This window comes from the organism of the source record quoted next, unplaced genomic scaffold (assembly GCF_019419815.1).
Source record: "Pyrus x bretschneideri cultivar Hongxiangsu unplaced genomic scaffold, Pyrus_bretschneideri_v1 Contig17, whole genome shotgun sequence".
Lineage (NCBI taxonomy): Eukaryota > Viridiplantae > Streptophyta > Magnoliopsida > Rosales > Rosaceae > Pyrus > Pyrus x bretschneideri.
The window spans coordinates 2,292-74,380 of record NW_025999468.1 but is presented as its reverse complement, the minus strand read 5'-3'; the positions used below and the strand labels follow the sequence as shown (position 1 = coordinate 74,380).

At 38.2% G+C, this 72,089-nt stretch overlaps 4 protein-coding genes and 1 pseudogene across 4 annotated transcripts; all 5 read right to left on the bottom strand.

Annotated features, from left to right (window-relative positions):
• The window catches only part of LOC125476061, an 18,905-nt pseudogene extending 16,649 nt beyond the window's left edge, over positions 1 to 2,256 (bottom strand).
• A 32,327-nt stretch (positions 2,257 to 34,583) lies between these two features.
• Positions 34,584 to 35,120, bottom strand: LOC125476060. Its single transcript, XM_048581792.1, has one exon. The coding sequence runs from the start codon at positions 35,118 to 35,120 to the stop codon at positions 34,584 to 34,586; it is 537 nt and encodes a 178-aa protein (XP_048437749.1).
• Positions 35,121 to 40,408: 5,288 nt separating this feature from the next.
• Positions 40,409 to 43,907, bottom strand: LOC125475900 (selenoprotein K-like). Its single transcript, XM_048581267.1, has 4 exons — positions 43,752 to 43,907; positions 41,067 to 41,170; positions 40,809 to 40,953; positions 40,409 to 40,703 (listed from the first exon to the last, which is right to left on the bottom strand). Exons 1-4 carry the CDS (start codon positions 43,768 to 43,770, stop codon positions 40,669 to 40,671), a joined length of 303 nt encoding a protein of 100 aa, XP_048437224.1. The 5' UTR covers positions 43,771 to 43,907; the 3' UTR covers positions 40,409 to 40,668.
• Positions 43,908 to 47,811: 3,904 nt separating this feature from the next.
• Positions 47,812 to 49,424, bottom strand: LOC103936485. Its single transcript, XM_048581266.1, has 4 exons — positions 49,295 to 49,424; positions 48,756 to 48,925; positions 48,466 to 48,608; positions 47,812 to 48,268 (listed from the first exon to the last, which is right to left on the bottom strand). The coding sequence occupies exons 2-4, from the start codon at positions 48,812 to 48,814 to the stop codon at positions 48,114 to 48,116; spliced, it is 357 nt and encodes a 118-aa protein (XP_048437223.1). The 5' UTR covers positions 48,815 to 48,925; positions 49,295 to 49,424; the 3' UTR covers positions 47,812 to 48,113.
• A 342-nt stretch (positions 49,425 to 49,766) lies between these two features.
• On the bottom strand, positions 49,767 to 53,635 carry LOC103936484 (G-type lectin S-receptor-like serine/threonine-protein kinase At5g35370). The gene is made up of 2 exons (XM_009346321.3): positions 53,497 to 53,635; positions 49,767 to 52,752 (listed from the first exon to the last, which is right to left on the bottom strand). Exon 2 carries the CDS (start codon positions 52,532 to 52,534, stop codon positions 49,946 to 49,948), a length of 2,589 nt encoding a protein of 862 aa, XP_009344596.2. The 5' UTR covers positions 52,535 to 52,752; positions 53,497 to 53,635; the 3' UTR covers positions 49,767 to 49,945.
• Between the last annotated feature and the right edge of the window lie 18,454 nt (positions 53,636 to 72,089).

The window sequence follows — 72,089 nt, the reverse complement described above, 5'->3', positions numbered from 1 at the left end:
TGGCAGGGGGAAGAAGGGAATTGGGGGAGACAAAAACAGAAGGTGGGCCCCTTGGGCACATTTCACAAATATCTTGTCCAAACCCAAGTAAAAGTACCAAAAAGCCCCTCCGTTTCTTAAATTCCGGGACGGGTTGTTAGAGTAACACTAATCAGTTTCTTACTAAGTTTGACTAATTGTTTTGTAAAATGGGAATAAGTGGAAAATAACAGTAATTAAGTAACACGAATCTACCCCTACAATTTGGTTCTGCTGTTGTTTGGCGACATAACACGTAGTACTATGCAGTAATGTTGATGACAAGTGGGTTTAACAAATACATTACCTAAGTAGATTGTTTGCACAAGTATGCATCATCATTTATAGAATGTTGGGAAACATAACACATAAAAATCTCAAGCAGGATGAAATTTCTTTGGTAAATATTTAATCAGAGAGAGATGTGCAAGCTAGAAATGTATACCTCCATCTGATCACCAATGTGGATAACAAGGGCATTAGGGATGTACGTAACATCCTACCAATCCCCATCTCTGCATGCTTGGAGGCCTTGAACATCGTTGGGAACAAGAATGGTGAGTGCTGACATGTCAGTGTGAGCCACCACCCCAAGAGCAAGGTCAGGGCGGGGACATGGTGGGTGATAATTAATTTTCAGAAGGTAAACCAAGTCATCCCCACCAGCAGCCTTCTTTAACTCGTGTTCTTCAAGGCGCAACCCTAAAGATAGCATCTTGAACAACTTGTCCACCACCTTGTGGAGATGATTTACATACTCCTTATTGGCCTCCCTACACCCATCAAAATTGATTAAAACAGCTATTTCTAATTCACATTAGTGCCCTTTTGTAAAACTAATCTTTTAAATTAGTCATACAAGTTATGGAGCCATATTGCTTAAATTTATGGGATAAACGTTAATTAAAGAGACTAAAATTATGATAAAATTGGTGGTATGAGAAATATATAGAATATCAAAGAGGAGTGATTGGCTGCGTACTATCATATTTTAATGGCAGTAATGTTAGAGAGGGGCCTTATTTGTGGTCCATATGACGTGAGCAATTTATGTTTTGGCTGAGTCAATTAATTATGTGATTTATAAATGCGACCATGTATAGGTATCCTAAACCCTAAATTGTAATTTATCACTCAAAATATAACATCGTTGTGTATTATATTATAATAAAATAAAAATTATAGTTAATACTTTGACGTAATAGATCATTGTAATGCTACTTAGTACTATGGTAGTGGTATTCCTCTTCATTTGTAAGTGAGAGGTCTTAGATTCAATTCTCGCTAAAAGAAAATCTGAATCACATTATTGTGGCAAACCCATTTTAAGGCTTAACCCATTTCCCTACCCTCTTAGTGTAGATGCTATCGTTTGTTAAAAAATAGATCATTGTAGCATGTCACCCTATTCTTCTTTATACTTATTCATTTAACTCATCAACTGAATGCCGTACGTTTTCTTAATAAAAATAGAAAACCTAGCATGCAATATCATTGCTTAAATTTAGGCCAGAACTGGTAGTTAATGGCAGAAGGACGCCAAACCCTATGAAACAAATGGTCCACTCACCCTTTCTTACCTTCCAATTCCTTCTGAAGCTGTGTCCCGTTACCTTCCACGGACTTGGAATCTGGAGGCTTAGCATAAACCTCTTTTTCCTCTTGTGGAAGCTCAAAAAATGTGCCTCCCCACTTCTTGCAACTTTTTTACGGCCTCATTGGGAATGTCATGGTTCACAATCTGGTACATGCCCCACTCACGGCTCGCCTCGATGATTTGGTTGAGGATCTTTTCGTCGTCCTGGATGCTAAAATCAATGGTAGGGCACTCCAAGGTTTTCCCATGAACAGTCGTGATTCCTGGTTGCCCAGTTCTCTGACCTAATGAACTCCTCCGGGATTTCGTCCTTGGATATTGAAGCAATGTCTTGCACTCTCTCAACCTGCGGATGCATTTTTGTATATATTTCGATGGATTGCCTGAACAAATTACAAATTTGAAAGCCGTTGTGTTTTTTTTTTTTTTTTTTGTGTTTTTTTTCTCAGGATCACAAAGTCATAAGCTTGCCATGAAGCACGAATTATGGCAACAAACCGTTCAAGCAGAATTTCAGAAAGGTGAGGTGTAAATGCATGATTCGGGCGGGGCGGGTGGGGGACGTGGCTCATTGCCTTTCACTAGCATAATTAGACACTACCCCCTTTCACACGGTCAAATAAAAATATAAATGATGTTATTTTTATGGGTGCTGCCTCCTTCTTTTCTTTTCTTTTCTTTTTTATTTTATTTTATTTTATTTAGGGGTCAAATATAGGTGCCCTCTCTTTAAAAGGAAAGAAAATCAAAACTATCTTAATCAACATTCCTAATATAACCTGAAACTCTAAAGTTAGATTGTGGATGCAAATTTCCTCCGGCTTCTTATTTAGAATTTAAGAGAGAAAGTGATTAGGAATTTTTTGGGAGAGAATGAATTAGCATTTTAGTGGGAGAATAAGGCTATATATAGGGGTGTGGCTGGCCCTCTTTGGAGAAATAGGGATTGGCCATTATTGGTAGAATTATGAGTTTAATTGCAAGATATTATGTGAAATAATATCTTGCAATTAACTTGGCAATCAATCCTAATTTAAGTAGGATAATTGCAGTTACCTTTTGAGTGGGGATTTGATGAGGAGTGATTAGAGGGATTTGAATAAATACCATTTTGATCACATTTGACTCTTCCTTGATTCAGTCGTTATTGTCCGTTGCATGCGCATGGGAATCCCAGAGTGCCTTGAGGGTAATTTTGTACTTTTTACCCAAAAGTCCACGTGCCACATCCGTAATTTTCTTGATTATTTTGTGCTCCACAAATGCCCCCACACCTGCTGGGCTGCTGGCAGGAAAGGGCAGTAGGTGTAAAGATTTTCCCTTGGTTTAGGAAACATAATATTGTTTCCTATTTTGATGAAGATTCACTTATTAATTGAAAATTAGATCCTTCTAGGAAAGGGAAATAAATGACTTCTAAAGTCTATTTAAGTCTACCTTAAATAGATGATCAAATCAACTTCAGAGAGCAATTTATTCTACCCTACAAGAGAGAGAAAGCTAGATGATATTTGTTCCCCCTCCCCTAGCAATCTTCTACACTTGCCCATGCAAAGGACCGTCTTTCGTTGCTTTCTTCGTCTTCATGCTGCACCAAGGTAAGAAAAATTTAATTTCCTTGTCTTCTTAATTTTTGGGAGCCTTGGGGCTAGAAATTTGGCTCAACAGGGGGTCGAGAATATGTCAAAAAAGAGTTGAGGAGCCATGGCATGGCTGTTGTTGTGGGGCTACTTATTGCGGCGGTGTCTCGATACGGGCCGACGTCTGGGTGCAGCGGCATGGGCCACGAAGGTGAGCTAGGGCTTAGCTTGGGTCAAGAACCTCTCAGCTTGGGCCAAGATTGAGAGGCACTGGGTTTTGGACCGCTGGGCTTGGGCCAATGTTGGTGAGACGAGAGATGAGAGAGAGGGAGGCAGGGGGGCACAGCCCCCCCTCCCCACGGTTTGGACTGGGCCTCGAGGCCTTTGAGCTGAGGAAAAATGGACTAAGCCATAGGGCCTGGTGTGGCTGCTGGGATCCTGCGGTCTGGGCCATAACTTGTTCTTTTATCCATGGGGCTTGATGCCCTGATTGCTTCTTTTTTTTTTTTTTTTAGCTGTCTAACGAATTTTCTTTACGTCTTTGTAGAATTTTCTCAAGCATGTCTTCTTCAAGCTACAAGGCTAATGATGGTGTACTGCCGTTGTATCATCAAGATGGGTCTTTGAGTAAGGTGGGCTACTTCAAGGATGCTCACTTCAAAACTAGCTTTGATGACTCGTTCAAAGATTTTCTTGAAGCATATAGGCATGCAATTCCATCTGGGGTGTGTGTGAAATGTGTCAAGGATGGTAACAGTTGTGAGCCATGTAGTAGGGCTCGAAGAGCCATCAAGTTTCACCCCTACTACTTCATGTTGGGATTTATTTTTCCCATACTGCGTTTCTTCCAAGAAGTGCTTTGCTCCATAAAGTGTGCCTCTGCTCAATGTTCTCCAAATGCGATCTATGTGGTGGTGGGATTCCTCAATCTAAGCCAATTCTTCGACTTGGATTTGACCATCAACGAATTTTGGTACTTCTTTAACATAGGCCACATTGAAGGAGTTAGGCAGCTGCGATCCCACCATAGGCTTTTCGATCATTTGAGCAAGGGAGATCATGACTAGGCCAAGGAGATTTTAGAGATAAGTGGAGAGTGGAAGTCTGATTCTTCCCCTTAGCAGCATGTACCGACGATTTTCATCACAGATAAGTAGACTGCTTAGTCTCTGGGCTGCTTCATACCTAGAGCAACATGCATCTTCTTCACATATTTCCTCCCCTTCTTCTCTAGATATGAAGAAGGTGCATGTTGCTCTAAGTATCCCTTTTGAGTACTATGAATGGCGTCGGCTGCTTAGTCTTCTTCACTGGGAAAAGATAGGCCACCCTTGAGAGAATAAATAATGTAGATCAAGGCTGAGGCATTGGCTCGTTCGATGTCGTGGAGCCTGCTGTGAATGATAATAGAAAGAATAGATCTTCCTCACCTCCTAAAGAAATGCCAGCTGAGAAAAATCCGAAGATTTCCTCCTCTACTCATAAGGGTCTGCTTGCTGTCGATAAGCTTGTGATTGATTTGATTTCTTCCAAGGGGAAGAAACATGGGGTTGCTAGATTTGAGCCAGTGATGCTTGCCAGCCAAAGGTGGCTAGTACGATTGCTAATAGGATTTCTCAGCACAGAGGTTCTGTCATTCCCCCAGTGCCGAAATTTATGCCAAGACGTTCGTCGGGAGCTAAGTCTAGTTCACCTTTGGAGATGTTTGCCACTATGAAGAATGATAAGGTGGACTCTACTGCTAAAGTAGTGCCAAAGCCTACTCCCCTTGCTGCTAAGACTGATTCGCCTGCTGAGAAAAATGAGACTGCTTGTGTGGGCAGTTGTGAAAAATCTACCAAGTTTGTTTCTGGGGAGGCTACTAAGATTTGTGCGCTCCTGAAACCAAATCTGGTTGTAGACATGGACACCTGTGCCAAGTTTGTCGATGGCATTAAAGGGGTTGTTTGCCCAAGTTCCTTTACGAAGCATACAATTGAATATAGAATGACTGCTTTGCTTGTTATGATGCAAAAAACAGCGATTTTGACAGTCGAATCTATGCTCCTTGACCATAGAAATACCAAGGCTGCCAAGGAGGTGACAAAGACCATGGTGGCTGAAGATTATTCTTCTGCCGAGAATATCAAAAGGTTGGAGTCTAAGCTCATCGCTTTAAAGGGGTCTAACATATCTGCCCCCACTTCTCTGCAGCTTGAGATCGCTCGCCAAGAGATCATTGACTTGAACACTAAGTTTGACGTGATCCAAGTTAAGTATGCAAGTGCAAAGAATGAGATTGGATGTTAAATACCTCATATTCAAGATCTTGAGCGTGTAGTTTCTGACATTCGTTCCGCAACTTATGCAAAGGATGAAGAGTTGATTACTGCTTATAATCAAGTGATCCACTTCAAGAAGATCGCCGATAGGCTTGAACCCCAAATGTTGGAACACTAAGGTGCACTGAAGATCAATGAAAGTCTGAAGAATGAAGTGGATAAGTTGCAGTCCATCCATGATGGTCTGCTTGAGGAGAACAAGCAACTGAAGGGTGAGAAGACGGGGCTCAAGGCTTTGTTTTTTCAAAGTTAGGCCGATTTCTATAAGCTGAGTCATGTAGATCTTCTTTTTGGTAGGCTGTCTGACTTCGAGTTTGCTGGGAAACACGTTGAGACCTTCTCTATTTCTCTAGAAAACTTGCTTGCCTTTACTTTTGAAGCTTCCATTAAAGAAGCAGTCAGAGAAGTTGGTGCCCAGGCTAGGGTAACTGGGGATGAAGCGCTGGATGATGCTGCTGCTAAGAATGTCACAGCTGCAGAAGGTATGGCGATCGAGTGGTTGTGGGATGTCCAAGCTACTGAAGAGTAGTCTTCTAGGTAGCCTTTAGGATTTTCTTTGTTTTCCTTGTTGTTTTTTTCTTTGCTTGGATTCCTTCGGCCTTTGTTATTTGTTTATCAATTTTGCTAGAAAATTTAATAAACTTGCTTCCTTCATTTTTCTTCGTCTTCGCTTCTTTTGTTTACACCCAACCTCTGACCTTTAGACTAGCGGTAGGCGTGCTGCTTTTCTATAAGCAGACAGGCCCACGTAGCCTATGAAGCCGTAGGTGTTGGTGTAGAATTTTTGCAAAGTTGTTATCCATAAGGTCGACAGCTGGACGCCTTACTTACAAAAGCAGACGAGTCTGCATGACCACTTGGCTGTTAACTTTGGCTTTCTTTAATCCTTTGAGCTGCATGGCCTGTATCACAATATACTAAAGATTTTTTGGTCGTGAAATTCGTTAACCTTTCCTATCAAAAATACGCGGTTGTATGGAATTTCGTAAGCAAAGGTCTAAGAGAATTCCTTGCTTTTTATGTAACCAATTCTATGGGTTACGTAGCAAGTAACACAACACTTTAGGACTTAGTGTAGATCTAAAGGATCATTCCGCGCTTAGTAGAGGTAAAGCTTATCAACTGCGTAGTATATCGACAATGGATTTGTATATGCACGCTAACTTGTTTAACCTTTCACAAAAAATGTGCAGTTGTATAAGTTTAGTGTGGCTTACTGCTTAAAGGGCAAGCCGTAGGCAGTCTTCTGAAAACTGTAGGCTACCTTAGTGCACTCGATAGCAGTTTACCTCTTCTGTCTTTGAGGCCCGGTTCCCCATGGATTAGGCTAAGAAACCCAAAATCCTTCAGTTAGCTAAGCCTTGGAAAAGACTGTTGTGGCTACTTCTAGGAATCCCGGCGCAAGCCATCGTGCACCTAGTTATACCAAGGTAGCCCGACTCATCCACATTTGGATATTCCGAGTGTATAGTTTATCATTCCGCATTGGAGAGAAAACCTATGTGGGTGTCGGAGAATTGGTTTACCTTCTTGCACTGAAGAGCATGGTTGGTCCCTGAGGGGGCGTATTTCCTGTGATAAGTCCCTAAGAAGGCTGTGGTCTTCTTTTGAAGTGCAGGAGTGATCAGTTGTTGTAAGCATGCAGCCGAGCTAAGTTATAAATTACTTCTGAATTCCTATTGAAAAACGAACGAAAACTTAACTGTAAGGTAAAAACTGCATAACAACTGGATAGTCCTCGCTTTGCCAGGTGGTGCCTATTGAGCTGCTTGAGTATTCGAGCTTTGATGTAGCGGGAGATCACGCATGGTACTTCCTCAGATTGTAGGCGTTCTAGTGTTTTTCTATCTCTTTGTCATTCATGGTGGTGAGGGTGTAAATACCCTTGCCGCCTACTCTACTGATCTTGTATAGACCTTCCCAGATGGGATCCATCTTTTTGGAGCATTCTCTATGGGCAATGAAGAAGGCTTTTCTTAGGACTAGATCTTCAGGCTGGAACTGCCGGATCTTGGCCCTTTTGTTGTAGTTAGAGATGAGTTGCTGCTAGTAAGCTGTAATGCGGGTGATAACTTTTTTGCATTTCTCCTCTGCCAAATCTAAGTTTGTGGCCATCTTTTTTCCGTTCTGCTCAATGCTTGGCAGCAGAGTGCTAATACTTGGAACGATGACATTGGGAGGAATGATTGCTTCTTAACCAAATGCCAAAGAGAAATGAGTCTCACCGGTCGCTTGACGTTTGGTTGTGCGATACGCACATAGACATCTGGGAAGTTCGTTTGGCCATTTTCCCTTCTTGTCGGAGAGGGATTTCTTGAGGTAATTAGTTTACCCTCTCACACTGGAGAGCAATTAGTTTATCCTTTCACACTAGAGTGCAGACCCAAATGAGTGTCAAGGGATTAGTCATTTCACACTAAAAAGTAGATTGGGTGTCGCGGAATTAGTTTAGCATCTCGCATTGGAGAGCACTTAGTTTATCCTCTCACACTGGAGAGCAGACCTAAATAGGTGTCGGGGAATTAGTTTACTTTTCACACTGGAGACCAATTAGTTTATCCTCTCGCATTAGAAAGCATACTCATATGGGTATCGAGGAATTAGGTTTATCCTCTCACACTGGAGAGCAAACCTAGATGGGTGTTGGGGAATTAGTTTACCCTCTCGCAATGAAAACCAGACCTGAATAGGTGTCTGGGAATTAGATTACCCTTTTGCCCTAGAAAGCAATTAATTTATCCTCTCGCATTGGAAAACAAACCCATATAAGTGTCGGGGGATTGGTTTACCCATTCGCATTGGAGAGCATGGAAGTCGTTGTTGTGAGTGCATCTGAGGAAAACTGGACTGTTAGACAAATGAAATAATCCTCAGTTGTGAGGTCTTGTTCGGCGATTTACTTGAGAATTCGAACTACTTGTGGAACCCGGGTAAGGGTGTAAGTGGGAAGCGCAACGATCTGCTCCCGAACTTTCTTCAAGTATTATGTCATCGTTAGATGTTTCGTCATGTGCCCTTCTAAGGCTTAGTTGGTGATTAGCTAAAAATTTGAATAGATTGCAAGCTTCTTCACTATTAAGTCTTTCATTAGCAGGGGCTACTAATAAAGTCTTGTCTTCTGCTCTGCCGTTGGATGCTTTAAAGCTTAAAGTGCCATGGGCTTGGTCAACACGATTATGAGGCACATGGCAAGATCAGTAGGGCTACGAACCTTGGTGCAAGATTGGCATGGTTAAGAGCTGTGGTGATAGATCAAGGGCTACCAGGAGTCGTAGAGTAGGTAGGCATGACTGTGAGCTCGGAGCTAGGGCCGACTTGGGCCAGGTTATGCACAGCAGGATGAATTGGACCACTAGGTCCTGGATGCTCGGTTACTGGGGATGTGCTGCTTCAGTATTGAATCATCTTAAGTGATGAGAATAAGACATGCCACTAGTTTGGGCTGATGTGTCTTTCAGGTACTCGTCTGCCCTTATTGCGTTGTTAGGTTAGGTTGCTGCGTTTGTCAGAACAAAAGTAGTCATTGTATCTGCCAATGTATGTGGGATGGTTCCATCTACTCGATCTTGTCAATGAAATGTGACTTGGTTATGTTGGTCATGTCTGGTCGAAACACCTCGTCAGTAGCTTCATTGCATTAGAAATCCAATCGTTCGGTCAAGAGCCTCTCAACTTCTTCCTGAGTTTGCCTCTGCTGGAGCAACGGAGCTTTCAGCTGCCCCCGATTGTGACCTGTTGGTCTAGGCTGCTCTTCCCTGTGCTCGACTCGTCTATGCTGCGACTGCATTGCATATGGTACATTCCTGGCAGGCGAACGGGTTACTTGCAAGTTGCCAATTGAACTTATGCCGGATTAAGTGACTACTTCTCTCTGTTTGTCATGCTGCCTACTCTGATATGGGTGGAGGATGCTCCTTGCAGACTAACCGCAAATGAACATTTTGCCTGGAAGGTTGTCCATGTTAATTATTGGAGTGTGGCCCCAACTATGAATGTCTACTCGTTCGTGGGCCTAACCGAGAGTGCACTCTCCTCTGCGCGCTAAGACGAGAGTATACGCTATCTCGGGGGCCCAGTGATAGGTGCATTTTTTTATCATATTCTCATATTAATTATCCCTAGGTTTTGTTAAGGAATTGATTATAAAAGAGTCTTATTACTTTCCTTTCCTCAATTTCAGCTACTCTGCACACTGAGAACATTTTTGGTGATAATTCGACTTTCTGGAGGAGTTTTGGTCAATTGGAGAAGGAAGCTAGGGGGTTTAAAATCATTGTATCCAAATTTCATAATTTTCCATGAAGCCAAACGTTCCAGCTTTCAAAATCAATCCCGCAAAAGTTGTTTTCCCGTTAGAATTGCGTAGCTGTGGGTGAATGATGATTTGAAGGCTTTCCCGATTTTTCCTAGTGGTGTGCGATATATGCTTGGAAAGACAAAAGATAAAGCTACATTTTTCATATTTCTAGAGAATTTTCCAGAAGAGAAATCGACCTCAAACTTGGCGTGCAAAACAAATGACGTGTTTCCTAAGCCAAGAATGATTCTTTCCTAGTTTGTGTCATTAATTGTTTAGGAGTTTGTTTTATGTAGGAGAGTTTCTCTCATACCTTTTAGGGTTTTATAGTATAAATAAGGTGCCCTAAGCTCTCTCTAGATAACCCATACCACCCGACATCATACTACCATTCACCATCTCTGCAATTTGTGAAGAAAAGCTTAGGGACGTGCTTTGCCATGGATTATGGGTTCTATCTTTCTTTTATTTTTATTTCTTTGTGTAATTAAGTTTTTTCTAAGGTTTATGATGAAGCCATGACATGAATATTTGCGGAGTACTTTGTTAATTATTTTTTGATTATATGCCATGTTATATTCTTAATCTTTGTGGGTATTTTATTCTAGATTTGGATTTCTAATGATTGATCACCTTTAGGAATTTTACATCTAGATGGTTAGATAAATCTATGAGGATGACCAATATCAAGCTAGTCGTACTTATTTAACATGATTCTTCCACACTTAATGGGTTTTTATGTGTTTAATTGTATGTCTAACCAATATGATATAACTATCATATAGAGATACAATAGTTGATGCCTGACCACATATTAATTCATACCTTAGAAAGAACAACCTTTAACATAGGCATGGTAATTGGATAGTAGTTGGCTCTAGGAAAAGTAAATAGGATTGTTATTGGTGAATTCATAACCTTAGGTTTTCTTATGTCATGTGTTTATTTTAATTAATTGTCTTTTATTTTTCTTGTTAATTTTAGTCTTAATCAATTACTCAATTATTCAACTCAATCTATCCTTTGTTTGTTTAATTAAGTTTAGGGTGATTAATCGGTTAAATTGGTGTTAAAGCAATCCATGTTGGATCGACCTCGTATTTGCATATATTACTACAATTATTTGTGTGCTTGCAAGTTTAATTTGGTTTAAATTAATCTATTATTTAGGTTAGTTTAAATATACATCAAGTTTTTGGCGCCGTTGCCGAGGATTGCCCCCTTAATCCCAATTTAGCTTGTTGATTGCGCTTTACTAAATTTTATTTTCGTTTTCTATTTTTATTTGTGTAGTGATTTTATTTTTCTTTCTTATTGTTCTGTTTTGTTTCAGAAAAAAAAATAAAAATAAGAAAATAATAGGAAAAAAATTGTCGGAAGTGTTTAGTTTTGAAATTCTTTATGTTTGTAGGACTCCTTTCTTCGTAGTTTCCTGTTAGTCATTAGGTTTACTTTCCATTCCTCTTTATTATTTTTTTTTACTGCAGTTTTTATTTTTATTTTTTATTTTTTTTATTTTTTGTTTTCTTTTTAAGTTCTTATTAGTCTTTTTACTTTTTGACTTGTTTTCCTATAGGAGGACTTCGACAACGAATTGAGTGAACTAGATGTAGATGAAGAAAAGAAAGAGTATTCAATGTTGGAAGACCATCTACAAGATCTGACTAGTCAAATCACTACCAACAAGAAGTCACTTTCTGAAGAAATTCAAATTATTGACAGAATGCTGAATTTTAAAGTGTTTGAAGAAAATCCATCTCCACCAAAAAAATTTCGAGTCTTACATCCACTGTTCTAAAAATCCCCTCCTAGGCGTTAGGCGGCTGGGCGCTAGGCGGCTGGTCACTGCCCCATTAATGTCTAGGCGTTTGAAAATTAAGAAAAGGCACCTAGACCTACTAAGGCGTCCGCCTAGACCACCTAGGCACCTGCCTAGCCTGCCAAGACTCGCCTAGGCATCCGGCTAGGTTGTAACTCACTTAGACTAAAAATAGATAACTTTCATTTTGCATTTTATTTTTTTCAATAAATTGTAAGAGACTTGTTGAATACTTAAATGAACACACATTATATGCTTGTTTCCCATGTTTTCATTATGTTCCAATAGCTCATAATATATATGTCATTCTATTTTGTAATTTATGATGAAATTATATATATTTTAAGTATAAATAGACACTTATTTAAACGAAATATAATAGATTTAATTAAATCAGCCTAGTCTGCCTAGGCGCCTGCCTAGACCCCGCCTAGCCGCTTAGGCACTCGGCCCTACCCACCACCCGACTAGTGCCTAGCGTCTTTTAGAACCTTGCTTACATCTTTGAATCCATTGATCTTAAAGTTCTAAATTCATTGATTCTACATGAATTCAAAGATCCTTTTGAAGTCCACTGCTCGAATTATGGAAAAGAGTTTGGAATTGAACCAAAATTTGAAGTTATGCATGCTCAACTCAATTCCATTCGAATGGCCAAGATATGGTGGAAGAGACAACGAAAAAAAATGAAGAAGAGAAAGAAGTCTCGAGCTTTGAAATTGAAGAAGCAAAAATATGCAGTGCCTCATTGCCTTGTATCAACACCAAATTTCAAAGCAACAAGGTGGAAGAAAGGGATAAAGAAGAAGATTCACGGAGTGGTTCCTCATTTGAATGATCCACCATCGTCCACTTAATTTCGGCATAGTCTAGCTCACGACTATAAAGAAGCGCTTCTTGGGAGGCAACCGAAGTTTTCTAAATCTTTCCTTTATTTTCGTAGTTTTCATTATGTTTTTTTTTTAGTAAGCTTTTAATTTCTTTCTTGTATTGTAGGAACATGGGTTATCCAAGATTCAAGTTTGGGTGAATTCATTATATGGCGATTCGCATCATGCTTTAGCGTTGTTCATTCATGTTCCAATGAAAAATCCAGGGAAGTTTTCAAAACCCTCTCTTTACATGTGTTATTTGTTATGTTTTTCTTTGTTTTAAACATTGAGGACAATCTTTAATTTAAGTTTTGGGGTAGGGATGGGATTTAAGTTTTATATGGTTTTCAAAAGCATTGTTCGATTATAGTGTGCTAGGAGTTGATTATGCTGAAAGTTAGTTATTTTGATTTGGTCGTTTCCATACTTTTTAGGTCTTACTTTGTGTTTTTAGTTTTTAATGTCTCATTTATTTACAATTTAATGTCATAAAAATTCATAAAAAAAAAAAGTCAAAAATTCAAAAAGATTTTCTTGTTCTTAAGTCGTTTTATTTTAGTTAGATCTTCCATAAGTTAATGATAATAATTTGCTTTCTTCTAGGTCACAAAATTATTTAAATTGGTTCTTTTTATGTGAAATTTTAATTGTTTTATATGGTTAATTAGATTCTTACATGATCATTCTTAAGCTTATTTTATACAAATAACCAATGTTAGTATGACTAGCTCTTAACTTAGAGAATTATATACGGATTTTAAGTGAAAACTTATTAACCCCTTGTGAAATTTTGAGCCTCTTGCATATTCTTTCTTGTGAGTTTAATGATTGCATTATCATTCACTAGAACTTGCTTCAATATCTCTTGAGGCGAAATGCTAAGTCATGCAACATTAGGGAGATGATTTTGGCTATGTTTGGATCGTTTGAGTCTTTCTAACAAACCTTTTATGTTATATTACCCTAGTTACCTTTTTGAAGACCAACACTTAGCCTTTTCTTTCATTACCCATATTCACTCTTTACCTATTTAACCTATCACCCAGTCGGGAGTGTACACTGCTAGAGCGCTTAGTTCGTGATTGGTCAAGGGACTGCTTGCCGAGAAGCTGCTGGAGAGGTTCGTTGTCTGCCTTTCTCTTACTTCGGGACACTTTGTCTAGGGCACGCTATATCTTGATATCCTGCAAAAGCTGACTCACCATGGTCGCCTGCCACGCGAGGGCACTAGTCAACTTTATGACTTGTCAAGACAAATGTTGTTCACCATGTGGATTGGAAGAGCTTAGACATTATGCTTCTCCTTGAGTGTGGAAGTGTAATGGACTCTAGACGCGAGATTTGAGTTGGGGTATGTCAAATCTACAAAAAAAAAGGGTGAAAATACCTCTAGTTCAATCGTTGGTCCAGAAACCTGAAGCCAGGACGGTTAGACTGGTCTTGGACATGCTTGGATCGCCAAATGGGTTATGGGAGCGGTTTGGGCCGCAAAAGTAGGTCGTGTCATTTGCAAGGCCTATGGGTGCAGTTCAACACTGAGAGCGCGTTAGATCTTGCCTGAGGGGATTGTGGCGCAGCGTGGGCCTACGCTACTAGGGCAATGGCATGGGCCAGCTCGTGAAAGGCCTAGCTCGGCTGCCTTGTTGTGTGGGCTACTTGGGCCGCTTTCTGGCTCCCTGCTCTCCATGGGTTTGTTGCCATGGAGCTGGCCCACTACTTATTGCCAAAGTGGTCCTCGTGGCTGCCATGATGGTGGTGCTCTACAGTGGCAAAGTTGCTCCTCTTGCCATCGTGTTGATCTTCGTGGATCGTCGTGGTGGGGTTACGTCTCATCCTCCATCACTTGATCCGGATCAACGTCAGAAGTTCCGTTCATTGTGGTTTCTGAATTTCCCGTCATTGTATTTTCTCTTACCTCTATTCGAAGAATTAAAAAAATTCTAGGAATAAGAAAGTACGAAAAATTTACGAATGAATGAGAAATGAGAAACTTCGAATGCAAGAGTCTTCTTCAAGCATGTGAATCAAACTCTCAAAGAAAACACCAATTTGTGGATGCAAATTTCCACCATCTTCTCCTTTGACGAAAATGCACCTACAAAATAATAACACCTAAGATTAAGGCCAAAAGCCTCACACGCCCACGATGAATAGGGGGGGTGCTTTGGTCGAAGAATTTCCGATGACAAAGTTAGAATTCTGAAAATAATGTGTTTAGGAGTTTGTGGGTAGCAAATGGTTTAGATTTTTAGTGGGATAGTAGGGTTATTTATAGAGGAGTGGTCGGCCATATATGGTGGTAATTGAAGAATAATTGCAAGATATTATGTGAAATAGTATCTTGCAATTAACATCGCAATTATTCCTGAATTAAATAGGAAGTTTTGGAAGTTACATTTTGAACAAAATCAATAAGGGATTGATGAGGAGTGATGAGAGGGATTTGAATAAATACCATATTGATCACCTTTGACTTTTCCTTATTTGAGCTGTTATTGTTCGTTGCATACACATGGGAATCCTCGTGTGCCTTGAGGGTAGTTTTGTCTTTCTTGTCCAAAAATTCACGTGTCACCTCCATAATTTTCTTGTTATTTTTGGCTCCACTCTCTTAACATAACTTCCACTTGTACAATTCCAATTCCTCTCAATTCTTATCCATTTTTCTTCATAACGTCTTTGTTGTTCCTCTTTCCTCAAAAATCTCCTTTCTATAGCTAGGTTTACATATGATAATAACGCTGCCATTTGTTTATTTCCTTCTTTTTATCATATTTATGGTTTACGTAATGGTGCATTACTCTTTTAGGTCCATGTAAAGATAGACTATATTTGTTGTCATTTTCATCTCCTAAAGGTCTTGTTGCATCATCTGTTGATTGGCATCGACGCCTTGCTCATTCGTCTGCATATGTGTTGTCTCATCTAAGTTCTAGTTTAGTTTCAAATTCTCGCGTTCACATTTTTTTTTTTAAGTTGTGCTTAGGGAAATCCACATAGCTTCCTTTTCAATTTAATAATAAATGTGCAAATGTTCCTTTTTTCATTGTTCATTTTGATGTGTGGATGTCAATATTTGATACCATTTCTAGTTATTGTTACTATGTACTTTTCATAGATGATTTCTCTAGCTATTCTCAATTTATCCAATGAAGAAGAAATCTAAAATTTTTTATTCATTTTCAAACCTTTGTGGCTGTGGTAAACTTTATTTAATGCCTCTTATTACAAAGTGATGGTGGCACCGAATATGCAAATCACTCTCTTTCTAAGTTTTATCATTTTCATGGAATTCAACATCTTTCTTGTCCACACACGCCACAACAAAATGGACTTATTAAGCATAAGCATCATCATATCACTAACATGAGTAGGACATTGCTTGTCGCGGCCCATGCTCCCTTAACATTACTGGTTAAGGTTGTGCTCATTTCTATCCACATCATCAATTTACTCCCTACCCTTACTCTGCATTAGTCCACCCCACATACACTTTTGTTTGGTTGCCCTCTTTCGGACACTCACTTACGTACCTTTGGTTGTTTATGTTTTCCTCATTTGGGCAATTATGTTAAAAATAAATTGATGCATCGGTATATTGAATGTGTTTTTATGGGTTATAGTGCTTTTCATAAAGGATACAGATGCCTAAATCCAAGCTCGAGTCGTGTATACATATCTCGCTATGTTGTGTTTCATAAGGTGAAATTCCATATGCCAAGCCCCACTCTCAGGCTTGTGAAGTCTAGTTTATTGTTTGACTTCCCTTGTCAAGTGTAGTAAATTGTACCACACATACTCTAGTTAGTTTTAGGGTTTAGTTGCTTCTCTAAGATCATGTTGTTGGAAATATTCATCTCAAGAGCTTAATTTCTCTCATCAAAGGTTTGTTCATACATATGCATTTCATGCCATTATTTCCAGTCCATTTTGTCTAGTGATTTTGTCCAATCAAAACTTCTCGCTGCTTTTACTGGAGTTGGGCACACACTTTAAGACAACCCACATAGGCTTTCTGACAGCCTTTTTCCCAAGAGTGTTTTTCAACCCTAGATCGTTTCAAATTGTGTTTGCATATGACACGTGCCTTTTCTTATCCCTTTTCATGTCTGAAACAAGCCCTTTATAAAAGCCTCATACAGGGTTTCATTTTCACTTGGCTAGGAGTTTTATATCTTTTTAAAAGGGTTGTTTTTAGCTGGGAGTTGCCTCTTGTTTTACTTGAAAACCCTAGCCACAAAATCAAATTCGTGCATTAAATACCCAGATTATTGCATACTAGGGCTGCATTTTTTTTGTGATTTTGTTCTTTGTTTTTAGGTCAACTTCTCCATTTTCAAATCTTTGAGCTGACATATTTTTGGATTTGTGTCAATTTCATCTTTCAAGAGTTTGACTGGTGAAACTGACTAGACAATTGAATCCAGATTTGCATCAACTTCATCATAACATCATTTGCATAAGTTGATTGGATTTTGATGCCACAAGGTGAAGAGCTTAAGAGGAGCTGCCACTTCATGAAGACTGAAGGAGTTCATCTTGTGCAAAGCAAGGTTGCACAAAGGTAAAGCTGCTCTGTAGATAGGGATCTAGGAATTGGGCTTATGTGATCTTTATAAGAACCTTGTTTTTCACTAGTGGATTGGACTCAGGGGAGAGTCCCCGGTTTTTTAACCCAAAGGTGGGTTTTTCCGGTCAAAAACATCCCATGCAATTTATTGCTTTTTTAGTTTACTTATCTTCGTTTTGCTTGTGATGTATGCTTATTATAATCCACAAATAGATAACTCTTTGCAACTAAGCTTGTCAGAGATAAAATGTGCACTAAACTGGATCTTAGGTAACTAGGAACTTTTTAGTAAACTGAACTTTAATTTGACTTTTTCCGCTGTGAGAAACTAACATATCTGAGCTTAGTTGTTGAGTGTTGTTGACTAGTCAGGCAAGCACATATATAGATTTTAAATTGCATTATTCCATCTAGTACCAATTATAAGGCTTCATCCTCCCGTGTTGAGCTCATCATATAATGCTGGTTACCTCAACTTCCCAGCCCACTGTCCAGCACATGGTGTATACTATGGTACTACCTACTGCCCTTTTAGCAATCAACAAGCCTGAACCACTTCATCTGCCCACTAGGCAGCAGCTAGTTCAAGACCTGTCAACTGAACATCCAATTGATACTTCAAACTTCTGGCCTCCTGCTTCACATCCATGCCCTGCCTCATCTTTTAGTGCATCACAACAGCCACTAGTCCTTATTGCTGCATCACCATTTGCCCCTGTCCCTTCCTATCCAATGGTGACCCGTTCCAAAGTTGGCACCTGCAAACCAAAATCATGGATATATGGCTCTCTAAGGTATCTTCTCTCTCACACTCAATATTTCCCTTTCTACTAACGAACTAATCTGTTTTTCTCAACCAGTTTGCAAACGCGGGATGCCATGGTAAAGGAAATAAACCACTATTAAAAAATCAAACTTGGATCCTTGTACTTCATTCTCACATTCAAAATAAGGTTTAATGCAAATGGTATATTGGATTAAACAAAATGCTAATGGAAGTATAGAGTGTTATAAAGCGCGATTAATCACGAATGGCATTCATCAGTAGCCTGGGGTCGATTATGATGAAACTTTCAGCCCTGTTGTGAAATGTGCAACAATCCAAATTGTCCTAAGGCCTTGCATTGACCAAGTACTGGCATATTTGTCAACTCAATGTTAAAAACGCATTCTTGCACGGTCATTTATAGGAAGAGGTCTAATTGTCACAGCTGCCATGTTTCATTGATCCATAACACCTTTGCCATGTATACCGTCTTGTTAAGGCACTTTATAGCCTTAAACAAACGCCAAGGGCACAGTTCCATCATTTCAATTCGTTTTTATTTCATTATGGATTCATCCAAAACTGAACGGACAACTATGTCTTCATTTTCCACCGAGGATCTTACACCATCTTGTTGCTCTTATATGTTGACGATATATTCCTCACTAGCAACCACCCCACGATCTTGCAGGAATTCATTCGTTCCTTGTGATCAGTTTTTTACTTAAAGGATTTGGGTCCATTCAGTTACTTTTGGGAATTCAAGTTTAACCTTCTTCTGCGTGTCTTTATTTTTAACACTCCACAAATGCCCTCACACCTGCTGGGCTACTCGTAGGAAAGGGCAGGAGGTGTAGGAATCCAAAGCTGCAATGAAGTTTGTGCCCTAATTTGATGTAGATTCCCTCTTTGACTTGGAATTTAAATTCTTCTAGGAAAGGGAATGCAATTGCCACAAAAACCAATTTAAGTCTGTGTCAAGTAGGGGGTTAAATAAATTTGAAGTGCAATTAAAAACCCATAAGAAAGAGGGAAAGCCAGAAGATATTTGTTCCACTTCCTCTAGCAATCTTCTTCGCTTACCCGTGTAAAGAATTGTATTTCGTTGTTTTTCTTCTTTTCCAAGGTAAAAAAAAAAATTAATTTTCTCATTCTTCTGAATTTTTTGGAGCCTTGGGGCTTGAATTTTTGGCTCGACAAGGGTCAAGGAGTAGTGAAAAGTGCCATTCGAGAGGCTATTGTGCGGCTACGGTGGCAGCTAGGCTGATGCATGGTAGAGTGATTGCCGTGTGGTAGCTTGGCTACTACGTGGTGCTGCTCAGCTAGCTAGGCCAGGTGCAGCTTGGTTGGGCCAAGGAGGTCAGCGTAAGGTTGTGTGGACTTGGGTCCTAAGCTCGGGCCTGTGCAACATTGGAGAGATGTGAGAGAGAGAAAGGGAGGTGTGAAGCGTCTACCCCCGGTTGGTTTGTGCCGTAAGGGCCTGCTAGGCTGAGAAAAAAATAGGGGAGCCAGTGCAAGCTAGGCTCCCTACTGCTGCACTGTGAGGGTTAAACAGTGGGGCCTGATGCAAAGCACTGGGTTCTGCGACCCTTTTTTCTATTTTTTTTTTTTTTAGCAGCCTTCTAATAATTTTTCCTTGCGGGGTTGTAGGATTTTCGAACATGTCTTCCTTGAGCCACAAGAATGATGAATTTCTTCAGCCATTGTATCATCAAGGCAGATCTGCAAGTAAGCTAGGCTACTTCAGGGCTGCTAATATCAAGGTAGGTTTCAATGAGCAATTCAAAGACTTCCTCAAGATGTTTAAGCACGCAATTCCGCATGGGGTTCGCATGAAGCGGGTTAAGGATGGTAGCAGTCATGAACCATGTGGCTCTAGGAAAGCTACCAAGTTTCACCTTTACTACTTCGTGTTAAGATTCACCTTTCCTATGCCTTGATTCTTCCAAGAGGTGATCTGCTCCATGAAGTGTGCTACTGTTCAGTGCTCTCTGAACGCTATTCGCATAATGGTGGGGTTCCATAACTTAAGCAAGTTCTTTGACTTTGACCTGACTGTTAACGAGTTTTGGTACTTCTTTAACATAGGCCACATCGATGGCATTGGGCAGCCAAGGACCTGTCATAGGCTCTTTGATCACTAGAACAAAAGGATCATAACTGGTCTAGAGAGACCTTAGAGATCAGCGAAGAGTGGGAATCTGATTCCTCACCTGGGTTGCACATTTTGACTGCTTTCATCGATGGTAAGTAGGTTGCTTAGTCTCTAAGCTGCTTTATGCTTTTGTTAAGCTACCTTCTGAATTGTCATCTTTTGTTTATATAGATTTGGAATTCGATTCAACTCCCTAGACTTCTCCAAACATAAAGAAGGTGAACATCACCTTGGGGATCCCTGCTGAATACCGCGAGTGGCGTTGGCTACTTAGTCTTCTTCGTAAGGAGAAAGGTAGGATACCCCCATTAGAAAAGATTAGGAGGATCAAGGGTAAGGCGTTTACTCATCTGATTACCACTATGGAGCCTGCTGCAAGTGAAGACGAGAGAAAGATATCTTCGTCGCCTACTCGAGAACCGTCGGTGGAGAAAAAGTCGAAGACTTCCTCTGCTGCTTGTGAAGGTTCATCCATTGCTAGAACGCTCGTGATTGACTTAACTTCTTTAAAGGGGAAGAAAGATGCTACTAGATATGAACCTGTGAAGCTGGCTGCCCTAAGGGTTGTTAGAACAGTTGCTGACAAGATTGCGCAACGAAGAAATTTTGTCATACCCCATGTGCCTAGTTTTATTCTAAGACAGCCTTCCATGCCCAAGTCTGATTTGATTCTGGAGGTACGTGTAGCGATGAAGAGCGATGATAGTGATTTTAATGCCAAAGCGGTTCCAAGGCCCGCTCTCTTGTTGAGAATGAAGCGTATGCCTGCATGAGCAGCCATAATCAGCCTGCTAAACTAGCCTTATGAGAGTTTTTCGAGATCCTTGCACTATTAAACCCCGATATGCTTGGGGACACAAAAGCATGCACCAAGTTTGTTAATGGCGTGAGCAAAGTTGTCGACTCCAGTTTCTTTGCAAGGTGTGAAGCTTAGTCGCAAAAGGGTTCCATGTTGCTATGATGTAGAAATCTGTGATCTTGGCATCCGAGTACACTCGTATGGAGCAGGATGACGCCACAGCTGCTAGGGAGATAAGTGCAGCCAAGGTAGCAGAAGCTTGCTCGACTGCTGACAAAATTAAAAAGTTGGAGTCTGAATTTGCCTTTTTGAAGGGATCTGATGTCTCTGCCCCCACTGCTCAATAGCTTGAGGCCGCTCGCCAATAGATCAGTGACTTAAAGACTAAGCTTGACGTGAGTCGAGGAAAGTATGGTGTTACAAAGAAAAAGATTGAAGTCCAAACGTTGTTAGTGCAGGACCTTGAGCATGCCATTTCAGAATTCCAGTCTGCCCATGATGCTAAGGATATAAAGCTGCTCACAATGCATAATGACATTGTTCAACTTAAGAAAGCCGTCAATAGACTTAAGTCTAAGGAAGTGGAGTTGTAATTAGGGTTATCGGTCAGCGAGAACATGAAGAAGGAACTAGATGAGTTGTAGAATGCTCATACGGACCTGATTAAGGAGAATAAGCAACTGAGCAGCGAGAAGTCTAGTTTTGAGGTTGTCCTTACCCAATGTCAAGTTGACTTCTACAAGTTTGGCTTTATTAATCATTTAATTGGCATGTCGTCTGAATACGCCTTCTCTGATGAGGACCTCGAGCATTTTGCTATTTCTTTCGAGGGTCTGCTTGAGTTTTCCTTCGAGAGCGCCGTTGGTGGAACAGCTGAGGATCAGGCTACCCAGGTAAGTGAGGCTGAATGTGGTGTTGCCTAGGTAGGGGCGGTAATGACAATGTTGCCCGAGATGGGGCAGCTGTAAGTGAAGCGGAAAAAGTTGATGCTGCTGGAAGCGATTTTGCTACTGAAGAAGTCCAAGCTCCTGAGGAGTAGTCATTTTAGATAGACTTTACGATTTACTTTCTTATTTTGTTTTTTCCTTTGCTTGAACTCTCTTGGGCTTTGTGTTAGTTTACCAATTTGCTAGAAATTAATAAACTGTTTGTCTTCACTTTACTTCATCCTTGTTTTTTTGCCTTGCTTTAAGCATTTGTCATAAAATGAACAATCGAGCAGGCTGCTTTGAACAAAGTAGTCAAGCCCATCTTCATTACTTTAGGTGTTTACTTCGGGTTATCGGGTGCGAATCTTCATTTGCTTGAGGCGTCTTTTGAAACTTCTAACTTGCAGGGCCGAGTGACCTCTGTAGTTGCATGTTTTGTATCGATGGTCCACTAGATCTTTAATCATAAAGACTTAGCAAAGCGCGCTGTTTTTAATAAGCAGACAAACTTGCATGACCTGTGTGACTGCTGATCTAGGCTTAGGACCTCTGCAAAGCTATTAACCAAATAGTCAGTAGCCTAGCGCCTTACTTACAGAAGCAGACGAGTCTGCATGACTGCTCAGTTGTTAACTTTGATCATCTAGGGCATTCAACTGCTGAGCTTTATCTCGCGTTATTGCCCCCTGACCATAGGTTACTTAGCTGGTCGTCATTTCTCCAATCCTTTGAGCTGCATGACCTACATCATAAATAATAAAGATTGCTGGGACACGAAATTCGCTAACCTTTCGCATCAAAAGTGCATGGTTTTATTGAATTTCGTGGGCAGTGGTTTGAAAGAAGTCTTTGCACTTTATGTAACCAATTTCGTAAGTTGCGTAGCAAGTAGCATAGCACTTTAGGAATCAACATAAACCCAAAAAGTTGTTCTGCGGTAGGCAGTGTATGTGCACGTTAACCTATTAACCTTTCACAAGATTGTGCGGTTGTATAGGTCTATGCAGTTAACTACTCGAATGATGTACCTTAGGCAATTAACTGCTCGAAGGGCGTACCGTAAGCAGTCTTTCAAAAATCGTAGGCTGCTCGTTGGGTTGGCAGCGGCTTTAGGTTCATAGGGATCTTCGAAAATCCGTAAGCCAATCATTGAGTTGGCATCGGCTTTAGGTTTCCAGGTACCTTCCAAAAATCGTAGGCTGCTAGTTGAACAGGAAACAGCTTTAAGTTCCCAAGGATCTTCCAGAGACCATAGGCTACTCATTGAATTGGCAATAGCTTTACGTTTCTAGGGATATGTAGAGATGGCTTGTTGGTCACATACAAGATGCTCAGCTCTTTACGCTAGTTAGTCACATCAAGGATTCTCAACTGCGTGCACCCCATACGTGTAGCCGGAGTTAGAATTCTGTATCCTCACAGAGATCACCTATGTATTGCACTGGGGATGCTTAGCTGCGAATGCTAGCTGGTCACATTGCGGATGTTAAAAAGGGATGTTCCTCTAATGGGTATAAGGAATATTATTCCGTAACACGAAGATCGCTAATTGGTCACATACAAAATGCTCAGACGGGGTTGCCAGCAGCTGGTCATATCAAGGATGCTCAACTGCAGTCCATCTTCATGGGTAGCCGTCCAAAGGTCGAGGTACGTAACATGCCTCCTCTATCTCTAAGGCCTGGGTCCCCGCGTATCAAGCCAAAGGCCTAAAATCTTTCAAATCTAGCTAAGCCTTGAAAAAAACCATTCTGGCTACTTCTAGGGATGTCGGCGCAGGCCACCGTGCTCTATTTACACCAGGGCAGCCTGGTGATAGGCGCATATTCATGCGACTTAATTAGCTTGTTCTCGTGCATTTATGTTGTGTTTACTTATCTATTTCAATGTTTAAGGCCACTTTTGTGTATTTTCAGATTATAAGGCCAAAGTGTGCAAGAAGATGCAAATTGGAGTCTTTTGGAGCGAAAGAGGAATGAATGAGTTGAAGACTTGAAGAAACGACGAATTCCTACGCCAACGATGAATTCTTACCAAAACGAAGAATCCTACTCAAACAAGGTTTCCTATTTTAGGAAAGTTAACCCTAAGTTTCCCGTTTTGGTAACCTTTCCTAAACTTAAACGTCCGTATTTTCTAGCCACTTTGACGGCCTTATAGGCACTTTAGGACACAAAACCAAGGCCCTAGCCCTATTTCCCTTCCTAGCCGCACCTTTATATTTATGTTTTAATTTCCTAATTTCGTAAGCCTTTGAATTTATTTTCGTTAATAAAAATAAGCTAGGAACCAAACATATTTAAAACCCTAGGTTTTACATACTTAGCCGCACCTTTCCCATTATTCCACCCTAATTTCATTCTAATCCGTAGCACCCATTCATGCCATTTTATTATTCATCCTAATAAACCAAAAAGGTTTGATTCCGTAGCCACCATCCCATATTAAAATTCCCACCTTTGCCGCAAATCCCATTTTCTTTTTTTTACTCCATTCTTTCCCATTATTAAACCCTTTTTTATATCCCACTCATTCCATATTTTTAATGAGCCACCATAACCTAATCATTCAGCCATTATCCCATTTTTCACAAACTAGCCGCAAATCCCATTTTTGGGTCCTTAAGCCGTAGCCACCATTTTTCATATTTTTTTCTTTTTCTGCCGTGAATACCATCACAGACTCTCCCATTATTCAACTTGAAGCCGTCATCCCACTTAATTTCTGACCTAGGCCGTGCATCCCATAATTCACCCTAACAGCCGCATTTTTGTTCAAAAAAACCGTGCAGCCATTCCACATATTTTCTAAAACAGCCGCAAGCCATCTCCCAGATTTTCCAACCTGCCGCAGCCTTCCTCCATTATTCCAGCCACCATACCAACCTTCCTCCATCACTCCACCACCTTGCCGCACCACCACACTTCCCTAAACCCATTCCTAAACCAGAAAATCACCCAAAAACACAATAAACCTTCTCTGCCGCAGCAAGAAGAAAGGAGGAAGAGGACTTAGACGCGCAGAAATTCAAGTGGATTCGTTGGGCGTTCTAGGTGTAATCCATCCTTTGTTCTTTATGTTTAAATTCAATTTTATTTTTCTTGTTGTGAATATGAGAGGCTAAATCCCCCTAGTTAGCTAGGGGGTGATTCGAAACCATGTTTATGCTTGCAATATGAATTGATTATATTTGGTTGGAATTTCATAAGTTGTGGATTCAATTTGTTTAACTGCTTGATCGATAACTTATTTATGTATGTTGATTGAGAGTGCACGCTTAATTTTCATGCATGAATATGACGCTAGAATATAAGTGAATTTCACCTAATAGTTATGAACTTATTTTCACAAGTAGTGGAGGTTGCTTATAAACAATCGCGTTAAATAAATTCTTGACATAAGTTTCATGCAATCATAGTAACGAATGCCTCGTCAATACTTATAGTTTTCAATGTGCTTAATGATTCTTGCTTGTATCTCTATTATGCAATTCATGTAGGGAACTTGTGGGGAATGCTTTGGGTTGTCGTATGCAATCATCCAATTCATTAAATTAAGGAAAACTTGACGGTTAATTTAAGCGGACCTAATTAACCCGGGGTGTTGAGTTTCATAATTCATCGAAAGACCAACTGAAAATCAAAGTGTATGCAAGTGTGACATGTGTGGAGAAGAACCTTCTAGCTAGCATTCATTCCATATTTCATCACATTCATATTTAAATTCTGCCTTTAAATTACAATTTGTGCATTTAATTTATTTTCGTCAAAACCACAATCCCCCTTTACCTTAGTGTCTAATTTAGTTAAAAAGTGTCTTAATTTGTGTTTATAAGTGTTTTGTATTCTTCGAGTCTTTTGATTTGTTTTAGTATTTTATTGTTTGGTTTTACATTCTTTGAGTCTAGTTTAGTGTTTTTAACGTTTGTTTTACGTTTTTGAGTCAGTTTCCAAGTGATTTAGTAATCCCTCCTAATCCCCGGTCTAGAACGATCCCTACTTGCATCTTTACTACAATTGTCACAAGAGGGTTTTAATTTGTGTGCTTACTTAGTTTGCATCAAATTTTTGGCGCCGTTGCCGGGGATTAGCAACTTTGCTAATCCCTTGGTTCTTTTATTTTCGTTTAGTTTGTTTTCGTTTTAGTTTCTAACTTAGTTTTATTTTCTTTGTTTGATGTTACTTTTGATATTTGCTTTAGTTCTTTTTCTTTGATTTTAGGTGCTTGAGAAGTAAGACATGGATGTTGCTAGCATTCAAGCTCAATTGGCAAATCTTAATTCTCAATTGTCGCAGATTGCTGAAAGGACCACATTACAAAATGTCCCTACATTTAGTACGTCTTATAGGCAAGGATACCAAGCCAATCAATATCCACAAAGCGATTGGAGGGATCATTCAAACTCTATGTGGTGGAAAGCTCAACAAGTTCAACATGAAGCATATTGGCAGCCATATGAGGAGTTCTGTTCAAGACCTATGCAGCCGCCACAACCTTATATGCAATATGCTCAATCAAACTCAGGTTCGTCAATAGATTATAATCAAATTCTTAATGAATTAAACTCTTTGGTGCAGGGTTCACAAAATCAAGCTAAGGAGACTCACCAAGAAACATATTGGCAACCATATGAGGATTCATATGCACCACCACAGCCTTCCCCTCAATCTTCACATCCAAATTCAGGTATATCAAATTATTATAAGGAAGTTATTCAACAACTGAATTCTGTGGAGCAGGGCAGGGAAGCTCAACCATTTCAACAAAACGCATTTTGGCGACCAATTGAGGATTTCTATCAAGCAAAAAAGTTGGCTGAGTGGAACAGTCAATTTAGGCAGAATGCAGAATGCATGGAACAAATTCAAGAACAAATGGTTGAAGATGAGCCCATGGATGAATTGCTACTGCTCGAAGAGGAGGAGGATGCACAAGGCACGGCAAGGGAAGAACAACCCTTGCTGCAACCTCCCAATATTCCTACACCACCCCATTCAAGTAAGGTTGTTCCAAATTTAATTATTTCTAACTTTGTTCCCCCAAATGCACCCTTCCCTGGCAGGTTCATGCAATCCATGAAAGATGAGGGGAAGAAAGACATCTTGGACACCTTTCCAACAATTCACGAGGAAAAAGTGGTTGAGGAGCATCTTGAATTCATCAAGGAGGAAATTGGAGTGGATCACACAGCCACAACCTTCAAAATGTCCAATCTAAATGAAAACATCCCTTGTGCATTTGTTGAATGTGCTGCGACTTTAGAGCCAATATTGCAGCCCATAGGTAAGCCACCAACTCAAATTCCAATTCCCATTTCAATTAATCGTGTGTTACATTCTTCATTGCAGGCACCTACTCAAATCCAATTTGGTGAAAGAGTTTACATGGATCTTAGGACAGATCTCTATTCCACTCCATACAAAGATCCAATTCTTGAATGTTTTGAGAAGCATTTCGTGGAGGATGTACTTAAGTTCTTATTGGAGCATGTAGGTAAGCCACCAACTCAAAATCCAAAGTCGTTTTTGACTAATATGTTGTTGATGTCAATAATTAGGGCACCCACTCTTGAAATTCAACCATTGCCGGAACATTTCAAGTATCATCATCCATTCAATGATCAACTCCATGCCGTGGGTTCCATTAAGGCATGATTGTGTTTGTCGTCCGGCTGGAAGACGTTAAAGCAAGCGCTTCGTGGGAGGCAACCCATGCAATCAACAAAGGAAGAACTTGGGAATCGCTCCACACTCAGATTTGCGTCCCTAAACCCTTTCCTTTGTTGCTTACTTTATGTTTTGTGTAATGTTTTTTTTTATTGTGTCTAAAACATTGAGGACAATGTTTAGTTTAAGTGTGGGGGGGTAACATTCTGTTTTGAGATATGTGTGCATGAAATTCGTAGGGTATTACCACCTAACATGTTTAAACTTGTTCTTTTCTGTTTTTAAGCGTTTTTAAGCTATTTTAGAGTGTTTTAGTGTGTGTTGACTTAAAAATCCGAAAATACCATAAAAATTTGAAAAATTGTTTTGAAAAACCCAAAAAGAGTTGTTTGTGTGTGTTTGTTTGTGTCGTAGGGTACCTTCCAACGCAATGATGAGGATTTGGTTTTTAATTGCATGATGGTTAAAGAAAGTTACAAACATGGTTGGACGTTTGATATACTCTTTGGTTTATGCTTGTTTGTAGTTATAGTTTACGAATTCACATGTAATCACAAAGGAAAAAATTAGTTTTTGTAACATGCTTGAAGGAATGAACTCAAACTAACGCTACATCCTTGTGAGACTTGAGCCTAAACGTTATTTGGAGAGTTATAATCTGTTCATCATTGTTTTCTTAAGTCGTTGCATGATCTCATTATTCTTTGCTTGGTTACTACTTAGAAGGCGTTTCATCACTTAGTTCCAAATGCTAGAACTCATGCCCATTTCATTCAAAGCATGTCATTGATTTGCATAACACGTATTCAAGATGAAGTTGTGTAGTGAATACCATAGCCAAATTGCCATATTTCCCTTTTCATTTGTTTTGTAGGATTTAACCCCGTTGAGCCTTGTGTAGCCTACTTTCTTTGTTAACCCACATTATCTTCACCTAGCCTAGATTAGGACCATCTGTACCCTTGTTCTTGAAGCATAGTAAGCATGAATGAATTCCCTTTGATTAATGTGTGCAGAAAATAAGTGTGGGGGAAAGTGTATTCATGTGAGTTTATGTGCCATAGGCACGGCTAGAAAAGAAAAAAAGAAAGAAAGAAAGAAAAAGAAAAGAAAAAAAAATGGAAAAAGAGTTGAAAATAGTTGAAAAGTATTGGTTGTTGAAGTAAGGGCCCAAAACAATGAATTAGGCCCTAAGAGTTGTTTGAATCTCCCCTATTTGTTTAAAAGTTGATTTCTGCATTCTAAGGGAATTCTAGGTCTTAATTTCATTACTTTACTTATTATTGCTTAAAGAACGTTTGTTATTCCTTACCTACCCTTGTTAGCCAAAACCACAAGCCCCGTTACAACCCTTGACTTCTATCTTGAGTGTTGTGCATTTCAATTGTGGAGTTTGAATTTGGTATGAGCATATGGTGTCACTGGTTCTCGCATCTAAGTAGTAGCATTCCATTCATGAGATCATATCCAAACACGTTTAATTACTCTAGAAATTGCTTTCTTTGTTATAACATATGTGAGTACTAGTCGTTCATGTTACATCAATCTGCTCACATATAACTAGTGTAGGGTGTGTAGTCAGAAAATCTGAGTGAAAATTGAGTGCATAAGTAGTGAGGAATTGAGGGAATTCTCTAAGGCATGTTACTACATTCAAAATGTGTTTTAATTGATTAAATGCAAACTAGTGAATGGTGACTATGATTAAGTATGTGCTCGAGGGGAAAGAAGACTAAAAGCTATGTGAGTAATGATCTTTGACATGTCATGTTTCATTGGAAATCCCTGAGGCAATCGTTGGAAGGTTTAGGTTTTGTTTTGTTTGTTTTGTTGCATTTTGTTTACTTTAGTTGTTTTGTTTTGCTCGAGGACTAGCAAAAGTTAAGTGTGGGGGAATTTGATAGGCGCATATTCATGCGACTTAATTAGCTTGTTCTCGTGCATTTATGTTGTGTTTACTTATCTATTTCAATGTTTAAGGCCACTTTTGTGTATTTTCAGATTATAAGGCCAAAGTGTGCAAGAAGATGCAAATTGGAGTCTTTTGGAGCGAAAGAGGAATGAATGAGTTGAAGACTTGAAGAAACGACGAATTCCTACGCCAACGATGAATTCTTACCAAAACGAAGAATCCTACTCAAACAAGGTTTCCTATTTTAGGAAAGTTAACCCTAAGTTTCCCGTTTTGGTAACCTTTCCTAAACTTAAACGTCTGTATTTTCTAGCCACTTTGACGGCCTTATAGGCACTTTAGGACACAAAACCAAGGCCCTAGCCCTATTTCCCTTCCTAGCCGCACCTTTATATTTATGTTTTAATTTCCTAATTTCGTAAGCCTTTGAATTTATTTTCGTTAATAAAAATAAGCTAGGAACCAAACATATTTAAAACCCTAGGTTTTACATACTTAGCCGCACCTTTCCCATTATTCCACCCTAATTTCATTCTAATCCGTAGCACCCATTCATGCCATTTTATTATTCATCCTAATAAACCAAAAAGGTTTGATTCCGTAGCCACCATCCCATATTAAAATTCCCACCTTTGCCGCAAATCCCATTTTCTTTTTTTTACTCCATTCTTTCCCATTATTAAACCCTTTTTTATATCCCACTCATTCCATATTTTTAATGAGCCACCATAACCTAATCATTCAGCCATTATCCCATTTTTCACAAACTAGCCGCAAATCCCATTTTTGGGTCCTTAAGCCGTAGCCACCATTTTTCATATTTTTTTCTTTTTCTGCCGTGAATACCATCACAGACTCTCCCATTATTCAACTTGAAGCCGTCATCCCACTTAATTTCTGACCTAGGCCGTGCATCCCATAATTCACCCTAACAGCCGCATTTTTGTTCAAAAAAACCGTGCAGCCATTCCACATATTTTCTAAAACAGCCGCAAGCCATCTCCCAGATTTTCCAACCTGCCGCAGCCTTCCTCCATTATTCCAGCCACCATACCAACCTTCCTCCATCACTCCACCACCTTGCCGCACCACCACACTTCCCTAAACCCATTCCTAAACCAGAAAATCACCCAAAAACACAATAAACCTTCTCTGCCGCAGCAAGAAGAAAGGAGGAAGAGGACTTAGACGCGCAGAAATTCAAGTGGATTCGTTGGGCGTTCTAGGTGTAATCCATCCTTTGTTCTTTATGTTTAAATTCAATTTTATTTTTCTTGTTGTGAATATGAGAGGCTAAATCCCCCTAGTTAGCTAGGGGGTGATTCGAAACCATGTTTATGCTTGCAATATGAATTGATTATATTTGGTTGGAATTTCATAAGTTGTGGATTCAATTTGTTTAACTGCTTGATCGATAACTTATTTATGTATGTTGATTGAGAGTGCACGCTTAATTTTCATGCATGAATATGACGCTAGAATATAAGTGAATTTCACCTAATAGTTATGAACTTATTTTCACAAGTAGTGGAGGTTGCTTATAAACAATCGCGTTAAATAAATTCTTGACATAAGTTTCATGCAATCATAGTAACGAATGCCTCGTCAATACTTATAGTTTTCAATGTGCTTAATGATTCTTGCTTGTATCTCTATTATGCAATTCATGTAGGGAACTTGTGGGGAATGCTTTGGGTTGTCGTATGCAATCATCCAATTCATTAAATTAAGGAAAACTTGACGGTTAATTTAAGCGGACCTAATTAACCCGGGGTGTTGAGTTTCATAATTCATCGAAAGACCAACTGAAAATCAAAGTGTATGCAAGTGTGACATGTGTGGAGAAGAACCTTCTAGCTAGCATTCATTCCATATTTCATCACATTCATATTTAAATTCTGCCTTTAAATTACAATTTGTGCATTTAATTTATTTTCGTCAAAACCACAATCCCCCTTTACCTTAGTGTCTAATTTAGTTAAAAAGTGTCTTAATTTGTGTTTATAAGTGTTTTGTATTCTTCGAGTCTTTTGATTTGTTTTAGTATTTTATTGTTTGGTTTTACATTCTTTGAGTCTAGTTTAGTGTTTTTAACGTTTGTTTTACGTTTTTGAGTCAGTTTCCAAGTGATTTAGTAATCCCTCCTAATCCCCGGTCTAGAACGATCCCTACTTGCATCTTTACTACAATTGTCACAAGAGGGTTTTAATTTGTGTGCTACTTAGTTTGCATCACCTGGTCCATCCACGTCTGGATATTCGGAGTGCGTAGTTTACCCTCTCCCAGAGGGAAAGCAAGGTTGGTCCCCGGGGGGTACAATTTCTAAATAAGTCCTTGATTGGGTGCGATCTTCAATAAGAGCAGGAATAGACAGTTGTTGCAGATTCGCGATCAAGCCAAATGATGAATAACTTCAAGAATCTTTATTGAAAAATAAGAGGAAGGATATCGAACTTAGCTGAAAGGTAGAAACTGCATAATAACTAGATAATCATCGGCTTGCAAGGTAGAGCTCATCATGCATAGTACTTCCTTGTCTTTGTCGTTCATGGTGGTGAAGGTTTAGCTACCCTTATCGCCTGCTCTGCTGACTTTGTATGGACCTTCCCATATAGGATTTATCTTTTTGGAGCATTCTCTTCGGGCAGCGATGAATGTTTTTCTTAGGACTTGATCTTTCAGCTGAAACTGTCAAATCTTTGCCTTTTTGTTGTAGCTGGAAAGGAGCTGCTGCCGGTAGGCTGTAATGCGAGTGATAACCTTCTCGCATTCCTTCTCTACCAGATCTAGATTTGTGGCCATCTCCTTTCTGTTCTACTCCAAAGTTGGCAATATGTTGTTGATGCTCAACACAATAACTTATGCAATATGCCCATAGGACACCGAGACGTTCGTTTGGCCACTTTCCCTGCTTGTCTGTGAAGGATTTCTTAAAGTAGTCCAGGATTGCCTTGTTTGATGCATCTGTCTGCCCGTTGCCTTGGGGATATCTAAGCGTAGACATATGCTGCTTGATGCCATATTTCTGGAAGAACTCGCTAAGTATTTTCCCACGAATTGCAGGCCATTGTCAATGATGATAGATTATTAGATGCCAAATTGACAGATAATGTTCTTTCATATAAAGTGCTCTATGTCTGACTGAGTAGTGGTGGTCATGGGCTCGGCTTCTACCTACTTAGTGAAGTAGTCGGTAGCCACGATCATCATGCCCCTGCCCTCAGTAGCAGGTGGCATGGGCCATACCAGGTAAATTGCCTACTGCATTAATGGTTATGGGCTTGAATGCAAGTGGAGCTCGCTGGCAGGCAATGCAGGTAAAGGCTTAAAGTGTTGGCAGCTGTCACACTTTTGAACAAATTCTTTAGCGTCTTGATGCACAGTGGGCCAGTAGTAGCCGGTGTTGAAGACCTTCTATGCTAAAGATAGGTATCCTGAGTGGTTTCCACAAACTCCTTCGTGGATCAGGCTCAAAACTTTTAAATCGTCAAGAGACGCTAAGCAGCGGAGATGTGGGCTTGAAAATGACCTTCAGATGAGAATGTCGTTCCACATATAATATCATACCGCCTTCATGTGCAGCTTCCTAGTTTTTAATCTTTCTGCAAGGAGTGTCTCATTGACTAGGTTGTCGATGATGGGATCTTGCCAGCTTGGGGTTGTATTGACTTGTAACACCTCGGCTGATGGTTCTTCATTTATACTTAGCTTTCCTAATACTCGATAGGGACGGAGCGTTTGAACTGGTAGTCCAAAGCGGAGCCTAAGGCTGCAACATGAGCGTTATCTGCCTGTGGCACCTGTGTAAGGGTGTAAGTCTAAAACGCCTCAAGCTTCATTCGTACTTTCTCAAGGTATAGTGTCATCCTTGGATGCTTTGCTGCATACTCCCTACTGGTCTAGCTAGTGATGAGCTGAGAATCAGAATGAATTGCAAGCTTCTTGACTGTCAAATGTTATGCCATTTGGAGGCTTGCCAATAAGGCCTTATACTTTGCTTCGTTGTTTGATACCTTGAAACCTAGAATGATTGCTGGCTCAAGCATCGAGCTGTCTAGGGTGACGACAACAAGCTTGCTCCATGAACCTTGTAGCTAGATGAACTGTTGACATGCAAACGCCAAAAGTCTTTATCTGCAAGGGTTAGTAGGGCCAGGGTGTGCTCGGCTGCTTCGGGGGTGCCTTTGGGCTGTGTTGTTGCGTCTTCTAGGCTAGGAGTAAACTCCGGCTTGAAGTATACCAAAGCCTGAACTTTTATCATCGTGAAGGGTCAGTAAACCAAGTTGTATTGGTCAAGTTCCAATGCCCACTTCATCACTCGTTCAGAAGCATCCGAACCATGTAGGATAGATTGTATAGAATATTGAGTCATGACGACAACCGTATGTACCTGAAAGTATGGTCTGAGCTTTCGAGCTGCAACAATTAGCACCAAAATTAGCTTTTAAATCTTTGAGTATCTTTTTTCCGCATCAATGAGAGCTTTAGAAGTGTAGAATACTGGTAGTTGGGCCCCAAGCTCTTCTTGTATGAGGGTAAAGCTTACTGCTATGTCTAAGACTGCCAAGTAAATGTATAATTCCTCGGTTGTTTCTAGCTTGGATAGTAGCAGAAATGATGTCAAATATCTCTTCAAGTCTTAAAATGCTTTCTCGTACTCGTCATCCCACTTGTCTCTTTGCACCTTCTTAATGGCCTTGAAAAAGGGCTTGTATCAATCGGTTGAGCGCGAGAGGAAATGGTTAAGTGCAGCTCGGCTCAGTCGTGAGTTGATTTTAGCTGTCTTCGTCGGATTCTCGGGATCAAGAATGATGTATTCAACATCCTCTTATGGCTTCCATCCTTTTTCTTTTCTCGGCGTGTCCTTCTGAATGCCATCATCTTAATCCGCCTGCTTGCTTGTCCTTCTTAACCTCAGTAGCTCCTACGAGGGAAAAAGATTTCTTCTTTGACTTCTTCAGCATTTGCACCGTGCATCGTCGAGATGTGGCTTGGTTAGACTTAATCTCTCCGACTCTTCCCCCTGGGATGCAGAATCGAATTTTCTGGTACTTGACGAAGGTTACAACGCCCAGTTTCACTAGCCAGGGCCTTCATAAAATCTCGTTATAAAGAGACAGGTCGCTGATTATGATGAACGTCTGCTTTGAGACTACTGGTGGTGTTCTCACATCAATTGTTATATTGCCAATAGCAGATAAGGTGTATCCATTGAATCTAGTAAGTACATCTGCTCAGCGTATTATCTTGTTTTCCAGGCCTATCTTTTGAATGACAGATAGCTAAAATAGATTTACTATGTTGCTGTTGTCCACCATCACTCTATCAACTATAATGTGTGCCAATTGAAAGGACACTACCAGTGCATTATCGTGTGGGAAGTCAACTCCCTCAGCATCCTGCTCGGTGAAACCAACGATGGGTCCAAGTTTAACATCGGCTTGCTGGATCTGCCTCTTCTTAGAGTTGTTTATAGCCCCCAAGTATTCGGACTCGGTGAAGATGCTGTTAATTCTGATAGTCTTGGCAGATGGCTCCTCGTCTGTGTCCGTATTCTTCCTAGGCTGCGCAGCTGGCTTGTCCAGGTATCTGTCGCATTTACCCTCTTTCATCAGCTTCTCTAGGTAGTCCCTCCAGGTATAACAAGTGTCAGTCATGTGAATAGGACCTCTGTGAAACGCGCAGTACTTGGTGTGATCCAACTTGGAGATGTCTCCTTTGGATGGTCTTGGCAGCTTGAACCAAGGCTCAATTTTGAGGTGCGAAAAGCTCATGGAAACTTTGGATAGACTGTCGAGGCAGGGTATGGAACCAATCATGCCCTTTACCCTGCAAAGCAGTGGTGAATATCTTGCACATTAAGGTGTCGTTGACCCTATAGAGGATCATCGCACTACAGTAGTGCTTCAAGTACCTTTCCAAGTCTCTATCTCTCTTGAATAGGTGAAATGTGGTGTATTGAACTTATGCGGGGTTCCGTCTACTTGATTTCATCCATGAAAGGTGATTTGCCTATGTGTGCCACGTCTCTGCGAAGGGCTTCACCTATAGTCTTAATACGTTGGAATCTGCTCAATCGCTAAGTCATGAGCCTCTCTACTTCTTCTTGAATTTACCTCTGTCTAGGTAGCGAGGCTTCTAGTTGCCCTCGATCATGACCTACTAGTCTCAACTGCTCTTCCCTATGCTCGGCTCGTCTCGTCTATATCGCAACTGTTGTGCATGTAGTACGTTTCTGGCAGGCGAGCAAATTACTCGTAGGTTGCCGGTTGAACTTAAGTCGGATTGTGCGACTGCTTCTCCTCGTCCGCCGTGCTACCTACTCCTATGTGAGGTGGATGATGCTCCTTGCGAGCCTAGCCACGTATGAACACTTCGCCTAAAAGGTTGTCCATGTTGATTATTGGAGTGTGACCCCAACCGTGAATGTATGTTCGTCCGGTAGCTTAACCAAGAGTGCACACTCCTCTACGTGCTAAGACGAGATTCTACACTATCTCAAGGGCCTAGGTGGAAGTGTAGTGTACACTGCTAGAACACTCAATTCGTGGTTGGTTGAGTGGCTGCTTGCTGGGACGCCATTGGAAAGAAATGTCATCACTTTCCCTTGTCTTACTTCTAAACACCTCGTCCCGGGCACGCTACATCTCGGTGCACTGTAGGAGCTAACTCACCAAGGTAGTTTGCTGCACGAGGGTGCTTGTCAATTCAACAACCTATTGGGATAGGTATTGTTCACCATTTAGAGTGAAAGAGTTAGGACAGTAAACGTTTACTTAAGTTGTGGAAGTGTAATGGACTCCGAGTGCAAAGCTTGAGCCATGATGGGTTAGATCTTCAGTAAGGTAGGATGAAAATATCTTTGGTTCAACTGTCAGCCTTGGGATCTGGATCTGGTCTAGTTGAACTATTCTGGGACCATGTTGGACATTCTGGAAAGTTACGAGAGCAGGTTGGGCGCATGGGCATTAGGCCACCTTGGTTGGCATAGCTTGGGCTCCCTTGGTCTAGGCAACTCGTGTCCAAGTGAAGGTGGCAGGTGCCAAAAGCTGCTACCGATGGCGAGCAGCCACTTAGGTTGACGTCTGCTAGCTGCTTGCGTCTGCTAGCTGCTTGCGTCGTGGGCCTCCTACCCTAGGATTTCCTTTCCTTAAATGGAGGCTGCCCCGTGGGCTACTACAGTGGCAGTTGCCGCTGTTGGCATGGCCACGATACCTCATGATGGCAAAGGTGCGATCTTTGTTGTGGTGAGCCGCGACGAGCGACAACGTGGAACCACGTCATGATTTCCATCGTTTGGTCCATATCCTTCCATGTAGAAGGTCTCATTAGTTGTAGTTTCTAAATTTCCTGCCATTGTAGTCGTGGATCTACGAACAAATGAAGTTGAAAGCGAAAGTCTTCTTCGAGTCTTCAAATCAAAGCTCTTAATGAAAGTACCAATCTGTGGATGCAAATTTCTGCATTTCCTTGATTAACGAATTTGCACCTGCAAAATAATAACACCTAAGATTATGGCCAAAAGCCTCACACGCCCATGATGAATGGAGAGGGCTTTGGCCAAAGAATCTCCGATGTCAAAGTTAGAATTCTATAAAGAATATGTTTGAGTGTTTGTGGGAAGCAAAAAGCCTCTTTATGGGTGGCTAAATCTTACTGAATTTTGGAGATAAATGGAGTATTTGTAAGAGAAAAAGAGGAGATGGGTCAGCCCTCTAGGGTTTACGGCTGGTCGGCCTTATGTGGTATTTTAGGTGAGAATATTCCAAGATATTTGTATAAATAAATAACTTGGAGTAATTATAGTTAAATATCCTAAATAAATGGAATTAGGATAACTTACTTGAAAGATGTCTTCTCTGATTAGAATGTATTTATGATAAGAATAAGGGATTATTCTATCATAAATACCTTTGACTTTTCCTACGGGCAGGGGTGCCTTGAGCAGTCATTGATCTCTGATTGCTCTACCTTAGGTGCGCGTGGTGAATGTGGCTACTCCCTGCTCATTTAATAGGGGCAATTTTGTCTTTCTTGTGAAATAATCCACATGTTAGCTCCATGATTTTTAGGATTATTTTTTGCTCCACAATGTATCTTTAATTTTAACACTCAAAATTCTTTAAAGACAGTTGTTATGCAAGTACCAATCATTTACAAGTACAATATATATTGCACTAACCCGTTCCTTTCACTTTCTCCAATCAAAGAAAAGAAAAAGGATAATATTAGGGAGATTAAATTTTTAGACAAAATTTGAAACTAAATAATGTGTCATCAATACAAATGAGTAAGTTTATTAACACTTAAGTAATAAATCAATCATCAACTTTCATGTCCTTTAGTTTCCAAAATTTAGTCTGCAAATTAAGTCTCTCTAGCATTACCCAAGAAAAAGGGTAAAACAAGGGAGACCATAATTTTAAATCAAATTTGCAAACCAAATTATGTGTCACATATGCACATTAATGAACGCTTAAGTAATAATCCAATCATCAACACAACCACATCATTTAGTTTGGTCTCCCTACATTATCAAAAGAAAAAACTTTTATCCATTCAACTCAATGCACTTTAATTATCTCGTGTTTATCACAAGGGCTTCAAGACACTTCATTGCACACTTTTGCATATCACCACAACCAGAGACTTTTCAGTGTGCCAGAAACATTTTGGAATACCAATTATCGTAATACAAGTAATTGGTCGCTTGAAAAAAATTCCACTTCCATTATGACACTTAATGTACAGGATCATGATTCTTTTTTTTTTTTTTTTGGGAGACCTCGACATTACAAGAGAATTTTATTGATATGAAAAAAAGAAGTTATACCTAGTTAAGAAGGACATAACCCTTTTCCCTTATAAAGAGGTGGGACATAAATCTTATTCTTCTTGAAAAGGAAAATACAAGAAAAAGAGAGGAGACATAAATCTTATCCCTCTTGGAAAAGAAAATACAAGAAAAAGAAGGGAGGCATAGAACCAAACCCTTCCAAAATAATTCCTGTTTTTTTTTCTTTTTAAATGAATCTTCAGACCCTCTAAAACAAATGGGCCCCTTCTCCCAAACTGGGACTCCTTTTCACCACATTTCTTCCTTCTGCACGAGCCACTGCAAGAATCATGTTCACTGCATCTCCAACTCCAACAAGAACTTCCGCACCTCTATTCACATTTTCTTCATATGTGTTTTCTACAAACAAGAAGTGTGCACATTTCCCTTTCAAAGCCCTTGAAATTTAGGCACGAAGCGCATTCTGAGGCTGATCGTCTGGATTCACCAGGCACCCATATATTAATTTGTTGAAAACAACTCTTTTGCCTATTTGTATTTCTACAATCATACTTACCAATATGCAAATGACTGAACAGGACAGGCATGACGACTTTGCTTAAGAACGGAATGTTACCCCGCTCAAACCCAGGAACTAAACTCAAGTCATTGATCATTCCCGCAATCCAATTTCTAATGAATCAAGATAACATTTTGTTCCGATATAAATAGTCAGTATCTGTTCTTCCACTGAAAGCAGGGATGATTGAGATAATTTAAGCAACTCATGGCTATGCACTTCTTTTAAGCTAACCTTCCTTCTTCACCAATCAGTTAATATTCTAAAAGAGAAAGATTGATTGAATTATCAAAAATTTGGAACGTGAAGTTCAATTAGATCCACTTTTTCGGGAAGGTATAGGGATTAATATAATCAATTAGAATAATTTATGATTCGCTTGGCTAGGCCAATAAAATGAAGTTTCAATGCTCCGTTTAAAAAAAAAGGATAATAAATCTATTTATTATTACTATTTTTCTTTTTCAATTACTCCCGATGAAATATAAAATAGAGTAGAATATTGGATGTTTCTCTATTTGTCAATCTTTATGACTTGCTACTACAGAACCACGGTAAAAAAGATCGAGAAAAATCAGTCATTCACAACCACTAGTGAAGGATTCCTTTTCTTTGTTCTTGTTCTTCCTTGTTCTTACATGGAAGACTCTTCTTGTGGTTGAGCACAAGGAATGACACTATCAATCTGGACAGAGTCACATTATAGTAATAAACTTAGAGAATAATGGTATTATCTTTTGTTGATAAACAATGGGTCAAAAACTGATAAACATGAACTATTTCCAGCACTGCAAACTAGAACGGTTTCTGGATTTGAAGTTTGACACTATATCTATTTGCACTCAAGACACATTCCTTTATTGGGCTAGTTGAGACATGTTTTTCGTTGGGCAGTGATGGGCTTAGCTAACATGACGACGTATGACTGGTAAGTGGGTTGTATTTGACGGTAGGATGCGTGTCTTGAGGCATCGAACTGTCAGCTCATATCCTGCTTGAGTGATGCATCAAGATTTGTCTTGTGAGCGTGATGGGTTTCTATTTTGGCTACCTGTGAAATTGTAATCAGTAATTGCAAATTGAAACGCCTATAAATGCACTATTCTTAGAAATGCACTATTTCTAAAAGTGCAAACATGAACCTATTTATGAAACTAAAACTACAAATCAGTCATTATTTATTGAAATGCAGGGTGAAATGACTTGATTATAGGTTATTACCTCAATCGGTTTTCCAATGAAGTTGTAACCCAACTCAAACATATCCAACAAAACTCACACACATCCTGGATTTAGCGTTTAGGAGGCAGATTAAACAAAACATAAGTCTACGTTGAAAGAATGGATAGCTCAATTGACTAAGAAAATTTTACTCAAGCATCCTATGTCTTATGTTCAGTTACGCCCTCCCCTATAACACTTCTGACACTTTCGGGCGTGGAAGCCTCGGTGTAATCAAGGCACCAATGCCTTAAACCACTAGCCCTAGTCATGGTGCCGATGCCATGACACTGGCAAGGCCCACATCTCCGCCATACAAGTCAGGAACAGCATAAGCGCAAAGGATGACTGTAATGGCAACAATTGAAGCATATGAGTATAGAACACTGTAACCTTAGTATTTACCCAGTTATGTGAAGTGCGGTGAAAAGGTCCTATAAACACTACGAAAAATTACCTACGACACCAACTTTCGATGCACTCAAGTTAAACAATATTTTGCCAAAGAAACACACAACTCACCATATCAATAATTCGAAAGTGAAGATTCTCATGCTTGAAATTATCATCAGGACTCACTCACATCCTTTTACATGATAAAACAGACACATCAATTCTTAAGATCAGGCATCAAAAAACACAAAATACAGTCGATTATTGCATATATCATAGTGTTTCTCTCCCTGTTCATGATCTATCTACAGTAACATACCAATTATCATTCCTAAAAAGTTTCGAGGCACAATGAAAATGATGCACAAGACATAATGCTGATATGCTCTTCCCCCATTTAACCACAGCAGGAACCACAGGCGGGTACAGCACCTGCGAGTTCAACAGAAAGCAGTATTAACGAGAATTAAAAAGAAAAGAAAATCAAACAATGGAGAGAGAGAGGGGAGAGAGAGATGATGATGATAATTAACTTACTATGGTCAATTCCACGGACATTGTCTAGTCCCCGAGGTGGCCCGCGTGGACGGCCACCATATGGCCCTCCAGGGCCTCCGGGGCCACCGCCATCCCATTTCTTTCCAGAAGCAGATCCTTTTTTGTAAGCATCGGACTTTTCCATCTATACAATTAAATATTACGAGCATAAGTTTCTAGTAGACAAAATTAATTTGATACTTCCAAAAGTAAGATACTGTTTTACAGAGCAGAGAACAGGACAACTCTTATTCTTACCGAGAACATTGTAGCAAAAAACACGCCTATCAAGTTGACAATGGCCCAGAAGAAATCAGTTATCGTCTTGAGTCGCCAAATGGATCGCTTGGATTTCACAACACCTAAACAAACAAGTATGCAAATTACCACCTGGTCAGCTCCATAATCATGACACAAGAGTATCAATCGTCTAACATTTCCCAACATCATTTAGATATAGGATATTTGTTATTATCAAATATAAAAACTGGGAAACACACAAAACACCTAATTCCCGATGCCATCTAATTGCATTATCTGACTTAAATTAGTAACCCAGTCTCAACAATAGATCATGCATATGATAATTTCAATTTTATCAGACTGGGCTAAAAAATCATTGCTGTCTCTTGGACTGGTTTCTCGTGGCCACTACAGATTAGAACAATAGGTGTAGGTGCTACTTAGCCCTAAATTAGTAGAAGCAGCTGAGCTCGCAACTAACCAAGCAAACATGGATCAGTAAACCAGCTAAGTCACGCTCATTAAGGAGCATTAAGCATCAGTGCTTCCAACAAAACAAGTCATATTGTAACGCGGTTAAGGACAGACAGAGAGCTTGCTTCATAATATTTTCAATGAAAGACTTGAAATGAGTACTTCTTTGGGTGAGTTGAGTAACACAGAAGAGTGTAGTAGTGGAACCGACGACATATGAAGTGTGGAAAGTCTTGGAGAGTCGGGTATAGCATGGCTTACAAACCTTTTCAATAAGATTTTGAAAACAAAAAAGATGCCAAATGAGTGGCGGAAAAGCACATTGGTGCCAACCTACAAGAATAAGGGAGACAAATAAAATGCATGAACCATAAGGGTTTTAAGTTAATGAGACATACAATGAAGCTTTGGGAGACATAATGAGTATAGACAATCAATTCAGGTTCATGCCAGGATAGTTGACTACAAAGACATACAAAATTGCATCAACACATGCAAAAAAAAGTGTAGCGGAGATGAAAATGCTTTGTTGAATGTGTGGCCACATGAGAAATGACAGGATTAAGAATCATGATATTCGAGGTAAGGTAGGAGTGGCCACAATTAAAGATAAGATGAGAGAAAAGCAGTTAAGGTGGTTTGCACATGTAAGCACAAGAGCTATAGATGCTCTGGTTTGAAAATGTGACTATGAGACAAAGGCTTCGGCAAAAGGGGTAAAGGAAAACCTAAGAAAACTTGAAAAGAGACTCTAAAAGAGACATGGAGTACTTAAAGCTAACAAAAGAATGGATGCAAAACTGGGCAGAACGGCGTACTAAGATTCTTATAGCCGAACCCACTTAGTAGAATAAGGCTTTGTTTGTTGTTGTTTTTGTGGTAAAATAATGTTGGTTTCATTGGATTGAACCTTGGAATGGAATGCTGGTTATTTGTATACATGGAATGTCCCGTCCCCAAAAATAATGCATAATGTCAATTACATTCCTCATTGATTTTCAATTTTCATGCTTTACGAGTTAACTCTCTTCAAGTTTCAATTTTAGTTCAATTTCATCATTCACAACTTGATTTCATTTCATAAACCAAACACTACCCAAAGCAGAGTTACGGCATTAAGGCCCAAAAGAAACTTGACAAAATAGAAAGCAAAAAAATACCCCGTACTCAAAATCCAACATAGGCATAAATAACATGAAAGATAGATAGGTACTGCATAGGAATTTTCCAAAAAGCAATAGAACCAAAAAAAACAAAATGGTCATTCCAAGCTGAGCTCATCTTCACTTGTCATCCATAATATTCATAGTAGAACCAAAAAAAGCATAGCCAAAGAAACAAATATAAACGCCACAAAAATCACACAAACGTTCTTTATGCTAGCCCTTCAATCAAGTTGGAGCACATCTAATTGACTAAGGCCTGGTTTGGTGTGATTCTGAAAAAAGCTGGTATCAAAAAAACTGGGAGTTGTTTTTGTGTTTGGTAAACATTCAGCTTCAGCTTTTTTTCACAATTTTGGACTGAAAAAAGTCAAAAACAAGAGGCTGCAAAATCCAACTTTGAAAAATCGGCTTTTTTCACATCTGTTTTACATAAAAGTTTACCAAACACTATAATACTGCCCCATTTTTTCAAAAGCCCTTTTACAAAAAGGTTTACCAAACTCTCTGCTGCTTTATTTCACAGTTGCTTATTCTCACAGCACAACAGAAGCTGTTTTTTTTCAAAGCAAAGCAATACCAAACCAGACCTATTGTTGTTAGCTACGCAAAACACAAACTCTTTAACAAGGCAAGTATCGCAAATTATAGAAAATAAAAATCCCCTTCAAAAGAAGACACAAACAACAAAATTGAACCCCTAATTACAACATTGAAAAGTCAAGAAATTAGGATCCCAAATTAAACAAAAAAACCAAGTTCCAAAACCTCCAAAATGATCATCTGTATCAAGATTAATAGTACAAAAGAATTACCAAAATAGATTAAAAGAAAAAAAACAGATTTCATCCTGATAATTTCAGAAAATTAAAGATAAAAAACAAAGATTGACAAACTTGGAACCCAGAAAGCTATTCAAAAGAAACACATAATTTAACGATATTTGCTGATCAAGCCGCAATTTCAAATTCTAGCAACAAACCCTAGCTTCCGAAATCGATAAAATTACCCAACATTTGCAAAATAAATTTACGAAATTACAATAAAGGCGCAGAGAGAGAACCTCGCTCGACGTACGCCATGGAGATCAGAATCCAAAATCTAGAGTCGTCGAAGCTCTTCTTCTTTGAACGGATCCTGCAATTTATATTTGTTTACTTTTTGGTTGGAAAATTCGGCAATTTATATAACCCAATTATTTTTTGCCTTCACCAATTTTAGTATTTTACAAGTCATCTCAATTTTCATTGGCTGCAGGAACGTCAGTTTTGAGGTATTATGCACGTGGCACGGATTTATTGGTTGAGGCTTGGGTGTTAAACGTGGCCTCGTTACGACTCATGTGGGAGAAGGGGCTATAAGCCTATATTAAACGATTTCTCCGTCAAATGATAATTTGTCCGATAATATATGTTATGTATAAATTTTTAAGTTTATTTGGATGTGTTTTTTAAATGTTTAAAAGTAATTTTAGTTAAATTGATTTTGAGTACCAAAAGTACCAAATATATTTTTCTTACAGAAAGCATTTAAAGTGTTTTTTTAGGATTCACTTGAATTTTTATTAAGAATTGGTATCAAAATCATTTTCACCAAAAGTATTTTTAATCATTTTAAAAACGCATCCAAACGAACTAGTAATGTATTAATGAATAGGGTTGTCATGCAACAGTGAATTTGTTGCATATATCTGGCTGTAAAGTGTTAACATGATATTAAGAGCCATTTGGCTAAATGGCATTTTTAGTATTTAAAACATCCCTAATGAACGATAGAAAATGCTGATATGTATGTTCATTTTATACTTTGTAGTCGAAAAGTTTTCTTGTATATGGTATGTAAACTACTCATTTTGACCAGAATATACTAATATATTAATAAAAATGAAAATATACATTGATTGTTGCATATTCTTTATCAATATAGAACAGTTTCGACCAAGAATGGGCTAATCCAAGTTGGAAAAACACAATCCTCTGCCCACTAATGATCCCTCAGGCCTGTGGGCTTTCAGTCCAAGAAAGGGATGATTCAACCGAGTCTTCACGAAAGTAGAACTATGAAATGATTAAGTTCAGATGTGGTTCGGTTGAGTCTTAAGTAATCTAAAATTGTCAATGATCAGAATGAATGTGAACTATTCTACAGATCATAATTCATTCTTAATCAAATAAGAATGAACTAATTGCATAAAGTGATTAAGTTTAGAATCCTAGTTCGAATCAAAGAGGTCGAGACAAGATGATGATGAAGATTTGTCTAAGAAAGGAATTAAATAGATAAAGGGAGAGAGTATTAAGGTAAATGCTAAGCAAACATAGTCCTATCAAAACTTTACCTAGGCATGCTTGTTTATCATGAAAATCATCCTTATAAATTATAGATAGAAGAGATTTTACTATATGAAAAGTCTCCTTAACTTAAAAAACAATATAAAACGCTCTACGCGAAAACCTCGCTCTACAAGAAAACCTTCTCACACCCCTAGGAAAAACACTAACTATCATCACCATCATGTCAATACATCTTTAGTGTCGATAAGTCAACAACACTTTATTGACAACCAGCGATACCTTCAGTTTGGATACATAAATTGCACTGAAGTCGTAAAATCAAGCATCATAGGAGCAACTTTAGTTTGGAGAAGTAAACAACATTTCTCCTAGGTTGGTTGGTTATCTATCCATGTCTCGGTGGCGCGAAAAGTTTCTATTTCTTTCACCTAAAAAGGTCACCACCCCTACATTTATTCTACTCATCCGACCGAGCTTGGTTGCAAGTTAGCACACCTACATTCACAAGAAGAACGTAGTTAGATCTAGTTACTCGATATGCATGCTACGTTGGCTTTGTATTTTTATGGTCAACATTTTGACATGCTCAGTGAGACCAGTGGTATGATAATGACAAAATTCATGACCATCGAAACTCGCACTGCCAAGAAGAAAATGGCGATGGGGAAATCATCTACACATTAGGCCCCTACAAAGTAAGGCCACGAGGTAACCAAACACTTAGGCCTCGTTTGATACACCACAAAACTCACCAAATAAGACTAATAATACAGAACCCAAGACTCTCGATCAAATATTCCTGCCCCACTTGTTTTATATGGTAAGCACCCAATTACTTATCCTCTCCAAAACCACGATATTATATAGTCGGGTCTCGCTCACTGCGTCCTCTCGTCGCGCTCTCCCTGCCTCTCCCGCTTGCTCTCTCGTCAGAATCCCAAGTTCGTCTTCTCTTACTCTTTCTTCTACTTTGTCTTAATCCCAGGTTCTTCTTCTCCTACTCCTCCTCCTCCTCCTTCTTCTTCCCAGGTTTCGCCCCCTCCTTCTATTCTTCCCTTCTCCTTCTGTTTTTACTGCAATTTTCTTTCAATTGATTGAATCTAGTTATTGTTTTCTTTCTAATTTTGCAACTGATTTATATAATTTTGTGTCTTAATTAGAATTTTCGAATTTTAGGGTTTATTGTTGGGTTTGAAATTTAGGGTTTGTTGTAAGTCAAGTTCTGAACCATTTGGTACAACATCCAACTGAATCATCCATCGTAATAACAAATGAACATGAATGTCGAACATGAATGTCAAAGTTTGTATAGTTTTGTTGCATTGTATAATATCCCTCTGTTTCAGCTAAAAGCAGATTGTGATTCTGAATTCAAGTTTGAACTTCCAATGTTGTCCACAGAAAACAAAACACATTAATTTCACCATTTTATGTCTCCCATTCTGAAGACTAGGAAATTCTAATTCTTAAATCCACATTAGTGATCTTTATAAGTGAAAAATATACTTCAATACATCAAAATTAGACAGCAAGATAATTAGCCAATAACCATATATTCATGGCCAGACAGCAAGATAATTAGACAATAACCATGTATTCTTGTATCCTACGAATGTTTAATCTTGTTTACATTCTTGCTTTAACTGCCTAACAATCATGTCTTCTTGTATCCTTCTTGTGTCATTACTTACATTTATCCAATGATTTATTTATTTGCCAACATCTAATAAAGTTATTTTATATTTTCACTAGACATGGATGAAAGAAAGATTGTGGCTGCTTCATTGATAAGTTGTGATACTTGAATAGTGTGACTTGGTTGATGATGTGGTTTATGATCAATCATAATTCTGCTAGAAGGCGGAATTGGAAACTTGCACTTAGAAATTACACATTTGTCAAGAGAATGGTAGTGTCAGCCTATTTAGACAATATAATAGGACATGATGATGTTCACTGTGTGAACCAAATCAGATGCTTAGTGACCACGGTAAGAGTCGAATTGGATGGTGTAGTGACAATGGAAGAACGAGTTTGCATGTTTTTGCATATATTTGCACATCATGTAAAGAATCGCACAATTGGGAGTAGGTTCTGTCTGTCAAGGAGACCATAAGTAGGTATTTCAATTCAATTTTACATGGAGTGTTAAGTCTACAAGGTAGACTTTTGAAAGTGTGAGAACCCGTTCCTAATGCCTACATCGATCCTAAATGGAATTGGTTAGATAGCTTGCTTAAGATGCGCCACATGTGAAGTCAAACAGCCACATGCGCTCCACGTCACCCATTGTGTTGTCCACGTGTTAGGCTTGAAAATTCACCACACGTGAAGGGGCGTGTTGAGAATAACCTCACGTTGATGGAAAAAGCGACCTTGCATGAGCTTATAAGTAAGTTGGGCTACTATTGCAAAATGGTTTTATGGTGGAACCACAATTTCCTTTACTAACATGGTGAATAACCAAATTCCAACTTAAATGAAATCTTTAGGATGGATGAATGTAATTTAGGAGGCTTAATGAAATGACATCAATTGATCAAATGGTGGACTTTAGAATTGACAGAGATCATGAATTCTCACTATTTCTTGGATTCATGAACCAAATCAAGTCAATGGGATATTTTATTCAAGAATGTTACATAAAACTCTATTGAATTTCTACTACTTGCTATGGTGCAGTGATATTCTCTCCACTTGTAAGTGAAAGATCTTGGGTTTGAATCTTGTAAATAGTAAGGTCAATACCAATTTTATTCACCAGCATCCTACTTTCACGCAATTCTCATAAACATGGTTCAATTATCAATCAATATGTCACAATCAAGGTTTCTTGTAAGAAGAACTAGTTAATAATGGAAACTTCCTTAATGGTTCACTCATAACAGAAAATTTCCTGTAAGATGAACTAATAAGTCTTAGAACTTCTGCATGACACATAAGATGTTCGTTGATGATGAAAAATATCTATTACAAAAGAAGTAATTAATATTCCCAAGAATACGACCAAGTGAAAGATATTGCTTATGGATGCAGTACAATGATTGTTCAGCAAAAGGAACCCCATAGGATCCAGTGTCCTTGTTTAGGATATGTATTGTTCTTTGTCCTAGGAGTCGAGGACTCCTCAGTCACAGGTCACAACCAGTAATTGGATGCACCAAAGAATTTGGTGAAGCAGTTTGTAGGACATTGATAGCCCATCTGTCCATATCCTCCCATGCTTCCAATATCTTACTTTCTGTTTCCCAGTCCCATATGTCCTTGAATTTGGAGTTTCTACCTCCTGAGATAAAATTTAATTTACCGCAACAGTAAGATCCCAAACCAACAAGGTCATTTGAAAGTAACGAAGCGAAAAATAAAAAAAAAACCGTTGGTAAAAGGAAATAATTTTTAGCTCAAGATTTAGAACAACTGCATAGGATGCATCATCATCATCAACGAACATCTTATATGTAGCTGTCGGAAACATGTACATACCTCCCGGGGGAAGGACAACAGGGGCTTCTGACTCATTAACTTGCAGAGGAAGATATTGTTTCATGACCGAAAGTGCTGTTTCAATGTCAAGATAGCCTACGTCCACCATCCTCTTCAATACTCTGGCTTGGAAAGTTTTTCCTCTATGACATAGTAGAAGTTTGCTTTAACTTGTATTAAACTACTGACCGGAAAACAATTGCAATACTTTGCAGTTGTGGAGCTACCATGGGTAGTAGCACAAAGAACAAAGCTAAAAAAGAACCAAAACAATAACAGAAATGACAAACCTGGAAGGATCTCTGAGTGGCGATCGAAGTTCTGGGGCAGGTATTAATCCGGCAAGCATTGAGGACTCCCCCAAACTTAGACAAGATGGATGCTTACCAAAATAAAATGCAGATGCTGATTCAACGCCATAAATTCCATGTCCCCAGTATATCTGTCGTACACCCTAGCTCTGTTATGTATAATGTGCGGTCCGGATTCAGTAATATCTATACAATGTATCTATGTGTAACGTATTCTATATGCATATGTCTTTCTCATGAAGTGCCTTGCACATTCGTCACTAGTAATCTCTTCACATGTACAGATCTCTTTCCTACCTAGCATACAACAACCCAACCAAAAACGGACCTCACCAAAATTGCACCTAATAACCAACCATCTGGACTTGTAGTGAGTTCAAAAGTAGTACAGAGAAATGCCATCCCTGATAGATAGATAAACTTGTATACTTATGGATAAAGAATATTAAACACAATTAACATATAGGCATGTCAGAGAGATATGTTCAGTGATCCGATAAATGACAAGTATGTCTGACCTTACTCATATAGCAGCTCAATATTTCCCCCTTTGACATTGTCCTCTCCAATGCTAGTGACAACACCATCTCAACCAATTTTCTTGAGAATGTGCGTTCATTTTTAAGGAAAGTATTTTTCACCAGCTGCCATGTGAGATTAGAACAAGAAGAATATACAGAATCATTAGTTGAGAAAGTGAACGACAGTTGAATCATATGAATACCGAAAACCAAATGAATTCTTCTTAGTTATAAAGGGTGTTCAATCATAACAAACATCAAAAGAAACCTTCTAGTTCTTACAATGTAAATCACAAACAGGCAAATAGTGAGCAGAGGAAAGATGAGGTTTGTTAATAGAAAATATAAATACCATGAGTGAAATTGCACAATCATATCTCTGACTGCATAACAAACCAAGTGAGAAGAAAACTCAGGCGAACAGGTGGGGAAAATTAGCATATCATAAATAACATTTATGGCAACATACTAAATAGAAAGGATACATCTTATTTCCATACAATTAACTCTTATTACTTACTCAAACAACTCTTTACACAAACCGCACAAATAACAGTCATTCGCAGACTTTGGACCTTGTGGAATGTAAGAACAAACATTTAATTCCCGTTCACAATTCAACTATACACAAGCTGCTTAACTAAAACACTATCTTGGGCCTGAAACCTGCTGTGAAGAGACGTAAGAGAAGAAAGTACGCGAGTCCATTGTTGCTGTTGAAGCATACGCTTCTGGATACAACACTCTCTCATTTTGATCAGTTCCCTCATCTATCATAGAAGCCTCAGTGAACCCACGCCCAATAAAGCGCAAGAAATTCAATGATTCCAAATTTGGCTGACCTAAAGGGATCTCACCTTCCAGCATGCCAACAACCGTATTCATACTCGGCCTGAGTGTTGGATCCTCCTGAACACAGCACAATGCAACACGCACAAACTTCTCCACTTCTTCACTTGTCACCCGTCCCTCCAATCTCAAGTCAACAAGCTCCAAGTACCTCCCCTGCTCATGCATCTCCAGTGCAAATAGAGGAAAATAAACAAGTAATGACACAGATGATGATGATGACTGACCGCCACCACTCCCACTGTTATTCAGGCTATGGCTTTGCAGTCGTAATGTATTTTTCCTTCCACTCACAAGTTCAAGAAGTACCATTCCAAAACTATAGACATCAGCTTTTTCCGAGATTGCAGAATTAGTTAGCCATTCTGGTGCAAGATAACCCCGCGTGCCTCTCATAGTTGTAAACAGACTAGACTGTTCAGGAGTTAAAAGCTTTGAAAGACCAAAATCTGAGATCTTTGCCTGAAATTGGTCATGCAAGAGAATGTTCTCTGGCTTGACATCACAGTGGATTATCTTCTGTTCGCATCCACTGTGCAGGTATGCAAGCCCACGTGCTGTCCCTAGTGCTATGTCAAGCCTCTCTTGCCATTCTAAGACTGGTCCAGTGCCAAAAAGACTCCGGTCAAGTGAGCCACGATTCATATACTCATAAACCAGAAGGCGTTGTCTCCCTTGGGCACAAAACCCTTTCAATTTGACCAAATTGGCATGGTGAATATTACCAATTATTGCAATCTCGGTGCAGAAATCCTTTTTCCCTTGAACACCTAAATTCATTATCTTCTTTACAGCCACAACAGTTTTATCAGGTAGAATAGCCATATACACGGCACCAAACCCACCTGAACCGATCAGGGTCTTGAAACCATCTGTAGCCACTTCAAGTTCTTCAAGATCAAACCTCCTAGGTAAACCGGGGATGTAGAAAGCATCCATATCTCCTGAGGAAAGTGACCCAAAATGCCCCAATTTTATGTCTCTTTTCTTTGACTGTCCCCGTCTTCCCCACAAGAGGAAACCTAGAGCTACCAACAGAAAGAACCCACTGAATGGCAAAAGCACCAGAGCAACTACAGGAAACTTTTTTCTACTAGGATTCTTATTATCACTGAAGTTTGATGGAGTAGATCCAACAAGAGCTTTGATGTAGCCCAACCGGTCATTTGCACTTTCACTCACAAAAATGGAACCCAAAACATCTTTAAGTGTATAGCAAGAACCAGATGAACTTCCATAGAAAATTCCCAAGCAAGAGCAGTCTTTTGAGCAGAGATCTTGACAGGTTGACAAATTGACACCATATCTTACAGGATCAAAGAAAATATTGGAAAAATAATCTGTACCGTAGTCAAGCCTGAAATATGAGACGGCTGGTGAATTTAATTGACTACCATTATCGGTTGAGTTGCAAGGAACCGGCAATGAATAAGAACCACTTGGCACACAACCACCTGTATCTTGTGAACCTACAAGGAAATTTACAGGGCATGAACAACTATGGGTGGTGGATGCAGTACACAAACCAAGTCTGCCACAGACGGATGGAATTTGACAATCACCAGTTGGCGCAACAAATTCTTGCTTCCAGTCTGTACCAGAAAAACTTTGGACAATGAATTTGCCAGAGGAATCCAACTTGGCAATACGAAAGTCAGAGGGTGACAAGAGCACCTGAATCACAACCACTGTTCCATTACGACCAAGCAGTTGAAGACCTGTTCTGTTAATGGCCATGTATTCCACTATAGCGTTTGAGTTTGTATAAGCACTTGTATCCATTGACAATTTCCAATATGTCTGTCCATGCCATTGCAGTATTGCATCAGAACCACTTAGTACGAGCTTGTAATCACCAGTTGAAAAATTCGATAGAGTACTGGACAGAAAAGACCCAACTGGTAAGTGTTGCCCATACACAATCGTATCCCTTGGGTTTTGAAAACTTTCCCAAAGGGAATGATTGAACTGATCAAGAAGGATAAGATTACCCATTTCATTCAGCAATAATGCAGAAACTGATGACTTGAATTGTGGAGTTGACCATACAGGATTACCATCGTCATCTGAGATGCTAATACCTTTAGCCGTAAGATTCATCTCAGCAGAAGCCGAGATGGAAGCATCACGATTAGCAGTCCAGATGATGGTGTTGGATGCCGTATGGATGATGCACAAATAGAAGTTATGTTGATTAGCATCCGGATTGACAATAGCAGCTTTAAATGTTCCATTTCGAGAGGACAAGAAGGCACCGGCGTTGTCAATGAAGTGGAAGTAAGAAGCTGAGAAGTTCGGGTATATGAACTCTGAGAAAGAACCACCGGAGACGAGAATAAAGAGAAGAAAAGGTAGGAAAACGGTAGGGATGAATAAGAAGGACCCCATGCAGGGGTTGGACGGAATGAAGAGCGAAAACAAATAGAGGGTTAGACAAAGGTTTGTTTTGTTGAGGCTGGAAATGGTCTATTCTGGCTATCTCCATGCCTTTTGTCCAATTCTGCTTCTGGGTTTTACACTGGCGTTGACTCTCCCTCTCTCTCTCTCTCTCTCTCTCTCTCTCTCTCTCTCTCTCAACATGTCTCTCTCCACCCACTTGTTCCTAACTGGTAGACAAAATAGATAAAAATCATTTATTCGGTGCCAAGATCAGCTGGGTTTGCAATATATTAAAATCTCAGTGCCGGCCAAACCTCAGCAAGTCCTTATCTAAACTAAGAAGATTGGCGTGTCGTGCATTAACATAATTTTTATATCCTTACCATTTTCACACAATTAGCATTCCAAATTTCTATATTTTATACTCTTCTTACTTCAAAATAAATAAAACACCGTGCATGCCATTACAAGCTGTAATAAAGATTTCGTGCCAATGTGACACCAGAAGCTAAAAAACCATTATTTTTATTCTAACTTGATTGTTCTTTATATAACTATTCCGTTTTCAGACCATGCATTCACGAATCACAACCATCAATCATGCTTTATAAAATATTGTCTACACATACATAACAAATTAATAAAGAAGAACAAAAGGAACCATTTTCTAAAGGGAAAATAGCTACAATAAACAATACATTTGGTTTGCCGATCATTTCCGGTAACTTCGATACATTATTTATATATCAGACGACACAACAATGACATATCGATGACATATTATTATATATCGAAGACACAACAGTGACATGATAACAACATAATGATGATACACAATAAACACATCATTTTTGAAACCAAATATCAAAATATGCTTATTGTAGCTAATAAAAAAGGAGTTAAAAAAATATATTTCTTTGAGTAAAAACGTCGAACACATGCTGTGCGTAAAACGTTCAACAAAGTTGTACCTGCTGGGTAATCGTGCTGCCGCCGCCTAAGGCCGAAAATGACACCACTGCACGAGCAATCCCAACTGGGTCGATCCCAAAATGCCTAAAGAACCTCCTGTCCTCGTAAGCAACAACGGCTTGCCACACATGCAGAGGGTAGGCACTGGTTCTGGCTTCAGCTTTGGGAGCAAACGCCATGAGGCCCTGCCACCGGCGAGGAAACTCCGGCAATAGGACGGCGGAGAAGAGGCGCAGGCAGAGAAGGGCCAGAGAGAAGGCAAATAGGACAAGAATTTCGAGAACGAATTGGGGTTGTGAGGGGCTCGAAGAGGAGCTGTGGGAACGCGGGAGGAGCGAGTTCACTCGGCCGAACAGTGAGTTTGAGTGAGTTGGAGGTCGAAGAGTGAGGTGGGGGAGTGGAGTACTGGGAAATGGAGGTGGGTTTGTGTTGGCTTGTGGATTTGGGTGATTGGTTTTCAGGAATTGGAATGGTTTGGTTGAGAGGAGAAGACGATGAGCAGGATTCAAGGTCGTATTCATCGGTTCGGTAATACAGTTGAGATGATGTGATTTTTTATTCTATTCCCTCCTTTTTTCCTTCGGGTGGTAATACAGATAAAATTGTAAGGAAATTACAATAAAATACCACTAAACCATTAAAACCTCTTGTGCATCTCTCCTTACAATTAACGAACTAAACATTATAATCGGAACTGCTTATTTTCGTTATCATCGTTTAAAGATTGCATGTACCAAAAATTTGAATTTGAAGATCTCTTAGTTATTCATATACATAAAACAAATTGATGATTTATCGTGAGGATACTACTTATTACCATAATCATTGATTGATTTAACGTATGAATAACTAAACGATCTCCAAAATGACGCAAACATTATCCAAACCGTATAAGATACTTCAAAATACCATAACAAATCTATCATTTAAAAAGTTTATCATAAGATAACAATTTTTCCCCTGTATTTAATTAACTCATTTGGCTAATTAGTTCTTGTGTTTTCAATTGGTCAATTTAGTCGTTTAATCATTGTCGAGATCGAGTGTTACTAATTTTGTAGTGCTTGTGTTAGAAGTGTTCTGTTATAAACATGTAAAAAGAAGCGCACTTATAGCGAAGATTTTTTGTTGAAGCTGGAAAAGTAGAAGTCATGTTTCTATCTCTCTATTCTCGATGCCCTTTTTTTAAAAGTACAGAGCAGATGTTTCATTTTTAAGAAAATGTTTTTACTCTTTAAGGTTTTTATGACAACTGATGAGTTATATTATACTATATATTTTATCTTAATCTTAGTATTAATTTATTGGTTATTTTGTGTGAATTTTGATACTTTGAATTATATTTTCAATGTAGAACATTTGACTTCCTCTTGAGCAAAAAGTATTCAAACAGATGAATTTTGAAGTGATTATAATTGGAGGATGTTCATGAGTCTACCAGCTTGATCGTGTCAAAATTTCGGCTTTTTTCTACCAAGTGGTTATTTTATAGCAATGAAATAAAGGAGTAGTACACAATGCTGTCAAAATGACGTTTTGGGCTTATTTGGGCTTTTTGGCGTCCATTATGATATCTTTTGGGTTCGAGGCCTTCTGCAATTATGTTCGGTACATCTCAAACTTTAATTCAAGCCGTTTTGGACCTAATTTGGAGCCTTGATTTCCCAAAGTTAGAATAAGAATGTATTTATTAGTTATTTTATTTTATTATGTTTCCTAGTTTTTAGAAGGCCTTTTCTAGGTAGGTTTTATTTTGTAGTAGTGTATAAATAAGACTATTTAGCCATTAGGGTTTTGAGAAGGGGGAACACAATACTTTGGAGAATTTCAAACCTTTTACCTACAATCATTTTTCTAGTAAATGATATTTTCTTCAGTTTTTTTATGATTGTTCGTAACTAGTCCTTTTGCTAAGGCGAGGCCATGAGTCTTAACATGAATATGTGATTTTATAAATTTGCTTATGAATGGATGCATGCTTGCTTTGAATTATTAATCACCGTGTTTAAACTATTTATTTCTCTTAGTGATTCATGATCATTAAGGTATTTAGACAAGTAATTTAATGCAATTTCTGTTGGAACATCACCCTGAAATTGAGGAGGGCTTCTTGTGATTAGTAATTGTAAGTTCACTTAAGGCGAACATCATGCTCTTAAGGGTTGTATGGTTTTTCAAAGGGTTTTCACAAAGCTTACTGAGTTTTGCATGCTTATATTTGACCTGAACATTACAGATGAGTTGTATGTTAGATATACGTTTTCACTTGAACATCACGAGGAAAATATGCATTAGGAAAACTTGACCTTCAAAGCATGTATGTGGAAATTCATAAGTAATTGGTAATTTCGTAGGATTGTTAATGGTGACAGTGGAATCCTAGTGTTTAAATTGCTTTCCAAAAATGTTTTCTTTTGCTTTCTTTACTTTGCCAATTATTTAATTATTTTTTTAATTCGTTTTATTATTTTAAGTCCTAAAATCAATCCTTTCCAAACTTTGTTTTCAAATAATTAATTAAGATTTAGTATTTACATTAATTATTTATTCAATCCTTGTGAAAAATGACTTTGCTTGAGCTGCTATACTACAATAATTTTGTACTCTTGCAAGTATTTTTTAGTGTTTTTATCCCTATTTGCGCAGGTGGCAAAAATCGTATCAACAACCATAAGTCCTTGAAGCACTTCCAGTGTGGGAAGGCCCCTCATGGCAATTGGCAATTGGCAAGTGAATCCCCTTCACTGAATAGTAACTGCGTTTAATGAACAATAATTACCTTTTGCATCTCCACCCCTAGACTGAATAGTAATGGCAATAGGCAATAAAATATTAGTATTTTTTATTTTATAAAATAATAAAAATAATTTAAATTTAAATTTCGAATAAGATTTTTAACCGATCTCATCACGTCATATGTCATTATGCGAAAGTACAATTTTTATGAATAGATTTCAATAAGATTTTTAACCAATTCCATAGCATGACGCCTATTTAGAATCATTGAAAATATTCAAATGTAGTGTAAGGTGGGAGAAAATGGTAATGTATTTATTAAAAAATATATATATTATTATTTTTAATTTTTTCGGATTTTTAATTAGTTTTAAAAAAGATTATTAACTTAATTAATCTGAACCGTCTGATTACAAAAAATTTGAAATCCAACCGTCTAGAATGAGACACGTGGCCCACCCAAACGTTTCTGATTTTTTTTCTTTTTCTAAAAAATATTTAAAGCTGAAAAAACTGGATCTTTGATCTGGAAATCAAATGGTCCAGATTCAAAGTGACTGAGTGAGGCTGATACATGGGCCACATCATCTGAAAATAGGCTCGAGACGCGCCCCCACATGCGTGTGTTTCCCACGTGCCTGACGCAAATTTTTTTAGAACGTGGCTGATGTCATGATGACGTGAGCCTGATGTCACTTCCCCTCAGGCATTCGAGCCTTGGACTCCCGCCTGCCCTTTTCCATGATCTCCCCCTTAACCCAATAGCCCGAATGAGTTGGAGCTAGTTTAGGGGGCAATTGGATTGGAAATGAAGCCTATCCACCGGACCATTCCCCATGCTGGAAGTGCTCTTATGGATGACAAAGTCCCTTTTTGTACTTTGGATCCACAAGAAATTACTTGATCTCATACATTTGTGACAGTCGCAATGGCAATTCACACAATATAGTTACAAAATAAGTAATAAATCTTGATGAAATGAATAGGAAAAATTACAAGGAAATTGATATTCCTTCCAATGATTGTAAAACATGGAATCAACATTGATCAAGGTTCTGAATTCGAAACATGTTACCCAACATATTAATATTTTTTCACCAAAAAAAAAAAAGGGTATTTTATTGTCTAACATGTGTGTGTCTTTTCCATGTGCAAAATCATATTGCACATTATGTTCTCGTCTAACATACATTGAATTTAACCCAAATGTTTGGTCTAGAGGAAAACGAGTAAATGTTTCAAACTCTTAATTCGAGCTAAAACCCTTACGAATGTATTTATTGAGGCTACCAAATTTATTTTGGTGTACCGTTTTATTCAGAGGTCAAAAATACAATGCCGCATCATATAATATTGAAGTTATATAAAAAGGAAAATTAATCTACTGTCATTATATAGTGGGATATCTCCTATGTTAAAAAAAAAACATACATTGCATCTGTTCACCTTCCCCTGCATCCGGTGGCAGATGCGTGAGATCCAGGCTGTTTGCCCTACACAATCCAGGCTGTTTGCCCTACACAATATACACCATCTTCTTCTCCCATTAAATTGCACACCCAAACGTGAGGTCCAAGTCTGCAACTTGTTCGATTAAATGCCTCAAAAAGGAGGTTGAAGCAAGGCTAAATTAATGATACAAATGCATTGACATTGGTGTTTTTTATTTTAATTGCTAATTTTATTAGCTTATACAAACAAACATTTGAAAACTTGATCAATATTTTATAGCTTCTTCGTCATGTCATGTCCACGCGAATTTTTTTTTTTTTTTTAATCTGTCACTGAATTGCATTATAAATTTGTCACAAAATCATTTGTGCTTTTTATTATTAAGTATACAACAACAACATCAGATCTCATTCATACAATATGAGTTCAAAACATCCGATCTAGCAAAATATATAGAAAATGTCACTAAATCAAATGATCATCGACCAAAAACATGCCTTTTCTTTTTCTTGCAGATATATATATAAGGATGGTTGGCAAGTATGCCTTTGGCTTGCCAAACTACCCTAAATTAGCTAGGTCTTCACACACATAATTGAATTATTATTGAAGGGAGAAAGAGCGTGCGACAATAGAGATAAAGAGAGAGTTGAGGAATTTTTAGGATGCATATTTTTCATCACTTGTGCCTTTATTTATGTTAAAATGGACAAGATTCTTTGCCTTGTAAGTAATACAAACCTAAAGAAATAAGATCTTCTATTATCCTAACAATCTACCAATGATTTAAACAATCACACATGTGCTATAATTGATATCACAACACTCCCCCTTGAGTGTGTAAATACTCAAGTAGTTGCCGTATTAGATCTTCATGGATGATGTAGAAGTAGTTGAAGTCGTCTTGTCTAGTTGGCACAATGAGCAAATGCAAGTCTCAAAACCTAGCTATGGTAAAATCCAAGGTAAGATAAAACTCATAGCTTAAGAATAAAAGTGAGAAGATGCATTAAGTCAAAACTAAACGCCTTCAGAACGTAAGTAGAATGCACAAGGGTATGACCAGCTCAGAGTAGGTAACCCGTTAAACCTCGTCGGTTAGCAAAAACCCAGTGGGAAAAATGCTTCTGATCTAAGCAAAAGGATACACTAAGGTCAAGTGAGTATACTTACATATACTCACCCAGAGTTTGACAAAACTTCCAGTAAGAACTACTAGCATTGCAAATCAGACAATTTATGCATATTAATTACTTTAAAAAGTTTATGAAAAGTAGCATTTGGTAGTGACCTCGTGAATAGGTCAACAAGGTTGTCATAGGATTGGATTTACTTGACTTTAATCTTTTGATGCTCTTACTGTTGATGTGAGAAGAAGAATTTCAGTGCGTTATGCTTGGTGTTGTCTCATTTGATGTATCATTTCTTTATCTCGTCGATACAAGCAGTTTTGTTATCATAGATCATTGTAGACGTCAACAATGAAAGAAAGTATGCAAAGCTTTGAATATGCTCAACAACGGCTTTCGGCCAGAAGCATTCACGAGTAGCTTCATGAAAGGGGAGAATTTCAGCATGGTTTGAAGAAACTGCAACTAAGGTCTGTTTGGTTGACCTCCAAGGTATTTCGATGTCTCCAATGGTAAAGACATAACTCGTTTGAGAATATGTCTTGTATGGATCAGATAGATAACTACGTTGGCATAATCAATAAGACAAACATTATTCTAAAGACCAAGCAGGTATGATCTATTCTCAGATGCATAAGGATTGAACAAACTCAATCTGTAGGACCCTTATGGTAACAAATGATGTCTTTGACACCATTCCAGTGTCTGCGTGTTGGCGCATTGTTATATCTTTCCAAAAGATTAACATCGAATGAAATGCCCGGTTTAGTGCACTGAGCTAAGACAATAAAGCACCATTTGCATTCAGATGTGGAACTTCAGGCTCCAAAACCTCTTCCTCAGCTTCTTTAGGACTAAAAGGGTCTCGTTCTACATCTAGTGTTCGGACGACCATAGAAGTACTTGAATTTTCCACTCTATATTCATTAAAGAGTCGCAACACCTTATGGATGCAGTTCAATTGGTGGATCATAAATACTATCCAAACAATGCTCGATCTAGGTCGAGATAGTATCGAGTTTTACCTAGATCTTTCATCTCAACTTTCAACTTTAGGTACGAAGCAGTTTTCTCAAGCTATTTGGGAATTCCAATGGCATTCATGTTATCAACATAAACTACAACTATCGCAAAGCCGGAGTGTGACTTCTTGATAAAGACACATAGGTATAGTTCATTATACACATATCCCTAACTAATCAAATACTCACTCAAACGGTTATACCACATTCACCAGAACTTTTTCAATCCGCAGAGTGAACACATCAATCTAATTAAGAGGGTGTTCCGTGGTATAGAACTATTTGATCCAGTTAATATAAGTTGTTTGGAAACTTTCATACAGATACGTGGTTACCACATCTATAAATTACATATTCGGTTTTTTGAAAACTACCAAACTGATAAAGTAGCTGAATGTTATGACATCTATTATGAGGGAGTACGTCTCCTCATAATCAATCCCAAGGTGTTGAGAAAAGCCTTGCGCCACAAGGCATGCCTTATATCACACTATTTCATTCTGTTCATCATGTGTGCATACGAAAACCCATTTATAGCCAACATGTTTCATATGTAGAGCTGTAGGAACTACAAGCGCAAACACTTTACGTTTCGCAAGGGAATCAAGTTCAACCTGGATTGCTTGTTTTCAGTTTGACCAAACAATTCTACGTTTATATTCATCATCGGGACATGGTTCAATATCATCACTCATCATGGTATCCTTAACCATTGTGTATACAAATGCATCTTCGACTATCATCTCATTTTGAATCCAAAGTACATCCAAGCTAGCATAATGGATTGAAATCTTATGATCTCGGGAGGCGAATTCGTCTCTTTGAGGATGCTTCCATAATCTAAAATAACCTCATGCATAGGAATTGATAAGTTAGCACTGGTAAGATTCGAACTAGGTTCACTAATGTGTGTGTGTGTGTATTATAGTTTTCCTCTTTTGGATTGTGAATCCTTTTAACCAACTGGTCTACCAAGCTTCATGGTAGGATTAGATGACTGGCTAGCCACTAGTATACTGGGCTGCGCAACAGGTACGACCAACCTTCTTTCGGGGGTGGCTTGTATTTCCAAGGGATATTTCGACATACGTGTGGCACATATATCCTTGCATGCTTGTTTTCAACTGGTATATGTGATCTTGTCACTTTTGCTAGATTAGTAAAAACATTAGACATGTTGTAAGCATTGCTCTATCAGGGCCGGGCCAAGCCCAGTGTTAGTAGGGCGACCGTCCGGGGCCCAAAATAATTGGGGGCACCAAAATTATTAGGACGATATATTTATTTATGTTTTCATAAGAGTATAAATTTATAAAATTCAGTTCAATGACAAAGAAATTGAACTAGAACTGGTGGTTTTGTTGTTTCAAATTAATGAGGAGGTCTTAGGTTCAAAACACCATGTGTGCTTATTTATTTTTCATTTTTTACAATTTTCTTTTCATCATAAGAGCATAAATATATAAAATTTGACTTAACGATGAAGAAGTTTAATTAGAATCAATGGTTTTTGTTGTTTAAAATTAACAAGAGGTGCTAAGTTCGAAATGCTAGGTGCATGTTTATTATTTTCAATTTTTACGATTTTTTGTTTGGTTGTTAATTTATTTTTAATTAAAAGCTAGTAGCTATGTGGGTTGTTATTTTTAAATATTTGTTCCAATTCAAGTCTAATTTTCAACAAAGAGTCATGCATTGACCAAATTTTTAGACCAAATTTGCAAATCATATGATGTGTCATCAAAAAGTTTAATTTAGTACCCATTTATTACTTATACATATTAATTAAAGACTCAAAAACATCATTATTTTTTAGTCCCATATTGACAAGGTTAGAAAATAAGAAAAAACACCTCACGATTTATACAAAAACACTTTAAAAGTTCAGATAGAAAACAAAACTCATATCTATCTACTTGTAAACCTGGAGTTTTTTTTTTTTGTTTCCTTCTCACAATACAAAATAAATTAGTTTTTCCGTGTTTATAAATTATTAAGTTTGAAGTGCTTTTCTAAGTATAATTTTATCGATGTCTTACGTGTGAAAACAAATAATTTTATTATAATAAAGTGAGGGCACATTTTTTGGCGTTGCCTCGAGCCTCAAAAATCTCTAGACCGGCCATGTGCTCTATAGATCTAGAATACGTCACACTTCAGTTTCAGGTTGTTTAGTGCAGTGATCTAGATGAGAAATAATGGGGTTAATTCACGACAACTCACGACATTCTTCGTGAACGTTAACGTTCTTATCTCCCCTTAACGACATGAAGATTATCATTGAAGTGATAATCCACAAAGTAAGCGGTAAAGCGGTTGCAGGTCGGGCTTTAATTATCAAATAATGGATGGTGAATCATAAGATGCACATCAAACACATGTAAGTGCGAGACTTTAGGCTCATAACCAATAACCAACTGTAATATTGAAAAGGATTAGATGGTAATGGGTCTTAGGCGAACCAACATAGTTGTGTGCACAATTGCATAGCCCCAAGCAAATTCCAGAAGCATGGTGCACATGACCAAGGTCTGAGCGATCAACTGAAGGCACTTCAAGAACACTTCTATTTGGTCATCTTGAGTGTGAACATGTAATACAAGTGTCGGATTTCTAAGCATATTATTGGGATTAATTTAATTTAAATAATTAAATACACAATGAAAAATAAATAAACAACACACAGTATGTTATCCTAGTTGTATTCCGGTTGGTTGTAATTGACAAAACAACAAACAAAGAAGTAGAAGAGATTAACTTACTTGAATCTCTAACCACTTGTGTGTCGCATGATTGGATCATCCATATGCTTACAATCTTCCTCTTTATAATTGATCACATGAAGCTCCTCAATGTTGACCCTCTAAAAGTATCAACACTGATAAATCTAGCAATGAATGATGGAGTTATTGATTTAAATGTGCTACTTTGGTGCTTTGGCTTAGGTTTTTTCTCTCTATTCTTTGAGGAATAAAATTGTATGACATTTTCTTATGAGAGAAAACACAAGGAGTATTTATATAGACTCCTTATCCCTTTATTCCGTACCTCTCCTAGGGTTTTGACACCATGGGCTTGTTCCACACGCCTAGCCCAATTTCGTGTACCCACTTGAGCTTGTGACTTGGACCCCTTTTAATTAAATAAGGCCCAAAGCTATTTTAATTAAAACCACGTCCAATAGGCCCAAATAATTAATCCAATATAATTAACAATTAATTATACCTTATCACTATATATATGATAGCATTAGGACTTATCATATGTATGTGACCTCTTAGGTTTTATCTAAAGCCGACAGTGAAATTAATGAATGAGTTAACTTAATATCACAAACCATGAGTGACGCCTAGCAACATGTCCTTGCTACCTGAATTAGTAAAAGTATACACGAACTAATCATGATACTTTTTCAAACCTTGATTGTAGTTACAATCCAATTCAGTTCTTCTATTATCCATTGATGTGGATTTATGTCAAATCACAAATAGTAATCTATAATTGCCAAGATGCATCTCATATTGAAGCAATTATAATAAACATAGCTTGATCAACAAGTACTTCAACTGAAGATTTCTAAGATGGATCTTCAAGTGGCTTCAAGGGATATCTCCTCAAATTGAACAATTACTAGAAGATGATAGATTACTTATTGCGCATTCATATATCTTCATACTTATACATATAAACCTGAGTATCAGACTAACGGACATTGCGAAGCAGTGAGAGCTTTGAGAAGAAATCAAAGTTCATATCATTAAGCATGAGATACCTATGATGCCTCAAGTTTGAGAATTATTTGCATTCCACAACCAGAAGCTTTGTAACGTTTGACATGTAGTAAGCATCCATATGTTAAAGTTTCTTGTTTGGTCAGTGTATAGTGAACTTGTTTAACAGACAAGCGCATGTATATTCATCACGTGTCTAACACACATAACACGAAACCATGTTAACCTTAATGTGATATACATCAGCCTTTTCGGATAGTCAATGTCTAGTTGACTCTCCAAATGGCTATGAACTTTATTTAAGGACTAAATGACTATGGAATACAAGTTTCCCTACCCTACATTGGTTTTGGACATTGCTTTCATACCTTAAATCCTATGGACTCATTCATAGTATATTATCATAACATAAAGCCAAAATTATGAATGATGAATAAACCTTGCCCATCAATTTATTAATTAATATAGAGTTGTTACATAATATTCAATGTTACAAGGTTGGCTTTTAGGGCACAACTTTAACAACAGGATGTTCAACTTCAACCCCAACAGATGATAGGATTAAAAGCACACCACAAAGTAGCACACAAATGTCCTATTGATTTTCCTTATTAACACTAAGATTTGTCAATTGTAGCATATGAAAATAAGGGTATTTCCCGCAGAAGATTGTTTTATCTATTTACTTAAAATGTCACAAAAACTGGGATGTTGTCCCTACTAACCAGCCACCGAAAAATAATTATTAGACCGACTTACACTTATCTAAAGTCTACGAAATTTTATATGCATATACTAGACACACAGAGCTATACTCAAACAAATTTTTGGGATTTTTGGAGTTGATTTGCTATCTATATTAAATCGAACAAAAACAGGACAAAAACAGATTTTAAGTAGTTCGCAAATTAAGAAAAACGAGTTAGGGGAATTGCTATCCACCACCAAATAATCATGCAAAAATGTTATGTTTCATTCAAATTCCTTCTATTTTTGGATGAAGATGCTCAAGTTGGCTCAATGTTAGAACTCAACCTATTACTCTTTCTTATGTAGTATGTTAAGAGAATGGCGTTTTCAACTTAACTTAGTCCCTAGCATGCAATCTAGAATGGCGTGTTCATAGATTTAACAAGTAGAAATCATTAAGAACGAAAAGAGTTTGAGTCATCACAAGGCATCGTAAGTACTGGCGTTGTCTTACTTATCCTAGAAATTGGTTCACATGTTAATTGCAATTAACAAGTACTACTCTAGAACATATGTAGGTCCTCATTTGACAAGGGCAGACACATACATATTCATAGCATTAGAATCCTAGATATGCTTACTAAATATGCATCCGTAGAAAACACATAAAGAATTCATCAATGAGACAAGTAGTGAACCAATTTTCATCCATTCATAAAAGTAATTCAAACGAAATGTCATAACAAACTTGCAATCATATTTGGGGCTTCAAACAGCCCCTAACTACTAAAAATTTGTTACACGATCCTTAAGTTAAAACAAAAGATAGATATGAGTTTGAGAAAATAGAACCGAAAGAAATCAACTAAGGCTCTCTCCTCTTTCCTTCCTTCCCCAATGCTACTTTTAAACCAATTCTTGCTGCATCATTTTCTTCTCCTTAACTCACCCACTAATAGCCATTTAGTGATGACAATAAGTGAGAGGAAATGTAAAACAATTGTAACTCCTTGGGTAGCCTTTATGCCAATTACTCCATCTTAATCTTCATCTTTAATTTCATTTCCTCTGATATTTGAATAGGTGTCAGCTGGTTTGTTCTTGATTGCATCACTTTTGGCTGCTAGATTTATTGGATTTATTGCTTTCAATGCTTTCTTGTCAGTTACAAACTGCTCAGCCTCTTGGGAACCTTTTAGTGTTAAAACGGCCATAACTTCTTCTAGAAAAATGATATTAACAATCCACGAAATGCTCCAGAAAATAGACATCCGTAGCTTTCCAAGCATATAAGACTCATTCTCTAATTAATTCTGAGCTGTCCGCAACTTGCTTCCAAAGTCAGCTGACCTGCACAAGCAGTTTTGACGAATTTGTTACTTAAAATTTCACTTGTGTTATTTTTCTTTTCTTTGCTTGACAAATCCTACAAAACACAAAAATAAATTAAATAACTCAAAAATATAAGGAACTAACTAAGAAAAGACAAGTGAATTTGATATAAAATATATATAAATATGAGCTTATCAACAGACATGTAATACTCGTTGAAATCTTCAATGTAAACTCTTCATCATTATCCAGTCGAGTCAACCTAATCGAATAATCATGGTGATGAGTCTTAAGTTTAATAATTTGTGCTAGGAGTATTGAGAACGCAACATTGTGTGTGGACAATGGGCAAACATGTGACCAATATGACAATGCATCAACCAACACCATAAAGTAACAAAATGGTCTACATGGTGGTTGGATAGGTCCACAAATGTTCCCTTGAATTCATTGAAAAAAGGTTTGAGGGTTCTTTCGAACTTTGTCTAAATATGAGTAAGTATTAAACTTACCCAAAGTACAAACTTTACAAGAAGTGCAACCACGAAAGATGAACTTATGGTAAGCAGATGCTCGTGAGTAGCTTTAAGGATACAGTACATCATCATAGTTTTTGGATGTCCCAAGCAATCATGCGAAAACTTGTGTTTCAATGCAAGCCAAGTAGTAAGGCCTACCACATAGTGGGCCTCAAGAACGTGGATGGTTGTGACATACAGACCATCTGAAAGTTGCTCCAACTTTTCATGAATACACTTCTAGCCATATTCATAGGAAGTGATGCAAAGGAGTTTAGCTTTATTTTCTATGTTACAACTCAACAATATTATAGTAAAGTGCCTCTTTTATGGTTAATTCAGTACCAGTGGACAACATTATACTGGCGATGTCATACCTTTCAATCAAGTTGGATGGGCCTGAAAGGATTTTCATAAGTGAATTTTTAGGTACAGAGTTAGTGAAATAGTGGAGTTCATGCAAAATAATGTATGTAGTTGCACTATCTGCTAAACAACTTTCTCACAAGACATACCTAGAAATTAATTAATTGAATCAGTCACATGTATAAGAAAAAATTAGGATTTCATTTATTCAATTAACCATTTGAGAAAAAATATTCATAAATAATTATCCAAAACTTTAAAACCAATACCAAACAAATAATCCAAAACTTAAAACAAAAATTAAGGAGGGGGTGTTTCGACCACTAGGAGGAACTCGGTGTAATACCCTAGAAATATTTAAAAATATATGATTATGTGGGAATTTTTTTTTTTTTTTTGAAAGTGAAATAATGAAAATGTCCCTTGGTTGACTAAATGTAAGTTTATGAAGACCGTATTTTATCCTTATATAATTTAATATATTTCTTGGCATATTTTGATAGAACTCAATCCCACGAATGCGTAGGTGAAAACCGTTCGTGAAACGGAGTTATAACAAAAAAGTTATTAACGTTTGAAGTTAGGGACATGTTTGTAATTTGGTCCTCATTTGGAAGTCTCCAGAAAAACTGGAGCAAAGGTTTTGCCACATGTGTGGTTGGGATGAAAGGAAAAGAAAAGAATTGAAGGAAATGGATGACTGAGATTAAAAGAAAAGAAGAGAAAGGGAGAAAGGAGGAAAAAAGGAAGGGAGGGGAACCAATCAGTAAATAAGGAAAGGAGGGGGAAGGAGGGGAAAAGAGAGAAGAGAATGAGAGAACTGGGTCATTCCTTTGACCTGACACGTTTCCTTTGTCTTCTTCGATGGTTTTCGTTGGTTTTTTTGGTGAACCACATCAATCAAACCTTGGGAAATCAGTCCATGGCCTTCCCTCTACCTAATCCACCCCAAATTTCAAACAAAATTGGCCTTGATTGTGTGAAAACCACAAGGATGTGTGGCGGGTTCAAGGGCGGCAATCAGCTGATTTCGAAAGCCTCACCATCAATCATCACCACCATTAGACTCCTCATGAGGCCTATAACAAAGCCCAATCAGTTGTAGGGGTGGCAGAACACCAGAGGTGGCGAATTGACAAACACTTATTCTAGGATTTTTCGACGGGTGTGAGCGGAATTGGAGCTTTTCCCGGCATAATTGGACTTGGCCGCATGTATAAAGTTTGCTCTACTCTTTGAGATCTTCATTTCTATAAAATTTTAGAATTTTTAGAAATAATTGATATTTTCCGACGAGTCGGGACGGCCGACCGCCACATGCGGTAGATCGTGGCCAATGAGCCAATGCCGTCTTTTAAAGAAAATTTTGAATCTAGTTAGTGATTGTTAGTCACTTAAATGATTTTCGGAAATGAGTTAGAAATTGAATTTGTGAACTACGAATGGCTTGATCCCTTCGTAGGGTACGTAGGCAGTCTAACGAGAAGGTTAGATGCATCCATAATAAAATAACTAAGATTTAAGCTTTTCTTGGAAATAGTCTAAGATAAGGAATTTGGTGATTATCTTCCGAAATAAATTTTGGGCCTATCTTAGTATTTGCTTCCAAATATTAATTATCGGATCGTTACACTCGACCACATATAGGCCTATTTCTAAAAAGTTCTAATCTTCCATTGGTGCAGATGTCTCTTGAAAATCTGAAATCTCCAAAGTGGTATCTTTGGGATTATCCACTTTAGCAAAGTTAGTGTCTATGGCTATGCAACATGAATGATACTTAGCAACAACTTGAGCATAAGTTTAGCAAATGCGGGACGAATAACCTTGAAACCACAACAGTAACACATACCCACTTCTCTAGTGGCGGGTGTCTTGCCCTTATGTTTAAAGTTGGGAGCCTTAGGAGCAAGGAAATTGAGTTTCGGGGTTAGGACCCTTACCAAGGCTTTGATGCTTGTTGCGTCCATTTAGGCCTTGAGTTGTGTTGGCATATGTTTTAGGCGAAGTGCTCAAGCCAAGGTCTAGTTTGATGATTCTTTATCAAAAGTTGGTTTCGTTTTTCAGCAACTAGTAAGATAGAGATCAAATTCGAGAATTGCGTAAATGTTTATGTCCGATATTATTGATGTAGGACATATTGGTGATGTCAAAAGTAGAATAGGTCTTCTCCAGGAGATCGTGTTCAGTCAAGTCCTCTTTACAAAACTTCAGCAGTGATTGGATTTAACAAACTTCACAATTGTGTTCATTCACCGACATAAAACCTTGGAAGTGTGAATGTTGCCACTCATGTCTTGCTTCAGGCAAGAAAAATATCTTTTTGATAATCAAAGCATTCTTCTAAAGCTAGCCATAAAGCTCTTGGATCGTCTTCAGTGAGAAACTCAGTCTGTAATACCTCATTCATATGTCTTCGCATAAAGATCATGGTGGTTGTTTCAGCTTAGCCAATTAGGTTATCATGTTCAACTTTAATGGTAGCCTGCAGTGAGATGGAGCTTCATGTCTTGGAACCACTTTAGGTAGTTTCTTCAAGAGACTTCCAAAGCAATAAAGTCGAGTTTGTAAAGGTTTGACATGTCACTATAATGGAAGAAGCAAGATCGTGGTTAGTACTATGAGAAGAAAAAATATTCCATAGTCAAAAGTAGAACATTTATGTTCTGTAAACTTGTTTTGGTTTAAATTAAGCATGAAAAACATCAGGTTTCTTGGGTGTAGTGTTTTATGAAAACTTCAGATTTCTATTTCATTTTGTTCAAAACTTTAGGTTCGAAAGTATAAACCTCAAGTTCATAACACTTGCAAATAACACAATATCTATAAGACAATATATAAAGCAATTGAAAAATAAATATAGTGAAAGAGAGGTAGATTCAGGACACTTTGTATGAAAAGATAGGTCACAATCACAATATGGGACTGACATGGAAGGGATCTGCAGGCCCAAAAACGTGTGGAGCTTCAGGCCTAAAAGGAAATAAATTACTATTTTAATTTGCTGGGTTGCAAGCCATTTGATAAAAATATGTGGGTTAACATAACTGAAGGTCTAAGTAATAAGCTAAGAAAGAAAAAGTGAAAAACAAATACTGATCAATAGGGTTTAGGGTTTCATACGAGACAAAGTAAATAGGGTTAGAAGAAAAAAAATTGACGAAACCCAACTCTAAAAAATTGGATGAGGCTGGTCTAATTGTAGGCCTGAATGGGTTGTTGGCCATCTGATATCTAAGTCAAGCAAAGCTGGGTTGGGTTTTGCTGGCAAACTTTGATGAGAACCGCTGCAATGCGGATGAGTCAGTGACATAAACACCAAAATGGTGTCGAAGAATTCAATCTTAGACAAGGCGGACCTAAGGTTCAACTCGAACCTTTGGTTTCATGACAGAGAGGATTTCTCAACGTCGAAGTATCGAGGGAGATGGCTGCAGAGGCATCCTCGAAGTCCAACGAGCATGTACCGTTGGAGTCATCAAATTTGATGATGGTAGATTTGGAATTGATAACAAACTTATCATCGAAGGTTTGCAATCATGGCGTACATCAATGGAAACCCAAGACTTTCGTCATAGGTGTCTTAACCACGGGTCGAGGTTCGAAGCTTGAATCCTATTTCATATTCGTCTGGAACCTCTTGTTTCCATCGTAGAAACAGCCTTTGAAGATGAAAGACAACTGCATGTAGTCAGACGAGATCGCAGTGATCACCAGAGTTTGGTGAAGTTGCGAGGATTGAAAGATAGGGACGACACGAACGGCGTTGCTTTGATCTAATCATTTCAAGGTTTTGGCGGCTTGGCTCAGTGTGCTCAATAGCTCGATGCAGCTTTACCTTGCGGCTCACACAATTAAGGTTTAAAAAATTCTTTTTTTCCCTTCCTTTTTCTTTGCTTATTCACCCCGATTCAATTCACCATAATTATAACAGTGGTAAAATAATAATAATTGCGAATAATAATTTAAGTAGAATATATAATTCTAAAACAAACATTAAGGTTCTGCTCAATGGTGAATGTTTAATGCAATCAAGGTTGAAAAAAAATCGACATTTAGACCATGATTTAAAAGGTACTTAGATTACGATGATGAATCTTGTGAACAGGTTTGTAGCAAAATATCCTTTAGTTCCGTACCCCATCGTCAGGAATGTGCTGATAACGTGTTATAGCCTATTTTACTGAACGGAGAGACAAGTTGCGGCATCACAGATAAAGAGAGAGTTGAGTGTAATGTGTATTTCTCATCAATTGTTCTTTTATTTTTAGTAAACTGCATATGATTCTTTGCCTTGCAATTAATATAATCCTAAAGAAATAAGATCTTCTAGTATCCTAAATACAATCTACTAAGAGCATCCCTAATGGAGGTTTTATCCTTCATGAAGCTATTACATTTGAAGCCCTTAAGAGAAATGTCATCTCCAATAAGTCAGAAAATGGGGATAGATCTATCACTTGGGCTAGCAACTTTTTTCATTGGGTAGAAAAAAATTAGGCTACATCTAGCCCAAAAAAACAATGGGTCCCACGAGAAAAGTAGTTACCCATGTAAGCCAAATCATCTCACCCTCTCTCCACTTGCGAATACACTTATACTCTCATTTTATTCTTTTTAATTTTTTTTTCTTTACATATTTTTTATTCCAAAAGTCCTCCAATTTATTTGTATATTTAATGCTTAAGACATAAAATGATATAAGATGTTCCACTAAAAGGGCTTACTTCTATAAATTTCTAAATAAAAACATACTACATATTAAAATGACATGGAAGTTTAGAGACATAAACCGAAAACATAAACAAACAACATACCTAAATTGCAAAGGCATTACAATTTAGTTATGAGACGAAATCTTATCTTGTTTGATTTTAGAGAAACAAATCAACGGATAAGATTGAGACAAGAGAACCTAATCCAACTATTCAAAAGTGATGAAATCTAACTTTGTCAGAATTTGAATTTTTTTTAGGTTCAAATGTTTTTTTTTTTTTTCTTTGAGATAATACGTCCCAAAATCAAAATCAACTTAAGAAAAGTTTAACACACAAATTTTTTTTATCACGTAATCAAATTACTACATAAGTATGTGTGTGTGTGTGTGTATATATATATATAATCCCATATAGAGCCCGAAAGTAAATAGCCCCTCATTGGGAGCGATTCTTTTATAAATCAAAGATTCCTCGGAGCTCTAAAAATGCTATATCCACCACTTTTTCAGTCTCATATAAAGCCCTTCATTGGAAATGCTCTAATGATTTATATAATCACACATGTACGATTATTAATAGGGTTGTTTTATTAACACCCCACATCTAATATGCGCCTCTAAAATTCCAACTTTGTCCTTTATTTTTCTGAAGCCACCCCCATCCCCATAAACAAATGATGGCAAAAAAGCTAGCTCGACGGCCACGGGCCACCCATATAAGAGGTATCTGTCATCGATATCAGCACAACCAAACCCCCCCTCCCACGTCGCAAAAGTTAACAGCAAGGACCGACTCTTTAACAGACAAAGAATTGCCTAACACTCTTGATTCACACACCCCATCTTCCAATTCCCTATTACCTATCGACGAGTGGCTGGTGATTGGATATATATATAT

What these genes read in the sequence shown, in the direction of transcription:
- LOC125476060 (XM_048581792.1), bottom strand. Translation starts at nt 35,120, where the DNA reads ATGATTGGTTCCATACCCTGCCTCGACAGTCTATCCAAAGTTTCCATG.
- LOC125475900 (XM_048581267.1), bottom strand. An exon ending in TTTTTGCTACAATGTTCTCG is followed by an intron (nt 40,954 to 41,066) that starts GTAAGAATAAGA and finishes TTAATTGTATAG; the next exon opens with ATGGAAAAGTCCGATGCTTA. An exon ending in TGTCCGTGGAATTGACCATA is followed by an intron (nt 40,704 to 40,808) that starts GTAAGTTAATTA and finishes TTGAACTCGCAG; the next exon opens with GTGCTGTACCCGCCTGTGGT.
- LOC103936485 (XM_048581266.1), bottom strand. Translation starts at nt 48,814, where the DNA reads ATGCTTGCCGGATTAATACCTGCCCCAGAACTTCGATCGCCACTCAGA. An exon ending in CCACTCAGAGATCCTTCCAG is followed by an intron (nt 48,609 to 48,755) that starts GTTTGTCATTTC and finishes ACTATGTCATAG; the next exon opens with AGGAAAAACTTTCCAAGCCA. An exon ending in TGTTGTCCTTCCCCCGGGAG is followed by an intron (nt 48,269 to 48,465) that starts GTATGTACATGT and finishes ATTTTATCTCAG; the next exon opens with GAGGTAGAAACTCCAAATTC.
- LOC103936484 (XM_009346321.3), bottom strand. Translation starts at nt 52,534, where the DNA reads ATGGGGTCCTTCTTATTCATCCCTACCGTTTTCCTACCTTTTCTTCTC.